General features: G+C 39.0%; 3 protein-coding genes across 6 annotated transcripts; 2 read left to right on the top strand and 1 right to left on the bottom strand.

The window, feature by feature from the left end:
• Positions 1 to 16,752: 16,752 nt before the first annotated feature.
• On the bottom strand, positions 16,753 to 42,593 carry LOC127446470 (tyrosine-protein phosphatase non-receptor type 5-like). Of its 3 annotated transcripts, XM_051707416.1 has the most exons (14): positions 39,079 to 39,330; positions 38,884 to 38,955; positions 32,628 to 32,822; positions 30,385 to 30,495; positions 30,140 to 30,217; positions 29,692 to 29,930; positions 28,121 to 28,307; positions 27,862 to 27,946; positions 27,672 to 27,751; positions 26,959 to 27,096; positions 23,926 to 24,036; positions 22,672 to 22,832; positions 22,187 to 22,300; positions 16,753 to 21,847 (listed from the first exon to the last, which is right to left on the bottom strand). In XM_051707416.1, the coding sequence occupies exons 3-14, from the start codon at positions 32,793 to 32,795 to the stop codon at positions 21,754 to 21,756; spliced, it is 1,566 nt and encodes a 521-aa protein (XP_051563376.1). In that variant the 5' UTR covers positions 32,796 to 32,822; positions 38,884 to 38,955; positions 39,079 to 39,330; the 3' UTR covers positions 16,753 to 21,753. The 3 variants fall into 3 exon arrangements, with proteins under 3 accessions (XP_051563376.1, XP_051563395.1, XP_051563386.1); XM_051707435.1 differs by lacking the exons at positions 38,884 to 38,955; positions 39,079 to 39,330 and adding an exon at positions 42,140 to 42,593; XM_051707426.1 differs by lacking the exon at positions 39,079 to 39,330 and having other exon boundaries at positions 38,884 to 39,049.
• LOC127439913 (putative nuclease HARBI1) lies at positions 35,676 to 61,972 on the top strand. The gene is made up of 6 exons (XM_051696212.1): positions 35,676 to 35,714; positions 44,115 to 44,229; positions 50,372 to 50,479; positions 59,556 to 59,674; positions 59,751 to 59,862; positions 59,949 to 61,972. The coding sequence occupies exons 1-6, from the start codon at positions 35,676 to 35,678 to the stop codon at positions 60,221 to 60,223; spliced, it is 768 nt and encodes a 255-aa protein (XP_051552172.1). The 3' UTR covers positions 60,224 to 61,972.
• LOC127445448 (uncharacterized) lies at positions 61,969 to 67,553 on the top strand. 2 transcript variants are annotated; one of them, XM_051705543.1, is made up of 5 exons: positions 61,969 to 62,057; positions 64,086 to 64,183; positions 66,637 to 66,831; positions 67,139 to 67,215; positions 67,420 to 67,553. In XM_051705543.1, the coding sequence occupies exons 1-5, from the start codon at positions 62,000 to 62,002 to the stop codon at positions 67,511 to 67,513; spliced, it is 522 nt and encodes a 173-aa protein (XP_051561503.1). In that variant the 5' UTR covers positions 61,969 to 61,999; the 3' UTR covers positions 67,514 to 67,553. The 2 variants fall into 2 exon arrangements, with proteins under 2 accessions (XP_051561503.1, XP_051561494.1); XM_051705534.1 differs by lacking the exons at positions 61,969 to 62,057; positions 64,086 to 64,183 and adding an exon at positions 64,190 to 66,223.
• The last annotated feature ends 4,536 nt before the right edge of the window (positions 67,554 to 72,089 follow it).

The raw sequence follows: 72,089 nt of genomic DNA, 5'->3' as shown, positions 1-72,089 counted from the left end.
GTATTTAGGGACATTGAGAAAAGCTCATCAGAGGCACAGTTAATGCTCCTGATGCAAATTCGTGGACTGCATTCTCCCTCTGCAAACACAAGAAAAACGCTATTAAAATTTGTATAAATTAGTGTGCATTAGGCACAGTTTGTTCTCCAAGTACTGCTTTCTCAAGATAGACATTTATTTGAGAGAGAAAAAAAAACATACTTTCAACACCTATAAACCAATCTCTCCAAAAACATGGTCTGGTGCTCTTGGTGCCGTCTATTGTTTCCGGCTAGTGAGAAACATGGGTCTTGGCTGAAAACGTTGTTGATAGCTGTTGTGTTCTGTTGATGGTTAGCCGCCATTCCTTCCATCCATATCTGGTTATGGGTATGATTCCTCTCTGTTCATAGCCTTTAATTGTTCCATGCTGCTCTGAAAGTGTCCAGTCTTTCCTGAATGACTGGCAGGTAAACTTGTAGAGAATATCTGCGTATGTCATTGTCAGGATCCAGAATTTGCTCTTCCTCAAAGGAATAAAACCGGTGGTAGAAGTATTGAATTACCTGGGTAAAAACATCTCTCCAGAGCCTCTTAATACAATGGTTGTGTACTGATCTTCCTGTGATATAACTTCGTGCATCCACATAAATCAAATTCATAAGCAGAACAACCAGAATGTTTTCACCACCACTGTCAGACATCACTCTGGATGGAAATCCGTACTGAAAAGTTGCACCAACAAAACAGGCCAACACTGTCAAAGCAGTGTTGTCAAGGTTTGCTCTCAGGTAAGTAATGACCCGTGAGTGTCCATCTATAACTCTGTGTGTCACTATTCCCCATCTGTGTAAATAAAATAAAATAAAATTATAAATGAGGGTTCAGTTAAAATTTCCTTAACTGTAAGTCATTTTTATTTGTATACCGCTTTTCACAACATACATCGTTTTAAAGCAGCTTTACAGAACATCACGCTGTACCAGAAAATGAAGCTGTAATGTCTTAAAGATATCAAATTTTAAAGATTTAAATAAGTAATGTGATTTTAGATTATTAAAAAAAGTCTTTAGGTCCCCTGTGAACAAGCCAAAGGCAACTGTGGCAAGGAATTAGATGATTATGGTTTATGGAGATAAATAATCTTGAAGCCAGTCGCCCTCTGACACAACAGCATGGATATAATGTCATGTTTAGTAATCTATATGTAATACAATTCATGGTTTAAATTAGTAAACTGAGTAGATGTTGATGGGCAATGTTTAAAGGATTTTTTATGAACTGTAAGATTAATGATTAAGTGTTTAAGAGTCAGCCTGACTCAGTATATCGACCTTGCCCTACTGATAAGTGGTTCACCGTTCACTATGGGGGAGGCGGATTATGAGCCAGAGCCCCACGTCACGACCGCCGAGCCAGAGTCCCACATCATGGCCGCCGAGCCAGGGTCCCACATCATGGCCGCCGAGCCAGGGTCCCACGTCACGGCCGCCGAGCCAGGGTCCCACGTCATGGTCGACGAGCCAGGGTCCCAAGTCACGGCTGATGAGCCAGGGTCCCGTGTCATGGTCACCGAGCTTGCGCCACCTTCTGCCCCAGATCCTAAGTCTGCTCCGTGCCATGTCACAGCCACGCCAGAGTCTGCTCCATGCCATGTCACAGCCACACCTCGGCCAGCTCCATGCTATGTCACAGCCACACCAGAGTAAGCTCCGTGCCATGTCACAGCCATGCCAGAGTCTGCTCCGTGCCATGTCACAGCCACGCCAGAGTAAGCTCCGTGCCCTGTCACAGCCACGCCTCAGCAAGCTCCGTGCCATGTCACAGCCGCGCCAGAGTCTGCTCCGTGCCATGTCACAGCCACGCCAGAGTCTGATCTGTGCCATGTCATAGCCGCGCCAGAGTCTGCTCCGTGCCATGTCACAGCCGCGCCAGAGTCTGCTCCGTGCCATGTCACAGTCACAGCCACGCTTGAGTCTGCTCCATGCCATGTCACAGTAACGCCTCAGCCTGCTCCGTGCCATGTCACAGCAACCTGCTCCGTGCCATGTCACAGCAATGCCTCAGCCTGCTCCATGCCATGTCACAGCAACGCCTCAGCCTGCTCCGTGCCATGTCACAGCAACGCCTCAGCCTGCTCCGTGCCATGGTCACCGAGCTTGCGCCACCTTCATCATGGTCGATGAGCCAGGGTCCCAAGTCACGGCCAATGAGCCAGGGTCCCGTGTCATGGTCACCGAGCTTGCCACCTTCTGCCCCAGATCCTAAGTCTGCTCCGTGCCATGTCACAGCCACGCCAGAGTCTGCTCCGTGCCATGTCACAGTAACGCCTCAGCCTGCTTCGTGCCATGTCGCAGCAACCTGCTCCGTGCCATGTCACAGCAATGCCTCAGCCTGCTCCGTGCCATGTCACAGCAATGCCTCAGCCTGCTCCGTGCCATGTCACAGCAACACCTGTGCCCGTCACAATAACGCCTCAGTCTGCCTCATGCCATGTCACAGCCGAACCTCAGTCTGCTCCATACCATGTCACAGCTAAGCTTCAGTCTGTTCCATGCCATGTCTCAGCCAAGCTCCAGACTGCTCCATGCCATGTCACAAGCAAGCCTTTGCTCCACAGTCCAGGCCCACCTTCGCTCCACTCTCCTGGCCCGCCTCCACTCCACTGTCCTGGTCCGCCTCCGCTCCACTGTCCAGGCCCGCCTCCGCTCCATGGTCCTGGCCCGCCTCCGCTCCACGGTCCGGGCCCGCCTCTGCTCCATGGTCCAGCGCTCATGCCTGCCACGGCCAATGAGTCAGCATCCATGCCTACCACGGCCAAGTCAGGATCCTGCCGTACCATGTTACCATGTCATGCCATGTAAACATGTCAAGTCACCACAGTCCCCCCCAACTCCCTCTTGAACTCTGTGTTTTTGTTTTGAGGTGTCGGGAGCCGCCCCTAGTGAGTGGGTATATTTCATGGTTTTATGTGTTTTTGTTCATGTTTTGTGTTAATGTCTTTTATTTTGGAAGTTTAGTTCCTGTTTTATAGTCATATGTTCCATGTCATGTTATTTCCTGTTTCCCTGCCATGTCATGTGATTCCCTGTTTCTATGTCAAGTCATGTGATCATCCGGTTTCCTTCCATGTTCATGTGTCTTGTTTTCATTGGTTTATTGTCCTGTTATCTTGTTTATAGTTCTGTCTGTTCATTGGTTGTCTTATTACACTTGTCCATGTATTTATACCCTCATGTTTGCCTTGGTCCTTGGTCAGGTATTGTGTGTTGTAACACTGTTATGTTATGTTATGTTATGTTATGTTATGTTATGTTATGTTATGTTATGTTATGTTATGTTATGTTATGTTATGTTATGTGAAGTCAAGTCAAGTTTCGTCAAGTCTAATCAAGTCCATGTTTGTTTTGTTCACGTTGGATTTACTGTTTTTGGATTTCACGTTTGTATTAAATTGCACTTGGGTTCTACACTTCATCGTCTGCCTGTCATTGCCAGCATTGTTATAGAGCCTAAGCCAAAATAATTTTTAAAGCATGATTTTCAATGAAGTTTTTCAATGAAACTGCTTAATGAGTACTTAAATACATTTAAAACATTATAGACACTAAAGCATAGTTTTCTGTAAAGCTGCTTTGAAACTGAAATTTGAAATTGAGCTATACAAATTAAATTAAAAGAGACTTGATTATTTAAAGGAGCAATATGTAACATTGACATCAAGCGTTTAAAATGGGTACTGCAGTCCAAATTCAAAGTATTGGAGAGAGTTGTCTTCCCGTGCCCCCTCCTCCCCAGACTTGAAGCTCACGCGGGTTGCCAGGTTGGGGACACGCAACAGAACGAGCAAATTGACAATGGCAAGCAACGAGCCTTAAGCCGTGTGTCCACCAAAGCCTACTGTCCTGAGGCCAGCGTATTTTTTTAATTGTTTGCAATAGGAGCACCGCATATTTAAAAAAGCCAGCAACGTGACGAGGCGCTGAGCGTCTATTCGTCTATATCGTCACTGTCACTTTTTACCCAGCCGTCCAATCACAGTGGACGAGTGGCAGGACAAATACCACACCGACCAACCATCACATCCTACTTGTACAACAACGGAGATGTTTGCTGGTCTCTGAGTATTCATGTTTGTTCCAGATGACATTCCCGGACGACCACAATATTAATATGAAAAATAATGCTTCAGCCTTCCCTTCATCCAGAGCAAGTACTCTTCCTTGTGCCAACATTTTTTACATTCAGTACTTGTTGATAACACAAACTATCTGCGAAATTAAGTACTTGCAACATATTACTTCAGCAGACATTCTGTATCATAGCAACCAAAGCATCTCAGCTGAAAAAACGCTGCGCCTCCAAAGTGCTCTCAAGCGCTTCCAGCTGGGCGTTTTCAGAAGAGCGCCTGGCATTTTCAGCTGGCAAAAAACGCTTTGGTGGACACACGGCCTTACACTGTAAGTTGATAAGCTAATGTATACGTTTGCAATGTTTTTTATTGTTTGCAAATTATAAACCAGCTCATGTGGATTTTTTTTTTATAACTCTGCCAATGTTAGCTAGATGTATTGCTGGCTTCCATGGCTGCAGCGCGCTGCGTTTGCTCACTAACTTGTTTCAAATCTGACAACCCGGGGTTGGCCATTTCCCAAAATACTATTGGGAAATGGCCAGTGGGCGGGATCACACGGACCAAAACACAAACAGAAATTCCGGCCTGGAACGGACATTTCAAAGTAGAATATACTGGCTGTAGCATTGTTTTTGGAGAAGCCAGTATTTCAACTTAGCATGTTTCCTAAAATCTCTGATAACATATTATGATAATTTTATGCTTTAGTACAGTAAATATATTAAATATTGCACCTTTAAAAGCCATGAACTTTAAAAACACTGTAATGGTTTTTGTAGTGTATTATATAAACTGCATGATATTACATAAAAATTCTGGATTTATTGGGGTTTTTTGGGGAGGAAAAAAACTTTTTGTGAAACTAGAAATGTTTTACAGTTTATTTATTTATTTATTTATTTTTTAGAAAATGGCATGAATGGGTGTTAGTGTGCAAGCAAAACTTCTAAGCTCTTACCTTATAAGACACATGTGCCCATCGATGTGCCAAAGACTGTTTGGAAATGGGACAAAGTATGTCTTGCAACAGCACAGCTCCACCCTGAGCTGCTGCTGCTGGGTTAATGTTACTGAGAGCATTACGCACACGTTGCCTCTGCACATGTATTCCCAAGGTATCCTTGCATTATCTGTTGCAAAATAATAACTTGTGAAAACAGCAAGCAGAGCAATTGTTATTGGTATGATTATCTAGGTGAGTAAAAATCTGTAACTCAGGTTATGTGAGTCAAAACCATACACAGGTGCAAATACATCATATACATTAATGCAAATGTTTAAGTCTGGGAAAATTACCCACATTATGCATGTCATTGTACTACTTAAAGCTGTTTTCACTACAATTCATAAAATGTATGTGCAAGCCTAAATAAGGTGCAGGCAACTTTCACTATCCTGACTTACATTAGTGTAGAAGTCAAAACATACCTCATAACCTAATTTTTGATACTGTTGATGAAGCCTTCGTACATATTGCTCAAGAACATGTTCATCAATTTGGGTAAATCTGTCCCTCATTCGTATTTCTAGGGTGTGCAGTTTGTGGTAAAGGTATGTTGTTGAGTATCCAAGCATCTTTGCCATGGCCTTGGCTTTGAACCCCTGCATAAGCAACAGCTGCAGCTGTTCTCTGGTCACTTCTAAGCTTGGTCTACCCCTTGAACTATATAATGAATGTGCAATAAAATATAAACAATGCTGGAGTAACATACCATATATGTAAATGTAGATTAAAGGTTTATTTATTAGTAGTGATAATGACATCATGGCAACTGCAGTGAAAATGTAAATATATGATATATGTATGCATATATGTATTTATGTATGTTTAATTTTTTTGAATACAAAGCATACATTTGAAAACAAAACATTTGTAGTGCAGTCTACACCTGTCTAGCTTACCTGTTCGTACCGTATGCATGGGGCAGAGATGGAAAGAGCTTGCTGATGTCTTGACGTGATGGCTCAGACTGACTGTAATATTTTTAGACTGTCAAAAAGCTCCCTGTATTTCTCTAGATCACCTTGGCTTATTCTTTGGACATTGATAAGCAATGAATCAACCACCTTCAAATCATAAATTGTACAATTTCCTCGAAGACAATTTCGTTTGATAGATAAAACCTTTCTTCTGACTGCACTGACCACCGATAACGCTACCATTTCCAAGGTGGAGACCTTTCAATCCTGTAAGGTTAGAAGAACTGTCATTCTTCTTCTTCAATGTAAGGTGCATTTCCGCCACCGACTGGATGGTGGAGTTTTGCGGCTCAATTTCACTAATTAATGTGATTAAATATTATCATTCAATAACAAAGCATATTTTCATCATAATTTTTAATAGCTTTGACACTGTGTGAATGCAATTAATATGTTTGCTAAATAACCTTGTACACATATTTCAAGCTAATATCTAACCATACCACACATGGCCTTTATTTTGAATGTAGCCTAATTCAGGCAGGATTTGGAAAAGGAAATGGGTGTAATCGCTTCTGTTTTGCATCTAATGAATACACGTTTTTACTAGTAAAAATACAATTAGAGCTCTGTAATTTAAATTCTTATTAGTAAAAATTAAGTTAGAGAGCTATGTAATTTATTTTTAACTAGTATGTAATTGCAGAGCTCTCTAATTTAATTGTAGAGCTCTGTAATTACATTTTTACTAGTAAGAATTCCAGTTACAGAGCTCTGCAATTTAATTAGAGAGCTCTACAATTACATTCTTAAAAATTTAATTGCAGAGCTCTCTAATTAGAATGGTTACTAGTAAAAATTCAATTACAGAGCTCTCTAATTAAATTCTTACTAATAAAAATGCCATTTTGATGAGTAACGCTGGGAATATTTAAAGATAAATCAGCTTGCCATAATTCTTACTAGTAGAAAATCAGTTATAGAGCTCTGTAATTGGAATTCTTACTAGTTAAAATGCAGTTATGACGAGTAATGATTAAAAGATAATTTGGATTTCCATAGGCAACAAAGTTGTAAAATTGGATATAACTTTACAAATAAAGGTTAGAAGATTTTTTTCAAAATAAAGTCATGTTAAATACCATATTGTTTAAGTCTTGTGGCCAGTGTTGGGCAAGCTACTCAAAAAATGTAGCAAGTTAAGCAACCAACTATTCAACAGTAACATTAGTTAAGCTAAGCTAAGCTAAAAGCTAAATTTTAGAGAAAGTAGCAAGTTACACTACAAGCTACACACCAAACGCTTGCTACATTTAAGCTACTTAATATTTTTTTTCAAAGAGATGCACAGAGCATACTGTCATAGACAAAGCATCTAAAATACTTATTCACATAGTGTTTATCAAAGCCATGGTACAGCATATTACAGTATAGTGCATTACAGTAGTATCAGGTATGCAGTATGGTGCAAATAATATGCATGTGAAAAAATATGTAAATTCATGTTTATGCATGCTACCTGTACAAACTCATGTGTTCAAAAACACATAGTGTTTTGATACTCTTTTGGTGGTAAAATCTTTACCTGCAGTGCCATTCAAGCTGTACACGTGTTGAACTTAATAAAGACCTTTTTCATCACTGGCAAACGATAGGACGCCTTTGCAGGTTTAGTTTCCATTGATTGTAGATCCATTGCAACCAGTGTTATCTTTATTTTCCGTATTTTAAAATATTCTGCGAGTGTCTTGGCAAGTGAGAGCGCACACCAAATGATTCAGCAACAGGCACGTGAGTTTTCTGTGTCATTCAGATTGAATCATGAACTGATTCAAACCGCTTTGCTATAAAGTGTGACCAATTTATTGTAAAGAACCGACTCAGATGCGCGATTCATTTGTGAGTCTGACATCTTTTGTTCTGATTCAAAAATGGCTGTGGTAAACACAGGTGTGATGTATGATGTAACGGTGTAGCTTTTGTCAAAGCTACGCCGCTTCCTAATCAAAAATATAGCTTTGCTACTGAAAAGCTACTTGATTTTAAAATTAGCGAAGCTACCACCTCGCTACTCAGAAATGTAGTTAAGCTAATAGCTTCGCTATTTGTAGTGAAGCTACTGCCCATCACTGCTTGTGGCTAAACTTTTTAAAACGGTCAATATTTTTATAGTTTACAGACTGGCCCTACTGACTTCCATTGTAGGCACCTCACCGTAACCCAAATTTTTGCTTTTTTTAAAGAAAAGGAGGGACGAGTCAAAATAATTTTTTGTGGGAATCAACATTACGCCACAAATGCTGTCAATTGAGCTTAACCTGTATTGAACCAGGAATATTCTTTTAAGTAATACATCAAAGATTTCAAGATTTTGTTTGGGTATGCAAAAAAGTTTAATGAATAAATTATAATCATAAAAACCTCCATTTTAAAATACATTTTAAAAACTAACGAAGCAAATAGTTTATCTAATAAATTAAACATTTCTAGTGTTACTTTAAAGTATGTTTTGCACAAGCAGGTGCCACCATCAGAACTAGCCTCTTTCAGCTACTTGTGCTTGTAACTTTGTGTAAATTGTGATCCTCTATGAAGTTAGAATACAAACAATCTTACCACATAATCCCCACTCCTGAATAGTCATTTAAAAATTGTGAAAGACTCCAGATTTGACTCGGACTTCAGATTAAAGACTTCAGACTCGTGAACATCTCTAGGCAAGGGAGGTTTTAAATCTGTTAATATTAAAATGTGCGAGATGGTCCTGGTTTCCTCGATTCTCCGGACTTTTATATTGAGATCCAACGTTTCATTAATATACAAAACTGTGGGTCCTACTGACTTACCCAGTAAGTGTCTCCAAAAAGCCCAAAAGCTGTACAACGCGGCTCTGTTCATTGGGCTGTACGTTTTTAACGGCATGACATGGAGTCAGACTTTAATAAGAATGACAAGAGCCCCCTAGTGATGATTCTCACTAGCATGGTTGTCTAAGAAATGTGTTATTCTAACAAATACATTTGGCTTTATCATGCACTTGTCACAGACACGAAGACAAACAAAATTGATAACAAAATACTTTTGGTGAGTCAGAATGTTGTTAATGAAAATAGTATTCAGTGTTTATTTGCATCCTCTAAGGACATCTGTGGGCATCTCTTTCTTTAGTGTCAGTAATAGAAGACTTTTAAGACTGTTTGCCACAGAAATGTTTACATTCCACTTGCCTTTCACCAAAATATGAAATGAAATTATAAAGTAAAAAAAAAAAAAAAAAAATAGGCCCAGCCATTAACACTGAGGACCTGCATACATATGACTGACAGCTAAACCGATTTTACATTCTGTTTCTCTCTACATCTGAGTGACTGGCTTCTGTTTTTGGGTAGAAAAACATTATGCACATTATGGTCACATAAAACAAGGAATGTGTACCGTATAGTGCCTGTCAAAACATAACTGTTGCTTAGTCTGGAAACACTTTGCATTTGAAATGGCATCTGAGTACTTGTGAAACTTGTTAATGGGTATAATTAGAAGGTCTGTGATGTGGCCCTAGCCCCTCTTTCTGGTTGGGGGATGCTATTACAGAAATAGACTGGTATCTGGCAGCATAGAGTGCTGAGGGTCACATTATTGTCGCAGCATATTTATCAGGATAACATTTAGCCTATTCCTGTTCCTCCAACCCTTCCTGTCAATGTCACCTGACGCATTTCTAACCAAATAGTTTCCAGACAAATAACCATTCAAGAAAAACATAATTCACAGGTGACAAGAGGCATGTGGCAGTATGGTATAAAAACATAAGAGGGGTTAAATGAGACAATACATTAAACAGTGCATTAAAAGTGTAGTAAAGCAAAAATTTTATAGAATTCTAACAACGAACAAGGTATTCATGATCTTATTCAGTGTTCAGATGAACTGTTGTGCTCATCTGTTATTAACATGACATGCTTACCCAAAGAGGGAGAAAAAAAAAATTTATGCTCTTAAATTTACCTGGCTGTTATTCAAAACTATTTGAACAAAACCAAATTAAAATGAGAGCTACTCAATCAGAAATATTACCCCCTCAAAATCACCAGACGATTTTGTCTTATGATTTAGTAGTAATAGAGCTTGCCCTGTACTACACTTATTATACACTACAGTGCATCCAGAAAGTATTCACAGCGCTTCACTTTTTCCACATTTTGTTATGTTACAGCCTTATTCCAAAATTGATTAAATTCATTATTTCCCTCAAAATTCCACAAACAATAACCCATAATGACAACGTGAAAGAAGTTTGTTTGAAAACTTTGCAAATTTATTAAAAATAAAAAACGAAAAAAAAATCACATGTACATAAGCATTCACAGCCTTTGCCATGACACTCAAAATTGAGCTCAGGTGCATCCTGTTTCCACTGATCATCCTTGAGATGTTTCTACAACTTGATTGGAGTCCACCTATGGTAAATTCAGTTGATTGGACATGATTTGGAAAGGCACACACCTGTCTATATAAGGTCCCACAGTTAACAGTGCATGTCAGAGCACAAACCAAGCCATGAAGTCCAAGGAATTGTCTGTAGACCTCCGAGACAGGATTGTATCGAGGCACAGATCTGGGGAAGGGTACAGAAAAATTTCTGCAGCATTGAAGGTCCCAGTGAGCACAGTGGCCTCCATCATCCGTAAATAGAAGAAGTTTGGAACCACCAGGACTCTTCCTAGAGCTGTTGGCCCGGCCAAACTGAGCGATTGGGGGAGAAGGGCCTTAGTCAGGGAGGTGACCAAGAACCCGATGGTCCAGCGTTTCTCTGTGGAGAGAGGAGAACCTTCCAGAAGAACAACCATCTCTGCAGCACTCCACCAATCAGGCCTGTATGTTAGAGTGGCCAGACGGAAGCCACTCCTCAGTAAAAGGCACATGACAGCCCGACTGGAGTTTACCAAAAGGCACTTGAAGGACTCTCAGACCAAGAGAAATAAATTCTCTGGTCTGATGAAACAAAGATTGAACTCTTTGGCCTGAATGGCAAGTGTCATGTCTGGAGGAAACCAGGCACCGCTCATCACCTGGCCAATACCATCCCTACAGTGAAGCATGGTGGTGGCAGCATCATGCTGTGGGCAGTTTTTCAGCAGCAGGAACTGGGAGACTAGTCCGGATTGAGGGAAAGATGAATGCAGCAATGTACAGAGACATTCTTGATGAAAACCTGCTCCAGAGCGCTCTGGACCTCAGACTGGGGCGAAGGTTTATCTTCCAACAGGACAACGACCCTAAGCACACAACCAAGATAACAAAGGAGTGGCTATGGGACAACACTGTGAATGTCCTTGAGTGGCCCATCCAGAGCCCAGACTTGAATCCGATTGAACATCTCTGGAGAGATCTGAAAATGACTGTGCACCGATGCTCCCCATCCAACCTGGTGGAGCTTGAGAGGTCCTGCAAAGAAGAATGGGAGAAACTGCCCAAAAATAGGTGTGCCAGGCTTGTAGCATCATACTCAAAAAGACTTGAGGCTGTAATTGGTGCCAAAGGTGCTTCAACCAAGTATTGAGCAAAGGCTGTGAATACTTATGTACATGTGATTTTTGTTTTTTATTTTTAATAAATTTGCAAAGATTTCAAACAAACTTCTTTCACGTTGTCATTATGGGGTATTGTTTGTAGAATTGAGGAAAACAATGAATTTAATCCATTTTGGAATAAAGCTGTAACATAACAAAATGTGGAAAAAGTGAAGCGCTGTGAATACTTTCCGGATGCACTGTATCAGGAAAAAATCATGCTCAGAGGACCATGCTCAAATCTCCAAAGAAAGCTTTTCTAATATTAGAATGTTTAGTATTGTGATTGCACTGATGTGCTAATTATGCAGATACAGTGCTGTTAAGAAGTATTTACCCCCATTCTGATTTCAGTTTTTGTGTATATCTCATACTAAATTGTTTCAAAAATTCAAACAAAATCTAACATAAAACAAAGGCAATAATAAAAGTAAACACATAATACAGTTTTTAAATGATAATGTTATTTATTGAAGCAAAAAAGTTATCAAATACCAACTGTGCCTGTGTGAAAAAGTATTTGACCCTTAGTTACTAAATCAGAATCAGAATGAGCTTTATGGCGAAGTGTTCTCATGTACACAAGGAATTTTTTTGGGGGTAATCGGAGAAATAAGTGCACACAGAACATTACGGTGATACACAGAATATAAAACAAGGTAAGAGTATAAACAGACATACAAATAATAGGACATATAACAGAATGGCATATGTATGTGCAAGTAGTAATGTATGTGCAAGGTAGGGGTATGTACAGCTATTGAATTAAATATGTGAATTTACATATGTACATGAGATATGTATTTATAATATTGCTCTTAGGCAGTTTAATTGTTCATGAGGAAAATGGCCTGAGGGCAAAAACTGTTCTTTGCCTGGATGTCCTGGCGCTCAGTGCTTTGTAGCGCCGGCCAGAGGGCAACAGTTCAAAGAGGGAGTGGGCAGGGTGTGTGGGGTCAAGAGTGATTCTACCTGCACGTTTCCTCTGGAGACGTACAGGTCTTGGACGAGGCACCAATAATTCTCTCAGCAGTCCTGACTGTCCATTGTAGTTTCCTTCTCTCTGATTTGGTGGCTGAACCAAACCAGACAGTTATAGATGTACACAGGACAGACTTAGTGATGGCCGAGCAGAACTGTGTCAGTAGCTCCTGTGGCAGATTGAACTTCCTCAGCTGGTGAAGGAAGTACAACCTCTGCTGAGCCTTCTTCACAATGGAGTCTATGTGGGTGTCCTACTTCAGTTCCTGAGAGACACGTAGAGCCTAGGAACCTGAATGACTCCACTGCTGCCACAGTGCTGTTCAGGATGGTGGGGGGTGCAGGGGGATTTCTCCTGAAGTCCACTATCATCTCCACTCTTTTGAGCATGTTCAGCTCATGATGATCAACCTCCCATCTGTATGCAAACTCCTCACCATCGCGGATGAGGCAGATGATTGTCGTGTCATCTGCAAACTTCAGGAGTTTGACAGTGGGGTCTTTTGCAGTGCAGTCATTCGGGTACAGGGAGAAGAGCAGTGGAGAGAGAACGCATCCCTGCGGAGCACCAGTGCTAATAGTGAGGGTCCTGGATGTGAGTTTCCCCAGTCTCACTAGCTGCTGCCTATCTGTCAGAAAGCTGATGATCCATCAACAGATTGGAGTGGGCACAGAGACCTGGGTCAGTTTGGTTGAGAGAAGATCAGGCATGATGGTATTGAAGGCTGAGCTGAAGTCCACAAATAGGATCCTTGCATAAGTCCCAGGTCTGTCGAAGTGTTGCAGGATATAATGCAGTCCCATATTGACAGCATCATCCACAGAACTGCTTGCACAGTAAGCAAATTGAAGGGGGCCCAGCAGGGGTCCAGTGATGTCATTCAGGTAGGCCAAAACTAGTCTCTCAAATGACTTCATGACCACAGATGTGAAAGTGACAGGTCTGTAGTCATTAAGTCCTGTGATTTTAGGTTTTTTGGGGACCAGAATGATGGTGGAGTGTTTGAAGCAGCAGGGAACTTCACACTGCTCCATTGAAGATCTGTGTGAAGATGGGGGCCAGTTGGTCAGTGCAGACTTTCAGACAGTCAGGTGAAACACCGTCTGGGCCTGAATATTTTCTAGTCTTTTGTTTCCGAAAGACCTGGCACACATCCTCCTCACAGATTGAGTAGCAGGAGGGAGGAGGAGGGGGGTTCCAGGAGGTGTTGGTGTGTGTGTGAAGTGAAGATCAGAGCGGGGGAGGGGTGTGAGACTGGGTAAAACACATTCAGTTCATTAGCCATTAGTTGACTCTCTACAGAGTGAGGGGGAGGTGTATTGTACTTGGTGATGCTTTTCAGGCCTTTCCACCTAGATGCAGGATCTTTGGCTGAAAACTGTTTTTTCAGCTTTTCAGAGTAGCTTCTTTTAATCACTCTGATTTCCTTAGTCAGTGTGTTCCTGGCCTGGTTGTACAATATTTTATTCCCACTTCTGTAAGCATCCTCTTTGGCATGAAGAATCTGAGTTTTCCTGTAAACCATGGTTTATCGTTATTGAATGATAAAAATGTCCTAGTAGGGATGCACATGTCCTCACAGAAACTGATATATGATGTCACAGTATCTGTGAGCTCGTCCAGGTTTGTGGCCGCAGCATCAAAAACACTCCAGTCAGTGCAGTCAAAGCATGCTTGTAGTTCCAGCTGTTCCTACAGGTTTAGCTGGTTTTAGTTTCTGCTTGTAGGTCAGGAGAAGATGAACCAGACAGTGGTCAGAGAGTCCTAAAGCTGCACGTGGGACTGAGCGATATGCATCCTTTAAAGTGGTGTAGCAGTGATCCAGTATATTTCTGTCTCTGGTGGGGCATGCGATATGTTGTTTGTATTTTGGCAGTTCATGGGTGAGGTTAGCTTTATTAAAATGTCCCAGAATAATAATAAGTGACTCCAGGTGTTGTTGCTCCGTGTCTGTGATGTGATCAGCCAGCTGTTTTAATGCTGCATTCATGCATGCTTGTGGTGGGATATAAACACTCACCAGAATGAACGAGGAAAATTCCTGTGGTGAGTAGAAAGGCTTACAGTTGATGAAGAGTGCTTCTAAATTAGGACAGCACATCTTCTTCAATGCTGTTACATCTGTACAGCAACTTTCATTGATGTAAAAGCATGTTCCACCACCTCTCGTTTCTGAACAGCTAGAAGAACAGCAGATAAAACACGCTGTCTGGGTTGGCTTCATTCAGCCAGGTTTCCGTGAAACACAGAGCAGCATAGTTAGAAAAGTCCTTATTAGTGAGTGAACAGAAGCAGATTGTCCATTTTGTTGGCGAGGGAGCGGACATTTGCCAGATGAATAATCGGCAGCGGAGTCCTCAAGCCGCATTGACGAAGCTTCACATGCGCACCGGCTCTCTTCCCTCACGTGTGTCTTTTGGATCACTTGTAGAGCACCGCTGCGCCTCCAACTAAGATGTCTAATAAAATGTCTGAATAATCAAACACCTGCAAAAATTTATCAGGTATGTTCTGCCGAATATTCAGCAGTTCATCCCTGGTGAAACTGATTGGGACAGAGTGACAAAAAACATGACAAACTAACAAAAGTAACAAAAACGCTAGAGAGCTCCACACCAAAGCAGTCATCTGCGACGCCATCTTATCCATCAATAAATCCCCAAAACTATGAAAATGCATTCATTAGAAATATAATGTTTCAGCAGCATGGAGTTGGCTAAAAGTTTGCAGACTATGTCAAGGTAGAAAGAAATTCCTGAAATGATGAGGAAAAAGGTGATTGAAATACATAAGTCTGGGAAGGGTTACAAAGCTATTTCAAAGGCTCTGGGACTCCAAAGAACCATAGTGAGAGCCATTACCTCCAAATGGAGAAAACTTGGCACAGTAGTGAACCTTCCCAGAAGTGGCCGACCTTCCAAAATTCCTCCAAGAGCACAGCGACGACTCATCCAGGAAGTCACAAAAAAGCCAAGGACAACATCCAAGGAACTGCAGGACTCTCTCGCATCAAAAAAGTTCACTGTTCATGACTCCACTCTCAGAAAGACACTGGCCAAAAATGGCATCCATGGAAAAGTGGCGAGGCGAAAACCACTGCTAACCCAGAAGAACATTAAGGCTCGTCTGAATTTTGTAAAAACACACCCTGATGATCCTCAAAACTTTTGGAAGAATGTTCGGTGGACTGATGAGTCAAAAGTAGAACTGTTTGGAAGACAGGGGTCCGGTTACATTTGGCGTAAATCAAACACAGAATTCCACAACAAGAACATCATACCTAAGGTCAAGCATGGTGGTGATAGTGTGGGGATGCTTTGCTGCTTCAGGGCCAGGGCGACTTGCAATATTTGAGGGAACATGAATTCTGCTCTCTAGCAGTAAATCCTAAAGGAGAACATCCAGTCATCAGTTCGTGAGTTGAAGCTTAAGCGCAACTGGATTATGCAAGTCCACTTCTGAATGGCTCAAAAGAAGCTAAATTAAAGTTTTGGAGAAGCCTAGTCAAAGTCCTAACTTGAACCCGATTGAGATGCTGTGGCAGGTACTTAAATGGACAGTTCATGCTCAAAAACCCTCCAATGTGGCTGAACTTGCAGTTCTGCAAAGAAGAGTGGGCCAAAATTCCACCACAGCGTTTTGAAAGACTGATGTTCAGTTATCGGAAGCGTTTGGTTGCAGTTGCTGCTGCTAAAGGTGGCAAAACCTGCTATTAAGTTTAAGGGGGCAGTTAGTTTTTCACATGGGTGATATAGGTGTTGGATAACTTTTTTGCTTCAATAAAAATAAAAAAAAAATAAAAAAAAATAAAAAATATATATATATATATATTTGAAAACTGTATTTTGTGTTTACTCAGGTTGCCTTTGTTTTATATCTCGTTTGAAGATCTAAAACAATTTAGTATGAAAAATACACAAAAATAGAAGAAATCAGTAAGGGGCAAATACTTTTTTCACACCACTGTATGTTCTTATTTACTATCTAATGATTTTGAACCAAACAACATGAATTGAGATGAAAATATTAAAATTCCAGAGAAATTAATTGTTGCCTTAATTATCCTTCTGGAAAAACTGCACTTTTATATATAATACATGTAATCAGGGTCAATATTATATATTATTTTTGTTTGATGTTATTTACAACAATCACTGTGGCAAAAATCTGGTAAAGCATCTTTATTAGACTTTAGCACATTGTCACCATGTCAATCAAACGCCAATCACTCCACAGTCCTGATTAACAGAAAGTTATTTTTATTTAAAAATTAAAGCATATACCAATAATACAAGCCATGATATTGTAAACTTAATCATGTTACATTCTATTTAGATCTTAAAAGCAGAGGAACAATACGAAAGTAATGAGGCAAATTGTATTTTCCAAACTACATCTATTTCACTACAGAACAGGATTAAAATTAAACGTTTTTCTTTTTTGAGACTGAAGGGCGCTAAACATTTCAAACAAAATCACAATAAAAGACCATAAATAAGCATAACATATTAAAACACTGTTCTATGCATGGTTTCTGAACAAAAAATCTTGAAAATATGTCAGGTGAAATGAAGAAGAAAAAGGCCAAATACCTGGGTGGCATTGAAATGTCAGATATTAAGACAGCTGAGGCACAGGTCTCTGTATTCACATTCAAAAATCAGTATTTCATCTTTGTGCTTGTTTTAGCTTTGTACAGTAGTGCATAAAGACATATTATGCTGGTAGTGAGTAGTTCATGATTATTCAATTAAAGTTCATTTAAAAATAAAAGAGCACATTCCAGATTCTCTTGAAAATATATTACAATTACTGTTTTGTGGTTATAATGCAGGCTAGATTGGCCCAAGAGCTTATTTGTTTGTATGATATAATGATATATTTGTTTGCTGTGCCTATGTGTGTGTTACTCTTCTCTGGCAACACAGATGGGCCTGACAGATGGAGTGTTCTGAAGGAAGTGGGTCCAACTGAGAGTGAGTGGGCAGTGAGCTGAGGGAGGGGCACGACTCCCCTAAACTGCAATTCTAGCCCTTCTCTAGCAATCTATGAACCACAACAGTGATAAAAATATTCTTTGATTCAATTATAAAAATTATTCTTCAGGTAACATTAACGGCACAGGATTGTATGAAAAACTTTGATTTGACCCTGATCAAGATTGCTGCATGCATTGAATGCATAAAGATTAAACGTTTTACCCAAAGAATAAATTAGTACATCCCCAAAAAATTTGGATTTCCTTGTTATATTTGTGGGCACTAGTGATTCAGACTACAAAAGGCCTAGTTTATACCCATGTAAAAAGTCTTGTTTAAATAGAATTTACTCAGTGTGAACAAACTCACTGAATGAGTGCTGATGACCTAAAACAGTATTGTCCTGAAATTGACAAGTGACTCTGGAAAAAAGTCTCAGCAAGGTTGTCCTGGCAGACACAGTACAGAACCAGTCAATGGCCCATCGGGGTGAGAAACAGCATGTAATAGATGCACAGATTTGGTTCAAAATAACAAAACATTTCCTTAAAGGAATGTTTAGGGTTCAAGTTTGACTGTCAACACTATTTGTGGCATAATATTAATTTTCACAGAAAATAAATATAACCCATTCCTCAAAACAAAAAACAAAACAAAAAATTGCAGTCACAGTGACACAATTACAATGGAACTAAACTGGGCCTGGAAGGTTTAAAAGCAGAAATATTTTGTAAAGCACATTTAACACAATTATTCAGCAAAACATGTTAAATATTTTAGCTGTAAAGTTTTTTTTAAATCATCCTTTTTGAGGTGGGACTACTAGGTGCTAATTCATGAGAGTAGAGATTTTTCCAGTCCCTTGCTTCCTTGTGTTTGTCATGTGAAAGTTAGCTTTACTGGCATCATATGGACATGGCAATGAAGTTGAAAGGTTTGATTGTCTTGTGATTTCTTTTGAAGCAGTGTGTATTTTAATGTTTATTGCCTAGCTGAGGGAAGTCAAAATTATTTTCTGCGCCACAAATGCTGTCGATAGTGCCTCAATTAGTGCATTCCTTTAAAGAGTTAAATTAACCACTTTAAATAAAAAAACTGTTTTCTCAGTTACCTCTCTAAATAAGTTTTGCATAGGTTTTACATTAGGGGAAAGTTTTAAACATAAACGGTGCCCTTATAATCTATCTAAGATGAAAGAGTGGAAAATTGGGGAAAATTTTGCTGTTTTGCTGAAAGCACAGTTGTCCAGAGAAACTAGTTCCACAAAATGCAGAATAATAACTTCATAGAGTACCTACTTTCAGTTCACTTTAATTTTTAAAGAAATATTTCGGGTTCAATACAAATTAAGCTCAACTGACAGCATTTGTGGCATAATGTTGATTACCACAAAAATTAATTTCGACTCGTCCCTCCTTTTCTTCAAAAAAAGCAAAAATCTTGGTTACAGCGCGGCACCTACAATGAAAGTGAATAGGGGTCAATCTGTAAACATTAAAATACTCACAGTTTCAAAAGTATAGCTACAAGACGTAAACCATATGTGTGTGTTTACATGATTTTAGTGTGATAAAATCGCTTATCAACCTTTTCTGTGTAAAGTTTTATCCAATTTTACAACTTTGTTGCCATGACAACATAACGCTGTAAACCCTGTAATCCTTGTAAATGACAACTTGAACAACTTTACAACTCAAATAAAACTTTAAAAAGTTATAACAGAGGAATTAATGCAAGTGTTTTTATAAAAATATAAGCTTCACATTTCTGCCTTTAAGCCTTCCCAAAATTGGCCACGTTCACTTCTCTGGTAAGTGCCTCACTGTAACCTCTTTTCTATAAAGAAAAGGACAGATGAGTAAAATGGTCTTTTGTGGTAATCAACATTATGCCATATATGCTGTCGAATGAGTTTAACTTGTATTGAACCCAGAATATTCCTTTAACACTTTTAATGCATGATGAAGACGCAGTATCAAAAGCACTCTGCAAAGGCAGAGAACAATATCAGATAAAACTAGACCAGTGTATCATTAGAAAAAAATCCTGAACTACGGATGACAGGTTAGCGAGAGAGCAGGTTTTGCTGTGGGGATCCAGATTCTTCATTTTTAAAAACAGGATAAAAATATATAAATGCTGGTTTCATTCAAGTCCACAATTTTAAAACTGGCTACGGTATTCAAAGTTTGGAAATATAGAATTTTTAGATGTTTTAGATTTTTTCAGGTTTTGTGGTATGGACCAATCACTACAGTCTTTGGCAGTGTAACAACAGCACAAAACAGAGACAAAACTCTTTCAATAAATATGACTAATATGTCAGTTAATTAAAAAACAAATAATACAATTCAACCACTCAATACCAACTAAAACACAAAAGCAGTTCTGCAATAATAAAAAGACTATGATAACAGCAGCAATTAAAGCACATTCTCATTTCTGGCAAACTACAGTATGTTGAGGCCTTGAACTAACAACACTAAAAAGCCAGTACAATCTCCTGTGTAAAAAAGGGAGTGTTTGAGCTTCTGTAAACTTCCAAATTTCAGCACAGAGCTGCCTGAAAGGAAACATCATTTTGAGGACATATGACTAGTTAGAGGACAACTGGAGACAATTAGGGTAGTAGCAGTAACTTTCTTTTTAAAGAAAGTTGAAGTATAACTTGCATTTGAGTTCCAGTGTTGTACTTCCAGCTGGATCATATGAGGTCATTGATTGAAGATGCTTATTCTGACAGCAGAGATGCTGCCATATGAGAAGCTTTTGCACATAATCACACACAGACGTCTGCTTAAAATTTCAAAATTCTCTTGTGCATAATTAAAAAGTTCTAAATGTACTTGCTCATGCAAACTGCAAGTCTCAGCAAAGCTGTATGAGCTGCCAACTTGGGCAAATACTGATTATACATCTTAACTAATCAGATACTCAGACCCACATAGAAACAATGATAATGTAAGCAGAGTAAAACAAGCAAATAAAATAAATGTAATAATAACTCACAGTAACCTGGACGTACAGAGCAAAAACATCCCAACTACATATGTCCTGTTGTCATGAATTCTGCTATTGATATGAGCTATGATTTATAAATTGAACATTAGTTGAATACAGTGTTTCGGCATTTTAATACATACAAAACCTTGAGGTGCAGCATCAATGCTTTTTAGAGTCCAAATAAAACCTTTCACAAGTTATACTGTAGCATTCAACAACACACCAAGAAGGCAAAGGTTTGCTCAGGGAAAATGTAAATCATTCTGTACTGAGACTGGTCTTTCTCCCAATCTTACTTATTGAGACTATGACAGGCTGTAACACCACATTGCCATCAGATCTGCCCAACAACATCTACAAACATCCACATGGACCCCAGTTAGAACAGAAAGACACATATTAAGGCCATTTTGTATTAAACGTGGTAGGTTCAGTTCTCCTTTGAGACCAACCACACATCCGGAGTCTGATAATCATCATAACACATAGTAAACATTTTCTCTTTCGCCCCTCTTTCTGTAGCACTAACACACACTTAGTCATGCACACATACATACTGACAGTTTAGATTGCCAAGAGGTTGCTCTTTCAACATGTGAAACCGATATTTGTACGTATAAACACACTTTACAACGAATCTTAGTTACATTAAGTTATAAATCCTGTAAAAATGTCTTCGCAGTAAAAGGAAATTGCTGTATTTGTAGGCTCAGAAATCGAAGAGGTCCTTAAATGTTAAATTTACATAGTCTCAGCCAAATGGAGGCCTCGATGTCTGCTTGTTGTAGTGTTCATACCAAACCACTTCATATGAAGTATACACACAAACAAATATTGTCATGTTTGAGCACTGATGGTCTGCTGAGAATTGTTATTAGGGCAGTAATTGTGTATTGTTTATGTTACTGTAATGGTGATGAATAGAAAAAGTATGTTTAATAACTGATCGGTGTCTTGATTAGGCATGAGATTTGGCTATTGGCTGAGGAGATTGGAGAGCAGGCAGGTAGAATTAAGGAACAGATGAAATCTAATATTGTGCCTGCTCGTAAAAGATAGTTCAACCTAAACTACTGTTATTTGTTAAGACATGAAGTACTGAAAGTCAGTGCTTGCCACATATGTTCAGATGAAGGTCATCGGCTCTGTGAGGAGTGGTGTGAAGGTTGTGCACTCATAGAGGCTCTACTCTTCTGAGGTCTTCCGAAGCTGTCTTTCATACAGGCTGAGTACATGATGAACAAACTGATACTGCTCCGCTGTCTGAATCATCCCACCTCTAAAAACACAACAGCAAAATCCAACAGCTTAAGAACAATTTTAAATGTTCCTCATCTACAAAATAACATAGTCACCTTAAGTCCATAATAAACCTATTATATAGAGAGGTAGCATTTGTTTTTGTAACACTTATACATTAACAATATCCTAATACATCCACACCAGATCTTGCAATCTTCCATTATTTTAAATGACTTTAGGTCGCCCCGATACCGTTGATGTCATGTTAACATTTAACATAGGCACACTCTAGGAGTTTATTCTGCTGCTTTCTCAGTACTAAAACTGACACTCATGTTAAAATAAAACTTGTAAATACAGTGAAAATACTTTGTACCTGTCCAAGCGTAGCTGGCTAGTGGTCTTCAGGATGTCAACCACCCCTTCATTGCTTAGTTGCTGGCACAAGATGGAGGTAGCAATGAAACAGCCAGTGCGTCCAATCCCTGCACTAAGAGTAGAAAACAAGACATAAGGATTGAGCTGGACAAGCATTATTTGGACAAAATATTTAGAAGAAACATTTTCAGAAGTATGGTAAATTTTAAGAAGAATATATTCATCCTTGTTACAAAAACCCTAAACCTCCAGTCAAATAGCAATCAGTGAAGCTGTACTTGTTCACAAAGTATTTGTGATGACAGATACTGTACTAGTGAACTTAGTTGGTGAACTTAGTGAATACCCATATACTGTCAATTACATTATACTGTATTGTATTTTATAGTGTAACCATGTATAGATGTACCTATAATTGTTAAATACAAGAATGTAGAATGTAAAATGCTTTTTATGCTCTTTCAGAGTTCGTTTTGTTAGTACCTGCAGTGGACAATGACAGGGCCACTGTTGGGAGGAGCCTGTTTTCTTGCTTCCTCCACTTCCTGAACCAATTCCAGCAGAGGTGGGGCTTTATCTGGAGTTTTTTGATCCGGCCAGGATGTGTACCAGTACTGTCTGAGAGTACGCTCCTCACCCTCACTCTACACACACAAACATTGACCTGTATGTTAATGCACAAAACTTATGCCCATACTAACAAACAAATATACATATTCTGTGATATCTCTATAAGGTATCTTACACAGATATTGTGATTAACTAAATTTCCTTCAATTATGTAAAACACTGCATTGCTAGGAAGTATTGTTGCCATGACAGCAATGCCTCCAGAGGAAACATTAGAAAACACACTTGGAGAAAGAAAAATATTCAGCCAGTACTTCTCTTTCTCTATTTCATTCACACAGACATAAACACACACAGATTGAAGCATATTTGACTTTGATCTATTTGAGTAATTTTCTTTTTTTTTTTTAGCATAAATAAAATGTGTTTTATTCTGTACAATTCAAACATATTTCATAAGTTCACTGGTTCATATAGTCCTGGAGCATATTAAGATTAATGGATTTGGCATGCTGTCCATAATGGAGGGGTTCAAGCACAGGACTGTGCTTGAGCTCTGAGATCCCCCCTGGTCAATCTAACTAATGCAGGAAATAGAAACACATTTTTTGTATAATTGGTAATTGATAATAATTGGCAATAATACTTCATAATTGGTATAAGCGTTATGGAGGGATGCCGGAAGAATAATAACTGGTGCGAGGGAAGCAGTCGTTGTATATTCTTGGAATATGATTGGCAGGCCTAGATGAATAAGCTCCTCCCAAGCTTACGTTTGGTACTTCATTTTATTTAGCATGAGAAATACATTTTCTATGATCTATTGGGATAAGAGAGTTAATTGTTCATTGAAAACATACTGCAACTTTCAGACCTCAAAACGTCCTCTCCAGACCAAAAACACATTTATTAAAGCTAAGCTGCAAAAATGTTTCATTCTGTACTTCCATAAGTTTTCCATAGCCGAATCACATGACATTTATGCATGACCTTCCACGATGTAAACCTTGTTTGGAGCATCAGACCCTTAAACAATTCTTCCTTGTAAAAAATACTCTCTTCTTCCATGTGTGCGCACGCACACACGCGTGCACACACACACACACACACACACACACACACACACACACACACACATACACATACTGTACATAAAAAAAAGCAAACCTTCACAGTGAAAATCCTCAGACTATAGTCATCTGTCTGAATAACCTGTTCGACAGTGATCTCGATACCCTCATAAGTCACACTGTTCTCTGGCCAGTATTCTGTGCATTTCTGTGGGACACACACAAATATATTTTATTAATACACGGCACTCTGGAATACTTGGTTCTGATTGGTCAATCGCAGTATTATGCAGTTAGATATTTTTTTATAATGACAGCTGATCTGTATAATTGATCATTGTTCCAGGTAAATGATTTCCTACACAATGTAGCTGTAGTAGTTTCATGTCCACCCTATGATTCTTCTCACAAACAAATTTAACCTCAAATCGATATTTTATGTCCATTTATCTATTTATTTGATATATAGCCACAAAATAAGTGAGATTATGTTTAGTTAGTTGGTCACAATCATAAAAACAAACCCACACAGTGTGATCAGGATCAGAGTCTCTCTCTCACTGTTGCTCTGCCTCGCCCTTTCCTTTTCTTTTTTTTCCCTCCCCAGCTCTAGAGAGGTGGGGAAAAGCCCAGAAGGGGGGGGGGGGTGTATGTACATGCCGGGGGTTCCCCGGCCTGAGGCAAAGGAGGGAATGTAAAGAAAATGTAAAGAAAATGCACAAAATGTAAAGAAAAGTAACTACAGAGAACAATGAGTAACAGTAAATTAAACTGACACTGTGACGAGGAGGAGGGCGGGCTAATCAGCCGAGGAGAGGGATAAATGCAGCCGGATGCGGCAGTTCGGGAGAGAGAGAGCCACACGCAGCTGCCATGTGTGTGTTGTGTGTCTTTTTAAGTTTTCATTCAAATATTACTTTGATGCTTCGTCTGGTTCCCGCCTCCTCCTTGCCAATTTTAAACCCTGTTACAGACACTTTCAGTATTTAGTGAGGGGTCACCCTCTCTCCCTCAGATAATGACAGAAGAACACATAATCGCTGCTAAATCTATACATTCAGCCTTCTCTCCAAGAACAAATGAGAGTTTCTCTATATTACTCATTCTGCTGAATTCAGGCAATATCTGTCCTATGAGTTTAAAATATGTATTTCTAATGCTCTCATATTTCAGTTCATCCTCTATGACCCCTTGAGTGCAGTGTGAACACAGTCTGTCCTCTCTGGGTCTCCAGCTCTGTCTGTGCTGACCCGTCTCTACAGCCAGACTGTTCTCACTCATACGATACCTTGGTAGAAGCTTCCTGTGATAGTAGCCTTTAATTTTGGTCAGATATGATGCCAATTTCTATTCTGTCTTAATTTTTTGGAAATAGGTTAATTTGTTTATTTCTTGAGTTTTCTTTGCCAGTGATGAATATATTCTTCTTGAGTCGTGTTTTGTTTTTGTTTTAATTTTGCCTGCCTGAAATGAATTGATACATTTAGCTGGTGCTTGTCCACTAAGTACTGTAAAGGGTCAATCTCTGGGTGTGCTGCTCAGTGTATAAACGCACAGTGATGGTGATTTTCTGGGGAAGAGTCTGATAGGTGGAACCAGAATTTACATTTACATCTCTCTCTCTCTCTCTCTTCCTCTCTCTCTCTCAGAATTCCAGTGAATGTTTGGGAATTAAATAGGTAGCTCATTTGGGTTTGAGCCAAGAGTTAGTGTTCAATATCTAATAGTGACCAGTGTTTTCACAAAAAGGTCAGAGTTCTGGGGGTTGGTATATAAACTTCCCTTTTTCAGGACACTGTATTTTAAAGATAATTTTGTAAAAATCCAAATAACTTTACAGATCTTTATTGTAAAGGGCTTAAACAAAGTTTTCCATGCTTGTTCAATGAACCATAAACAATTAATGAACACGCACCTGTGGAACAGTCATTGAGACACTAACAGCTTACAGACGGTAGGCAATTAAGGTCACAGTTATAAAAACTTAGGACAATAGAGACCTTTCTATTGACTCTGAAAAACACCAAAAGAAAGATGCCCAGGGTCCCTGCTCATCTGTGTGAACGTGCCTTAGGCATGCTGCATGGAGGCATGAGGACTGCATATGTGGCCAAGGCAATAAATTGCAATGTCCATACTGTGAGACGCCTAAGACAGCGTTACATGGAGACAGGAAGGGCAGCTGATTGTTCTCGCATTGGCAGACCACATGTAACAACACCTGCACAGGATCGGTACATCCGAATATCACACCTGCGGGACAGGTACAGGATGGCATCAACAACTGCCCGAGTTACACCAGGAACGCACAATCCCTCCATCAGTGCTCAGACTGTCCGCAATAGGCTGAGAGAGGCTGGACTGAGGGTTTGTAGGCCTGTTGTAAGGCAGGTCTTTACCAGACATCACCGGCAACAACGTTGCCTATGGGCACAAACCCACCTTCACTGGACCAGACAGGACTGGCAAAAAGTGCTCTTCACTGACGAGTCGCAGTTTTGTCTCACCAGGGGAGATGGTCGGACTCACGTTTATCGTCGAAGGAATGAGCGTTACACCGAGGCCTGTACTCTGGAGCGGGATTGATTTGGAGGTGGAGGGTCTGTCATGGTCTGGGGCGGTGTGTCATTGCAGGCAATCTCAACGCTATGCATTACAAGGAAGACATCCTCCTCCCTCATGTGGTACCCTTCCTGCAAGCTCATCCTGACATGACCCTCCAGCATGACAATGCCACCAGCCATACTGCTCGTTCTGTGCATGATTTCATGCAAGACAGGAATGTCAGTGTTCTGCCATGGCCAGCGAAGAGCCCTTGGTGGAAGAGTGGGGTAACATCTCACAGCAAGAACTGGCAAATCTGGTGCAGTCCATGAGGAGATGCACTGCAGTACTTAATGCAGCTGGTGGCCACACCAGATACTGACTGTTACTTTTGATTTTGACCCCCCCCCAAATTATTCCATTTATTTAGTCACATGTCTGTGAAACTTGTTCAGTTTATGTCTTAGTTGTTGAATATTTTTATGTTCATACAAATATTTACATGTTAAAGTTTGCTGAAAATAAAAGCAGTTAAAAGTGAGAGGACGTTTCTTTTTTTGCCGAGTACATGTGTAGAGAGCCAGACCTCATTTTTCTCTTCAATATTGGTGATCATGACAATAATGGGACAGCGCTCCTGCCAAACCATCCTCCAGAAATCCCCCACTGTGTTTACAGTAGGACCCTGTGTGGCTACGTACGCCTTATCGCTCCCTCCATAGCCCTGAAAACAGTTTAAGAACAATGAACCAAACGTTAAATATAAAATAGCCTTTATTTTCATGTGACGTGAAAATGTTGCATAATCCTGCAAAATCTGATAAAATGTGTAAAAAATTTGCACATATTAAACACTTTAGGTAGTTCTTGCTCTCAATATAAACATAAAACTATGTCATAAATAAGTTTGACTCAACTAAAAATGTAAACAGATCATAATTGTCTTAACTATCATTTATTATATATGTATTAGCTAAACTGTATGAGAAAGAACGAACTTCCTTTTACCTTGAATGAGAATTCTATGTAAAGAACATGGAGGTAATGTGGAAAAGTACAGAACTTGCAACAGTGAAACAGTATATACACTGATTGCTTATAAAACTGACAAAGTCAGAACTTCTCTATTTTAACATTACAACAAGACCTCATGAAAAGCTATTGATTAACCACCCTTAAGGCTTATTCTATTTGTAATTCATTTATTTTATTAACAAATTATGACATCTCATAAAACAACTTAAATACTCTATCAACAAGCAAAGTGACATTTATAATTTAGAGCCGACACACACTCACCTTCAAATAATTTGCGTTGATGTAGGTGCTAAGAAAATCACCCTCCTCTTTTGCTTTCAAGCACACTCTGCTATGTGTGTCTACAATTTCGAGAAAAATTACAAAGATTTGATTATTTCAAGAGCAACCTTCGAAGAAGCTTCTGCACAAAACATTATATCGTAAATTGTGTCCAGAATATGATACACACTTGGTAGTATGGTTTTGTAGCGATTCTTCCTCACCACACCAGGAATGTTATATTCCTTTGGATCCACAAAGTTCATGGGTGTCTCCTGTTTGCACCAGAATCACAAGATGAGTAGTGATGTCATGCTTTGGTTACGGTTTTATTGTGTACATATGCATGTACATTACTGTTTTATTATGCATGTGTGTACATATACTGTATACATATATATGTTTGTTTTATTCTGTCCTGTATATGCATGCGAGTGTAAATGACACACATAGAACTCAGCCTGCAGTGCAGCATCGTCCAGAGCACGCTTGTGTAGCTCCTCAGGTGTAAGCAGGTTGGATGCATTCTGCAGGTATTCATGTGTGCTCTGCTCTCTGGGGGACAGCAATGCCCCATAGGGCTCTGTAGTTCCAGGGGTGCACATGTCCAAAGTCAGTGACACGTTTGAACCTCTCCTGCAATTTTCAGCAAAGTTTAAGTGACCATGGGGCATCTGAAAGCAAAGGATCAAAGACTTCCATTCCATTTGAGATGAAGTGTGGGTTACAAAGGTTACTAACTGGCAAAAATATGAGTTTTTTAATTAACTTTTTTAGTAAAGGTTGCAAATTTTTGACTACTTTGCTAATATATATATATTTTTTTTTTCTCCCCAATTTGGAATGCCTGATGTCCTCATGGTGGCATAGTGACTTGCCTCAATTTGGGTCACAGAGGATGAATCTCAGTTGCCTCTGCGTCTGAGACCGTCAATCTGCACATCTTATCTTATTCTCTGCAGCATCCACACACAACTCACCACATGCCCCACCGAGAGTGAGAACCACATTATAGCGTCCACAAGGATGTTAACCCAACGTGACTCTACCCACCCTAGCAACTGGGCCAATTGCTTGCTTCACTCAGCACACCCTGGATTCGAACTTGCGACTCCAGGTGTGGTAGTCAGCGTCTTTACTTGCTGAGCTACCCAGGCCCCCCTGCTAATGTTGTTTTTAAAATAACTGCTGAACACATGAACTGGGAATCCTTCTGCTGTTAAAATATTAATTTAAAGTTGCCTTTTAAATATTAAACAATTGCTTTTTTTAAAGTTTAATGATGACATTAGTGGTTAGCTTTTCCACAATCACCACTTTACCACATTCTTTTCTCATTAAAATATTTAGCACAATGCCACATTAATTAAACACTAAACCGACAATCCCATCATATGAAATATGAAAATAAACTACAACAACAGCAATTTATGAGATATAGGCTGCGTCTGAAATCTATGCTGTCTTCACAGGCTGTATACTGAGGTACACATATACAGATCCTGTCTACTAAATGCCTTCATCTGGTCACCATAGATGCAGCCTTCGATGTCTTTGATATCCCAAAAACCTGTGCCTGTGATTCGGTTGTTGGTTGAAAGAAATAAAATTGGCATCTGATGGAGTGGTTGAAACCAGTAATTAATTTTTAAATGTCCCGTTTAAAATGTTTTTTCCAACTTATGACTTTTTAACCGTGAAATAAACATTCTTAATTTATTTAACATTAGTTACTTAATGTTAGCTTGATTATTTCTAAAGCTCACATACATTTGTTTTAGATTATTAGACATGACATTCACTGGGTGCTTCTCATTTCTAAAATTGTGCATCCTTGTATCCTTGATCAGTTTCGGGGTAACGGGCTTAAGGACGGAGGAGTGAGGAAACGAGGATGCACAATTTAAGAGATGAGAAGCACCCATTTACTGACTAGTCTCAGCTTTCAGACATAGCCATAATTTACAAAATATGTGCTCAGATTTAACATATGAGATATAAAGAATAGTCTGTTTTTTACCTTTCTTGCAAGCCCACAGGTTTGACCGTGAGAGAGGCCGGGTCAGACTCAGTCTTCATGTCCATAAAGCAGTCAAACACAGGTGTCTCTGGAACAGCATCCAACTCGTAGAAATCCTCTTGTTTAGCATCTGTCCATTCTGAATATGTAAAGGAGGGTTGCCTGCTCATTGACTGACGCCGGTCTTCAGGGAAACAAGGGGGGTTGCCAGGCACCAGGGTTTTTATGCAGAACAGCGTCTGTTGGGATAGTAAGAGAGAAAAAAAAGAAAGTTCCAGCTTTACACCAAGGATCCTCATGTTTCCATGTTTGTCTTTGTAAAGAACAAATTAACAATGTTCATCAGATGCTGTTACACTGTATAAATAGTACAATACTTTAGTGCACAGTTTAACGTGCATGATGATATTGCATAAAGTGGCTCAGCATATCAGCATAACATACTCACTCCAATACCAAGGATGACTACGCCTAAGAAGAGTGTGGCTATGAGGGGCAACAAACTATCCACCCTCCAAATCTCCACCTGTAGACAAGTGCATTTTAGTGTTTTTGTTATCAATTCAAAAACATAACAAGAAGATTTTTAATGACATGGCAGTGAGTCTCTTTTAAATATTGTTCTTTCTCACGTCAATCTTTTTCATTCTTTTTCTATCAGAGAAGTTGTTATCGAAGCTCTAGCTTGGTCACCTGCTGATCAGAGGCATCATTGGTGGAGAGAAGGTACTGAAGGAGATCCAAAACTTTGTGTGCTGCTGGAAAAGCCCTGTATCCATTCAGCATGTAAAGGACCCACAAACCCTGAACGCAGCAATAAAACACATTTATTACTACACAACCCCTTCAAAAAGCAACAGACTGACTTACTACATGTCATATTTCCCCAAAATGTTAGCATAGTGGGTGGAATTTTAAGAAGGTAAAAAAACAAAAACACAAACACACAAAAAAATTCCCAGCTCTTGTTATTGTTATGTACTGGATAAGCATACAGTATGTGCTCTCTGATGACATACTGTAGTATGTACTCTATCCACTGGCAACCTACTACAATCTTCAGAGTCTTGAAATGTATTTTCACCATTTTTATATATACATTATATATATATATATATATATATATATATATATATATATATATATATATATATATATATATATATAACTTCTATGTAATAGGCATAAGTCAGTTGACTGAATGCTTGGACACTGCCAATGTTTTAGTGCAGTGGGGGAAATTTTCAGACAGTACCTTATGTACAACAGGCAATGAAAGTGCATCTGAGAGTTTGCTGGCTTTATTCTGTAGCTACAAAAAAGCTGACTCTTTTAATTCAAATGTTTTATGCCCGTATAGTAAGGTTATATACTCTTTAACTTAACTGTGCTAATGATATATTTGTAAGATTGTCGCATTGAGAGAACATGACACAATGACAAGATATGCCACTGCAAAGGCAAAAAAAAAAAAAAGTCAATATAAACTCGCAATTGTGTGATAAAACTGCGATTTTATATCTCACAATTGTGCATTATAAAGTCGAAACTGCGAGTAATAAAGTCGAAATCGCGAGAAATAAAGTCACAATTCTAAGTTTTTATATCTTGCAATTCTAAGACTTTATATCTTGCAATTGCGAGTTTATTTCTCAAAATTGCGACTTTATATCTCACGGTCGCTAGAAAAAAAGTCACAATATGTGAGAAAAAAAGTCAGAATTACCTCTTTTATTTTATTTTTTATTACGTGGCAGGAACCGGCTTCCATACAAAAATCACCTTTACCTGATGAAGACCTAATGGCTGAAATGTCACAAAGTGATTAATAAAGTATTTTTGGAGCAAGAAAAGCAGTGTACGGATACTTATCAATTTGTTTTCCTTTTTTATTGCATTGTGTCTTGCACCCGTGCCCAACTCAGGTTTAATGCACACCTCTTTTTCCATTTGTCTTAAAAAACCAAATTGATGATGAATTTGAAAATTTGAGAGAAGTAGTTTGTATATTTGCTTAATTTAAATAGGTATTTTGTGACTTAAAGTTTAATTTCAAACTAATAAATGAATACTGTTTTTTCAATATGTGCATGTATAAATCTTGCACAGCTGTTAACTGTTTGTCAGGCAGGATGGCGAACGGTGCAGTTACTGACTACAGAGTCAATCACAGCAGGTGCTGGAACAGACAGTTTTTCTATTCTTATATGCATGCACGCACTCGCACACAAAGAAATACGCACATACAGACATACTTTATAGACCCGCCAAAACAACTGGTTTATTGCCCAGCCACATGGCAAATTAGAGGGGCATGGTTTTAATGTAACATTATTTTAATGTTACATTAAAATAATATTTACTGTGTGTTAATGCTCAGGCTTAAAACATTTACTGTTTACTGTTTTGTTTTTCTGATTCAGCTTTACATTCAAAGTTAAAAAGTTTTGTTTACTTAGAACATTCACTAATTGTTCATTATTTGAGAATAAAATTTAGCTACAGTGGGGTGGAAATGTCCACATTGAAAATCTGGGATTCAAAATCTGATTTAAACCTGGAACTAAACTGAAACTAAACTTAAACCTGCACTATTTCTAGATCCTTAAATCAAACCATGTTAACGCCTTTATACAAAAAGTCAGATTTCCTCGCTTCCATTGAAGCACACAAGATGCTCTTTGGAACATTCTCAAATCATGCTGGATAACATGGATCATCAGGTTTGTGAAAGTCCATGCCAGCTTCAGTGCATACTATTTAAGCAAGGGGGGACATACCAAATACAAAGTAATTCTACAAAGTCAATTTTTCACTCAAATTATTGTGGATAATATACAGTAATTTGTAATAAAGAAAACTGTATTAAATTAAAAATGCAAAACAGAGTGAAGCAAAAGCGTATTACATGTGGAGAAAAGTGTGCTGAAACTCACAGTGAGTTGAGACAGTGTGTACAGCAGGAGGAAAGCTCCAGCTGTAACACTTGCTTTCAGTACTCTCCCCCACAGACCAGACCCAAGCCCCAGCAGGGTGTCATGAGTAAGTGGGGTGGCACTATCCTGCTCTTTGTGTGTGTCCTCACCAACAGGGGCTTCTGCCATGCTGCTCTTGAAACTTCCTGTCTATAGCTAAAACAAAGAAAGAGAGAAAACTATGTTTACTAAAGAAGAAAACAATAAAACTACTGTATGTCAGTACAGCACAACACAAAACAGCTAATAATTTAATGCAAGAACAAACGGCACCAATACAATCACAGTAGTACACACTATGGCTTCTGCAGTTAAATGCATTCTAATAATTCATGTCATTGCTATTGGAGGAATGACACATTTAGAGGTGGACTATGCAAATGAGACAGTTCTGTGGACTTAGCATTATCACACAGGGTGTTATGCCATATACAGTGCGTACAGCACTCTAGCAATTCTATCACAAGCACTGTAATGATTAGCATTAGGCAAAGGGTTGAGTAGCAAAGATTACAGAATTAATGTATTTATTTTTTTTATTACATTAGATTTATCATCTGATTTTGCATTATTACTGTTCATTTTTTTATTATTTTTAGATGAGATTTATTTAGATATGTTACGTTAAGGCATGAGCTGAACCCATATTGCAGGCATAATGAAATACTCCCAAATCATGTGAGATTTTCGTCTGATCAAATGTTTATTTCCCTTTCCTTGTTTTCACTGCAAATAAAATGCTCATGCCAGACTGTGCTTAATATTTAAAGACTGTTACTGTGCACTGGTGTTGACCATACAGCTCTGGAAATTAAGAGACCACTCCAAATGTTTCTTAAATCAGCATCTCTACATGTATGGCAGCCATTCCATTCCAGTGTCTGTTGAATTCCTGCTTGAATTTTTGAGCCAGGAGTGGCATAAAATCACCCAACAGCAACGTGAAAGACTGGTTGAAAGCGTGCAAAGACACATGAAAGCTGTGGTTGAAAATCAGGGATATTCCACCAAATATTGATTTCTGAACTCTTCCTAAGTTAAAACATTAGTATTGTTTTGTTTAAAAATGAATATTAACTTGTTTTCTTTGCATTATTCGAGGTCTGAAAACACTGCATCTTTTTTATTTTGACCAGTTGCCTTTTTCTGCAAATAAATGCTCTAAATGACAATATTTTTATTTGGAATTTGGGAGAAATGTTGTCAGTACTTTGTAGAATAAAACCCATACTCATTTTACTCAAACACATACCTATAAATAGTAAATCCAGAGAAACTGAACATTTGGAGTGGTCTCTTAATTTTTTCCAGAGCTGTATACTGTATTATCCAACCATATAATTTTGTTATCTATGATTCTATGAATAAATAAAATAAAATCTACTCAATTTAGTCCTTCAGTTTTGTTGGAATATTTTACTCTGGGGAATAATTATTACATTAAAACAAACTACACAAGTATCTACCATACTATTACTGCATTTTTTGAACAAGAGATGTGTAATGTAGAGATATAGAGAATCCAAATACAGAAAAATGCAGTTTTGTTTGAGTCAGACTGAATCTAATAAACATCTGCTACATTCAGAGGTTGTTTGAAAAAGTATTTTTCTTACAAAACATCAATTTTAATGTGAAATATTACAGCAACCTTATAATAAATTGGCTTTAAAATAATCAATTGTAATGATCACATGTCTAATTATGGTATATCTTTCTCCTGTTCATTAGTATTATCAATAATACTAATGACCTATTATGCAATTAAAGAGTGGAACATATCATTTTAAAAACACTTCTAAGATTTTATATAAATCCATAAAAATGTAATAGAAACTTTTCAAAAAGTTGATAGGCCTATTTGCAGCTTTGGTAACCATTTTTGACACCCTTTGGTAACCAAATGACACAGTTTCTGTTTTCACAACTGTTTTTATGTTTTTTGTAAACATAATTTGTCAAAGTATGTCCATATGTAACTCAAAATACAACTCAAACTAGATTAACATAGCCTAATCATCAAGTGCTACATGAACTTCTGAGTGAGATAAAAGTCAATCATTATCAAATTCTACACTTTCCGACAGAAATATTAAATCCATTTGCATTCTCATTATAGTGTACCTTTATTTCTCAGGCAGCTCCAATGACACTGTTTTTAAACAGACTAGTCTCAACTCTTTTTTTATATAATTTTGTGCTGTACCACAACACAAACATACTATTTTCTGATGTTTTCACTTAAAATAAACATCATTGTTATTTGATGTGAAGAGTATACAAGCAAAAACTCGGACAGATCAGGGTGTGTCACCTTTAATGGAGAGTCAACTCTCTATGCTGGAGAAGATCATTCTGATCAAAACTCTGTGACACTCTGCCAATGTTCTCTCTCCATTCAGTCAACGTGATCTCATGAGAATTCATATGTATTCTTACGTAAAGTTTGATTCTAGCAAATGCACATTCTTTTACCTTTGCATAGAGACCGAAACGTACAATACTGACGTATTGACAGCATCTAAATGTCATCATTTTACATATTAACACCTGTACAAATGTATACTTGTACTGTTTGAATTGATTCATATAGAATAATTCATAGAATTAATCAGTTAATTACATTTCATTTATAATCAATGAGATTAGTTAAATGCCATCACATTTATTTAATGCAGTGGACATTATAATATGACATTTTAATGGTTTTATTCAGTTCTGTGTGATTCCTGCTGCCCTATACAACATTTTACTTTAACCAAAAATAAACTAAAATGCTAAAATGAATAAAAACTCTGTAATCGTTTAATCATTTATTAAGCATTTAATTACATCTTTGTTTGCCATGGGATACAAAAGGAGTTTTCATAATATGACAAAAAACAAAATAAACCACAAAAGCACCATAAAACAACAATAAAATTAATCCATATATTTGTTAGCTATAATCCAAATCTTTACACTGCTTTTTGTGAAGAACAGTCCCAAATTCAAGCCTTTTATTCAACGATGTCCATCTCCATCCGCTGCAGCGCCGCCGCGCCTGTTGTAACTGTCAACATGTGTTGGTTTTGTCTTCGAAATTAAAAAATTGCCGTCTCAAGCATTACGACCAGCGATTTTACGGCAGTGATGTCGAATGCTCATTGGCTTTCAAGTGTCTTGTGACCGTTTGCGACTGCCGTATTCTGCAATGTATATGTTTGAATGAGATAAGTCAGAGCCGTTCTGGAGTGCATCAAGAGAACATTTACAGCGATTAATAATTTAAATTCTACTCTCCACCTCACACAACACTATTGTATGCCGTCAGGGAGCACATCGGCTGCAGTGCATCGCCCTTTGGACTACTTTTGTACTGAATTTTGCCATTTTTCTGAATAAATTATTGTGATTACATTTATCTGCCTGTTATGTGTTTTATATGCTTAATAAATGGTTATGGTTAGGTTTAGGAGTAGGTGTGGGATTAGCGGCTGTAAAATATATATAAATTAATATATTGTAACAAAATGTATTGCTACTGTACATTAATCTACTTGTTACATGTTCTTATTTTGTTGAAATGTGGTTATATTTAGAGGTTGGGGTAGGGTTAAGGGATCTAAAATATCTATAAAACAGTAAAAATGAACAAATATATTTGTAATCGATTTGTGTATTCAAATATAGTTGTAATGGATTCGTCAATATTTTACTTTTCTAAAACTGTGAATATGTAAAAATGCCATATTGTACGTTTTAGTGTCTATCCAAATGTACAGGCATATAGGTTTAAATGTTACAAATATTAACATACAAATATCTACGTACAGTTGTGCTCAAAAGTTTGCATACCCTGCCAGAAATTGTGAAATTTTGGCATTGATTTTGAAAATATGACTGATCATGCTTTTATTTAAGGATAGTGATCATATGAAGCCATTTATCATCACATGGTTTTTTGGCTCCTTTTTAAATTATAATGATAACAGAAATCACCCAAATGGCCCTGATCAAAAGTTTACATACCTTTGAATGTTTGGCCTTGTTACAGACACACAAGGTGACACACACACAGGTTTAAATGGCAATTATAGGTTATTTTCCCACATCTGTGGCTTTTTAAATTGCAATTAGTGTCTGTGTATAAATAGTCAATGAGTTTGTTAGCTCTCACGTGGATGCACTGAGCAGGCTAGATACTGAGCCATGGGGAGCAGAAAAGAACTGTCAAAAGACCTGCGTAACATGTTAATGGAACTTTATAAAGATGGATATAAAAAGATATCCAAAGCCTTGACAATGCCAGTCAGTACTGTTCAATCACTTATTAAGAAGTGGAAAATTCAGGGATCTCTTGATACCAAGCCAAGGTCAGGTAGACCAAGAAAGATTTCAGCCACAACTGCCAGAAGAATTGTTCGGGATACAAAGAAAAACCCTCAGGTAACCTCAGGAGAAATACAGGCTGCTCTGGAAAAAGATGGTGTGGTTGTTTCAAGGAGCACAATACGACGATACTTGAACAAAAATGAGCTGCATGGTCGAGTTGCCAGAAAGAAGTCTTTACTGCGCCAATGCCACAAACAAGCCCGGTTAAAATATGCCCGACAACACCTTGACACGCCTCACAGCTTCTGGCACACTGTAATTTGGAGTAACGAGACCAAAATAGAGCTTTATGGTCACAATCATAAGCGCTATGTTTGGAGAGGGGTCAACAAGGCCTATAGTGAAAAGAATACCATCCCCACTGTGAAGCATGGTGGTGGCTCACTGATGTTTTGGGGGTGTGTGAGCTCTAAAGGCACGGGAAATCTTGTGAAAATTGATGGCAAGATGAATGCAGCATGTTATCAGAAAATACTGGCAGACTATTTGCATTCTTCTGCACGAAAGCTGTGCATGGGACGCTCTTGGACTTTCCAGCACGACAATGACCCTAAGCACAAGGCCAAGTTGACCCTCCAGTGGTTACAGCAGAAAAAGGTGAAGGTTCTGGAGTGGCCATCACAGTCTCCTGACCTTAATATCATCGAGCCACTCTGGGGAGATCTCAAACATGCGGTTCATGCAAGACGACCAAAGACTTTGCATGACCTGGAGGCATTTTGCCAAGACGAATGGGCAGCTATACCACCTGCAAGAATTTGGGGCCTCATAGACAACTATTACAAAAGGCTGCACGCTGTCATTGACGCTAAAGGGGGCAATACACAGTATTAAGAACTAAGGGTATGCAGACTTTTGAACAGGGGTCATTTCATTTTTTTCTTTGTTGCCATGTTTTGTTTTATGATTGTGCCATTCTGTAATAACCTACAGTTGAGTATGAATCCCATAAGAAATAAAAGAAATGTGTTTTGCCTGCTCATTCGTGTTTTCTTTAAAAATGGTACATATATTACCAGTTCTCCAAGGGTATGCAAACTTTTGAGCACAACTGTATATTAATGAGATCATGCTGATCCAGTTCACCTTCATCCATCTTTACCCCTCTCCCCCTCTTATTTTCTTTCCTCTCTGATGAATATTATTAATGTATTTATTCCTGTACTCCATTCATGCTGCAGCTGGATGCTCTTGAATTATCAGAATATATATAAAGAGATCAGTATGTTGCAGGATACATGCGCACACACACAAACATGTGCACACAAGAGTACACACCCTTCACAGATTGTCTTTCATCAAACCTAAGCATAATGATCTCATACCACTTGCTCAATCAGCATTCAATTCCTGGTCAGAAACTGTCCAACAGGGAGAAATGGAGAAGGAACAGATTGTGCGGACACTATTATCTGAATGAAACTGAAGATGAAATGTGCCATCGATCCGCTGTTGCCTAAAACATCAATTAGTAAACGAGACTATATCTTTTCTGTTTTTGGAAAAAATCTTTTTCTTTCAACAAAGATTTCAATAAGTATTTCTATCATTATGAAGCATTCATATTCCCATTCATCCTCACATTTCTTTTCTTTTTAACAAATATAAAACATTAGACTTTAAAATTACAACCTGTATTTTTGTCAGTGAAAATGACACAACATTATTTACATAAAATAATATTGCACTGACAGACAGAAAAACACCTGTGCCCTAGGGTGCATGGAAAAAGATCCAACACACAAACTCATGCCTTACATGAAACCACAGTATCAACTACACCATTTGCTCAGTGAGTACGAAAGCACAGATATGCTTAATAAAGAAACAATAGAGAACTTACTTTATAAAGAATCAAAAATAGCCTCACATGACAGTGACAGATGCCTCTCTCAGGACCACACTAGGGGTAGTTCTGTAGTGTGGTTGTATGATGGAGAAGAAAAATGAGAAACATAAGTAAAATAAGTAGTTTAAAGTGGTGGAGAGATAGTATTTGTATTGCATTAGCGTCTAAATTATACTGTACTGTATATACCAGAAGATCAGTTACTCATGCAGCTCTGTATGGAGTGGGTACAGATGGCGAGACAAGCCGAGGACGCTGCGTGCCAAGTCAACCAACAGTATGAGTTACTGAGCGATACCGAATAAATAGCCCTCCATATGTGTCTATTACGGATAAATGACATGTGGTCAAAATATAGCAGAAGATATGATAAATCCAAGCAAGACATCCAAGAATAGAGAAGAAGCTAGACAAAAAGACACACGAAAATTAGGAACTTCAGCTGTGGGGGACATTTCTAAAATCTGAACACACTCATAGTCTTCTCCTCTACGATCAGTAAACAATAGCTGCAGAGGTCTGGTGATGACGTGATCTACATTGGCATGGGGTTACCATGGAAACAAATACACTCAGCAGCAAAAGGTTTATATAGAACCACAATCAACACCCCCACACACACAGATATACAAACTCAAACACCCACATACACACACAAACACACAAAGGGATCTTGCAGCAGACACAATCCATAGTGATATAAAAGGAGAAACACAGTTCCCATCTGCCTCTTGCAACATTTATAGGGATTTTTGATGAACACCTGCCTTGGTGTTTGGAAATATATATATGCCAGGAGGGTGAGTAAATGATGAGAGAATTTTCATTTTTGGGTGACCTGTCCCTTTAAAGCCATATTCCACAGTTAGCCAACCCTAACCATTGCATACAAATACACAAACTTTAAAAGCATAGCTAAACATAGCATTGTGCTGTACAATAAGGTAGACTCTACATCCTACACACTATACTGAACAATAAAACAATTAAAACAACAAAGTCAATGCATCACCATGTTCATAACAACATCAATGGCAATGAAGGACAATAAATATGTTATTTGGCATGGCAGTCATTTGAAATGACAGCCTTTTTTGGATATACATAAAGTTGATATCAATAAAGAAATCATTTTTAATTCTCCCCATTTATGGATTAGCTAATGGTATTACCAAATTTTCATGTTAATAGTTTTGTTGAAAAAGAGCAATGTGAGAGAGTGAGTGAGAAAAACAGAGAAAAAGATTACCAGCCTAATAGCATCCCCACACTAAAGGGCTGGAGTTTCATTGTGCTTTCTTGCACAAAAGGATTACGCTTTATGCTGGATGAGTTAAATCTGTGTGTTTTTGTTCTGCCGACTAGGCCCAATATTGTGCCATTTCTTTGGATTTCCATGAATGAGAGCTGTCATGGTTTCCAAAGAACCTACTCTCTCTGTCTCTCTCTCCTCCACCTCTGTCTGCAAAATATTGTGAATGTGATTAGCTGGTTGCATACATTTAAAAGAAAGAAAGACAAAGACAGTGTCACAGATGGGAGAGAGCGAAAGAGAGAGAGAGAGAGAGAGAGAGAGAGAGAAAGTGAGTGAGAGAGAGATAATTTATATAATTTAGACCTCCTCATCTATTATAAATCACATTGCCTCACTGACTGAAAGCAAACATCCCCTTTTCTAAAAATAATTAGTGCACTAACATTCATTACATTGGCCTAAAGTATGAATCATTCTAACAAACACTGAAAAAACTGAAAATATAATAGCCTTATGGTGGCTCACTGCATATGTCCCCCTTCCAGGGTTGGGAGGGTTACTTTTGAAATGTATTCCACTACAGATTACAGAATACATGCTGTAAAATGTCATTTTAATGTATTCTGTTAGATTACTCAAGGTCAGTAACATATTCTAAATACTTTGGATTACTTCTTCTGCACTGGTAGATTTTTTTCACTTGTTTTGACTATAAAAACTCTGCCAGTACATTAAGACAAAATACACATAACTTTTAAAACAATTAAAACATAAATTTTCTGAGAAACCTAAATATCTTATGCAGTGTTGTTTCTAAAACAAGATAAATCAAATTGATCTTGTTTTAAGGATTTTTAAAATATTTTTACAGGAAAACAATACAAAAATTATTATCAAGAATATGATTTTTGCCCTGATATCAAAGGTCTTACTAGAAAAAAAAATTATGATCGTGAACTTTCTATGATCATGCCTGGTAACATGTGCATGTATAATGGCTAGAAATAGCATTTTATCTTAGCGTAAAGCTGACAATTTACACAAGGTTTATTTCTATTTATTCTGCTCCAAACTTACTTCAAACATACTTCTCTGTCTGCTCGTATGAATGTAACACATCATAAGAAATTGCTTCACCGCTGTTAACATGCACTTTGGATTGCATCATTTATATTTATAAATGTTTTCCATCTGAAAGGACTAAATATTAAATGAAACAAATGACAATAAAATGCAAAGTAATCTCTTCAGTAATCAAAATACTTTTTGAATGTAACTGTATTCTAATTAGCAATGATTTAAATTGTAACTGTAGTGGAATACAGTTACTTATATTTTGTATTTTAAATACGTAATCCCGTTACATGTATTCCCTTACTCCCCAACCCTACCCCCTTCCAATGCACACATATAGGCAAGCACTCAGTTACACACAGGATGGAGGTCCATCTGGAGAATAGCAGGCACATAGCAGGAGTATGATAGCCTACACTTGTTGAACGCTTAGCCATTTAAAGATAAAACAAAATTGCAAATTGCAAATCCCCCCTCCCCCTCCTTACAGAAATGATCCCCTCCAAAACCTAATGATTAAGTAAATTTGTTTTTCTGCACAATAATCATGAAGACCTATCCATTTACTATGCAGTTAGGCTATATCTTTAGTATGTGGATCCGCCTCCAGCTCTGAACAAACACATCAGCCCAGATGCCATTCAGTCTTTATGTACAACAAACACCAGCATACGTTTACTTATGGTTGTATGAGGTGGTGAGGTATAATTTTAAGAACGAAAGACTGAGTAAACATATCATATGAGTACGGGCACCATAGTGAAACGTCTCGCTCGTTGACTCGTTTCGCCTATTCATTGAGAATAACACTGCGTCAGTGTGGGGTGCCTCAGCATCCCACAGGACGCGAGCTACGGTGAAAATGACACTGGATAATAGTGCCAAATGCACAGTATATTAAAAATACAGATGCGCTCTTACCTCTCATATGGGTGAAAGCGGTGAAAATGAGCGCGGAGATTCGCGCAACATCATTAATATTCACATCACAGCGCTCGCGGCGACGCGCGCTGCGCGAGACGCTGCAGAGCTCGACAGCGGCCTTCCACATGAGCCCGCATCTCTTTACTGACAATCACAATGAGGAGGGTCTCTCTCTCCTTTTCTGTCTTTCCGTGTATTATTTTTGTTTCGTGAGATTCCTTTTGTATGATGTTTGGAAAGGTGTTAACGTGATTGGTATTACACGCGAGGCGGATGGTGTGTGGCTTCGCTTCAGGTGGCGGCTGAAGGTAAAACGGGGAAGACAGATGCTGGAGATCACAGTGCGCTTTAGTGCCCTCTTTCCTCCAATACCTTCGGCGTTCACATTAACAACTGCGTCACTTCCTTTAGCAAATGAAAAAGCACTAGAGGCTTTTGTCTCCGAAATGAGAGACTGTGTCATTTTATCTTTGAATCTTCTGAATTTGACATTCGGAGATATTTTAATCGTATTACCGCTTCTAAAGTAACAACAGGCTCTTTCTTTTCTTTCTTTCTTTCTTTCTTTCTTTGCTTTTTTCTTTCTTTTTTCTTTTCTTTTTTCTTTCCTTCTTTCTTCATGTATGCTTGATTAAATATCTACAATTTTGTTTGACCAAATTTTCTTTCTTTCTTTCTTGTTTAAGTATGTACAATTTTGTTTGACCTAAGAGATTTATTTATTTCCTTCATTCTTTCTTTCTCTTTCTTTCTTTCGTTTTTTCTTTCTTTTTTCTTTTTCTTTCTTTCTTTCTTTCTTTCTTTCTTTCTTTCTTTCTTTCTTTTTTCTTTTTCTTTCATTCTTTCTTTCTCTTTCTTTCTTTCGTTTTTTCTTTCTTTTTCTTTTTCTTTCTTTTTTCTTTTTCTTTCATTCTTTCTTTCTCTTTCTTTCTTTCGTTTTTTCTTTTTTCTTTTTCTATCTTTCTTTCTTTCTTTTTTCTTTTTCTTTCTTTCTTTCTTTTTTCTTTTTCTTTCATTCTTTCTCTTTCTTTCGTTTTTTCTTTCTTTTTTCTTTTTCTTTCTTTCTTTCTTTCTTTCTTTCTTTCTTCTTGTTTGCTTAAGTATCTACAATTTTGTTTGACCTAAGAGATTTCTTTCTTTCTTTCTTTTTCTTTCTTTCTTTCTTTCTTTCTTTCTTTCTTTCTTTCTTTCTTTCCTTATATATTTATATATTTCCTTCTTTCTGTCTTTCCTTTTTTCTTTCTTTTCTTTCTTTATTAATTTACTTATATATTTCCTTCTTTATTTCTTTCTTTCTTTCCTTTTTCCTTTCTTTTTTCTTTTCTTTCTTTCTATCCTCTCCTTTTTCATTTGTTATTTTTATTTGATTTATTTCCTTCTTTTTCTTTCTTTCCTTTTGTCTTTTTCTTTCTTTCTTTTTTCTTTCCTTTTGTCTTTTTCTTTCTTTTTTCTTTCTTTTTTCTTTTCTTTCTTTTTTCCTTCTTTATTTATTTATTTATTTATTTATTTCCTTCTTTCTTTCTTTCTTTCTTTCTGCTTGTTTGCTTGTTTAAGTATCTACAATATTGTTTGACCTAAGAGATTTCTTTCTTTCTTTCACTTTTTCTTTCTTTCTTTCCTTCTTTCTTTTTTATTTTCTTTCTTTCCTTTTTTCATTTGTTATTTTTATTTAATTTATTTATTTCCTTCTTTCTTTTTCTTTCTTTCATTCATTCGTTCTTTCTTTTTTCTTTCCTTTCTTTCTTTCTTTCGACATTGTGACAACACAATGTTGTCAGCACACGTTAAACATTTAGTAGGTGCGCATTCTTGTCTTGACCAGCAGATAGCAGTATATCAAATTGTAAGTGTACTTTAAAAAAAGATTGGGTTGGGGGTCAGTGAAATTGTGTTTCCTATTAACGAAATGTCAGTGTTATCTGAAATCTAGATTACAGTAGTGCTCTTTCTAATCCCACTCCTCCCTCGCTAGGATGGAGAATGGCTGTGGAGCGACGGGTCCAAATTTGTCTATACCAAATGCTGCTCTGGAGAACCTAACAATTACCAGAATGTTCCAGAGGACTGCTTGGAGATAAACTGGACCGGTAAGAAAGCAATTTATTGATTTTCCTTTGGAAAAATAGAAGTTTATGAAGTTAAAGTTGTGCCTAAATGATTTCCATGAACAGAGTAAGATTTGTGAAGGTGTAAATCAAGTTGCAAGTGTAAGAAATATTAGCAATACTTTAATGTTTTGCATAAGTGTAATTCATGTGTTCTGTGAATCTGTAATTTCGTATTAACACCAAGTAAATTTGGTGTGTATTCTTTTGACTTTTTTTCACGCTTGCACTTTTCGCACTGTTTTTGCACCTAAACTTGGCCAAAAACATTGCAAACCTGAAATCAGCAATATGCAAGCAAAGAAAGGGTTTAATTTACAACAAAATTAAATATTTTCCAGAAATATTCCGATATACATCTCCCCTTTTGTTGTGCTTACACTTTTGCCACGAATTTCTCATAAAGAGTTTTGCAAGCGCGAGGGGGAAGGCGGGTCTACCTGCTTCTAGTAACAAATCAAATGAGGTTTTCGTTGAACAGTTTACTCTGACCTGATTGCTTTAATAACGTAACGGACAGCTTCTTCATATGGCTCAGTGTCGTTCCTCTGAGTGTCTCTCCTCTCTTAAATACTACTTACACTTTCTTTTATTGCGAGTGTAAAGTTGCGCTGACACCATTTATTGATCTCAATCTGGTGTTCAGTGTTTCTTGTTGCAGTTCATTTTAATTACTTTCGATTATCATTGACATGGTGGATGGATGGATGGAACTTGCTGGTATCACTGAACTCATTCTAGAAAACGACCTACTAGTTAAGTCTTGCCTTAAGAACAGGTGGTGCAACCAAATTAAGCACTGATTTAGTTACAAACTAACTAGTAGTTACTAAGCCCTTAGTGTGAACTTTATGTCCTAACTTACGTGAGAACTAACGCACGGCTGGTGCAACCCTACCCAGGTGACGTGCCTTACCACTCTCCCTCTCCCACAGACCGACACATGACCACGCCTCCCATGCCACAGCATATTTTGTTTTTTATTTGGAAAGTTGTAGAAACGCAAGTGTATTTCTTTTGCTGTTTGAGCAAGTGTGTAAGCAAAAATTATATTTGATGTGGTCTCCTATTTGGTCCCATTCATGTCGAAGTTTACCCTGCAATTGTTTACTTCTTTGCTCTAAATCTGGGAAGTGTGAAAAGGGTTCATTTATCCCATTAATTTAATACAAGTGGTTTGTCTCTGCTAAACTGTCTCTGGCCCCTCATTAAAGTGAAGCTGTTGCTAGGCAACAGATTTGTTTTCTTTTTAGGCAGGAAACAAGTATGCTCTTTCTCTGTGTTGATCTAACTAATTTCTTTATCTATAAACCAAGGGCCATCCCGTGGCACAGGCGACATAGGCGGTTGCCTAGGGCGCAAAATGACGGGGACGCCGCCGAGAGGACTTTTTTTAGTTTATTATTATTGTCAGAAGTACGCCCTTCTACACCTGTGTTGAGCAAAATGTACCACTGACATCCTTACATTGCTGATGAATGGTTACATAGGGTGAACATAGGTACTTTTTCCTCTCTTTTTTTTTGGACCTGAAAAATACATCGGGCCAAGATTTCAAAATTGGCTTAAAATGTACGGGATTAGCCTTGGTCTTCATATTAAGGTGCCGCTCTCTACAGTTAGGACTATCAAACATTCAGTATATTTGTTACTGCATGTCAGTTTAAGTGTATATGAGTCCTTATGTAATTAATCTGGTTGAGAGCGGCTGCGACAGAGCACGCACTCCTTTTAAAAAAAAAAAGTTCTCTATCTCTAGCTCACGCAGGCCGCATGCTCTCTGCGCGCGATGTATGTCTGTAAGCACGATAAAGATCATCAGATTGCTCTCCAGCTACAAAAATCAATAACGTAAGTACACTTTTAAAAGGATGTACTCCAACTCTGTGAATTAATGCATAGAACACCAGTTTCATGATCACACTCACGCATTGTCATTTTCAATTGTTCAAAAGTTGTGGGGCTAAAAAATAAGGGTTATTAGGAATTTTTTAAGGGTGCATCTCAATCAGTTCCCTAGTTCAGTGGTCAGGGCACTGATCATTGAGTCTGCCACTTTTAGGGCTGTCTCATTTGGAAAGTCACTCCAGGGCACTGAAATGTTCGCTCCCTAAAAAATCCCACAATGCACTGTAAAAACAAGGGAGCATTGTTGCTCATGATCCCTTACCGGAAACGTCGTCATGTCTCCTGAAGTCTTTAGAAGACGAGCACAAGTGTAAATATATGATGTCAAAGCCTTATCTTTGCTTTAAAAGAGATGTTGCCTGTCATCCATAATTACAATGGAAGAGAAACAATCTTTTAAATAGAGTTCTTAAAAGAAGGTTTAAAATACACTCCTTTATATTTTTATTTCTTTGTCATTTATCTGTTATAATAACACTGTACTTTTTGAATATCTTCAACGAAAATGAACGATAGTGTCATCTATACAGCAATAATGCTGAGTGAACAGCTGCACTTCAACGCGCAAACTCGTTATCCTGTCGCAGGTGATTGAATCATAAGTGTCCCAATGTTCAGTGGGTTTACACCCGCCAGTGCCCGAATTCGTGTTCACGATATACTGATTCACAACATAGGGAGCTAGGGAGCTGATTGAGACATGCCATCTGTCATTTTTATTGGAAATTCTGTTTGAAGTGATCTTACAGCATGACTATCATGATTGTTCACACTTCAAAGTGCCCAGTCAGAGGGTGATTTTTCCCATTTGGAACGCAGATTAACCCTGTGTTCCAAACAGGATAAATCCGCCTCTGAAGGGCACTTCGAAGGAGGGCACAATCCTGGCCGCCATGCTGAAGGATCGTTCCAAAATGAAGGGCTCATAAATAGCTGCTTCGAAGGGCCCTTCAAAATGGACGTTTCCGTAGGGTTCAACTGATGGACATTTCGGGTGCTTTCCATTCCAAAGGGCTCACCTCTATTGCCTAATCCTTTCAGAGAGTTTGCTCTCAAGAGTGAGAGTTTCGGAGGGTTGAATGGTGTAGGGCTCAAAAATACCAGATTTTTGGAACTCACTTCAGCGTCATCTATCCGAGTAGAGAGAGCTGCTGCCATTGCACAAAGGCTGACGCTAATGTCCTCTGGTTCCGGTCTGCTTGGCAGCGAAGTGTCCATCAGTTGAACCCCACGGAAATGCCCGTTTTGAAGGGCCCTTCGAAGCAGCTATTAATGAGCCCTTCAGTTTGGAACGACCATTCAACATGGCGACCACTATCGTTCGCCCTTCGGAGTGCCCTTCGGAGTGCCCTTCGGAGGTATATTTATATTCATATTAACAAAGTAAATTTGGTGCGCATTCTTCTGTCTTTCACGCTTGCACTTGGCACCGTTTTTGCGCCTAAACGTGGTCCAAAACAATGCAAACCTGAAATCGGCGGTATGCAGGCAGAGAAAGGGTTTAATGATCCGCAAAATGGATTGACTGCGTAGACTCCGTCTGTATGTTTGCAGTAGTATGTTACACATGTGAATGACTCGTTTGTTCCGTAAATAATCCGATATACACGGTTCCGTTTTCCCTTTTGTTGCACTCCCACTTGGAATGAATTTCTCAGGAGTTTTGCAAGCGCGAGGGGGAAGGCGGGTCTACCTGCTGAAATTGGGTTTTTGTTGAACAGTTTACGCCTGACCTGATTGGTTTGATAACGTGACAGACGGCTTGTTCATATGGTTCAGCGTCGTTTCTCTGGGTATCTCCTGTCAAATATTAAACTGCGATATTAATGCATGCAGTTTTATTGCAAGTGAAGTTGAGCTGACACCATTTGAGATCTCAATCTGGTGTTCAAATGTTTCCTGTTACAGTTCATATTTCGATTATCATTGATACCAGCAAGATCCATCCATCATGCCACTATCATTCTTTTCTAGAATTGAGTTCAAGTAAACTCCGTTCCGAATTGTTTTCTGGCTTTTGTTCTAGCATGAGCTCTGTGATGCCAGTTAATTCCATCTATTCACCAAAATGCCTTGCCAATGCTAATAGTAAATAATTAAATTGTTCATGCATTAATATTAAAGGAGAGATACCCAGAGGAACGACGCTGAGCCATATGAAGACTCTGTCTGTCGGAGTAAACCATTCAAAACATTTAGCTTTTTTACTAAAAGCGGGTAGACCCACCTTCCCCTCAGGCTTGCAAGACTCCTCCCCCCCCAACCAGTGAGCAATTCGTGCCTGAAGTGTAAGTGCGCAAAAGTCGGAAGAATACACACCGAATTTACTTTAATATGAAGTTACAGATTCGCAACACATGAATTACCCTTATGCAAGTATTGCTACGTTTTCTTGCGCTTGCAACTTTACACTTGCATAACGTTCTGCGCACTTGCAATTTCAGTTATGCTTCTACATCTTGCTCTGCGCATGCAAATCATTTAGGCACCATTTTACCTTGGTTTATATTTCTGTAGAATAACTTGCGGATTGCACAGTGCCTTAACTTCATGTTCATCTTACCCTACAGGTAACCACTGCTGGAATGATTACGTCTGTTCAAACTCTCTTGGCTATATTTGTGCTAAACGTGTCTGACATCTTTCTGCTCCTGATGTACTTTTACTGTAATGGTTCGAGTTTACTGAAAATAAATTCCATCTATTACAATTGCTTTAAATTGTGTCCAGATTTGGGAGCATCTTTCAAAAGATGCTGGGTCTTGCTGGGCTGAAATATGTCCTTGGAAGTAGTGAGTTATGAAAATAAGTGGTTTTAGAATCTTTCAGAAGCAAAGGCAAACTATATCACAGGTCTTTAACTATAAAGCACTTCAGACTGACTGCAATAGAATACTCCAGTAACCATTTGTATGAACTTCCTGAATGTCAAATTTGGCTAAATGACTGATTTTTAGGTCAGTTATGACTTGAATCCCCACAGAAGTGTGCACAAACCAATAACAAAACCCAATGCTAAATAGCTATTATATATACTGGTGGCCAAATGTTTGGAATAATGTACAGATTCCTGTTTTGGAAGAGAATTTGCGCTTTCACCAAAGTTGCATTCAACTGATGACAATGTAGTCCGGACATTACTGATGTATAAGTTCCCTTGGAAGACATTTGATCCATCTAGCCAGGCCCTATTTCCAGCAGCCATCACTCAAAACACCTTATCCTTGTGTAATCATGCTAACTTGGTACTAAACAACTTGCTGTTATATCAAACACAGTTGAAAGCTATTTGGTTGGTTAAATGAAGCTTTGAGTTGCCACAGTATGAAATAGACTGGCATGTCTTAAGGTCAATATTAGGTCAGAAATGGCAAAAAAGAAACCGCTTTCTCAAACTTGTCAATCATTGTTTTGAGAAATGAAGGCTATACAATGCTTGAATTTGCCCAGAAAAACTAAAGATTACAGGTAGCTGTGGTGTCCACTACAGTCTTCAAGGACAAATGGCTCTAACAGGGACAGAAAGAGAGGTGTAAGGCCAGATGTACAACTAAACAGAGGATAAGTACATCAGAGTCTTCAGTTTGAGAAATAGACACCTCAGCTGACAGCTTCATTGAATTTTACCTGCTCAACACTCCATGTACAAAAGTAAAGACTCTAGGTGCAGGCCTTATGGGAAAAATTGCAAAGAAAAACACTTTTGAAACCAGAAATCCAAAAAGAAAAGGTTAGAGTAGGCAAAGAAACACCGACATTGGACAACAGATAATTGGGAAAGTGTTATGGATCTTAACCCCATTGAGCTTTTGTGGGATCAGCTAGACTGTAAGGTGCGTGAGAAGTGTCCGACAAGACAGCCACATCTATGGCAAGTGCTACAGGAAGCGTGGGGTGAAATGTCACCCGAGTATCTGGTCAAACTGACAGTTAGAATGCCAAGGATCTGCAAAGCTGTCATTGGTGCACATGGAGGATTTTTTGCTGAGAACTTTTTGAAGAACATTGTTTTTCAAATTGTAATGGTAATTTTTCACGTTATTAATGTCCTGAGTATACATTGTGATCAGTTGAATGCCACTTTGGTGAATAACTACGAATTTCTTTTCATAAGAGCAAGATCTGTACATTATTCCAAACTTTTGGCCACCAGTGTGTGTGTATATATTTTTAAGCCACTTTAAAGAAGTTTTTTTTTTTTTTTTATCCCCCCAAGGCAAGTCTGTCCACTTGGTGGCCATCTATGGAACACTCCTGGGCAGCCATTTCTATGGATACAAGCAGTACAGCTCAAAAACACAAAAGTACAGCTCCTGTCTACTTGGTTGGTAAAGGACCTTAATCAAAACTATTGATCAAGATTATGATCAAAGAACATGTAAAATCTGACAATGGTATCAAATGCTTTTTTTTTTTTTTTTAACTCTGATCACTCTTTTAAAACCCCCCACCATTTTTCAGGCTAATTTAGCTAATGTGCATGCATGCTCTCGAGTTGACTGACAGGCGCGGTCTATCTAAAAGGTGATTGGCTCTTTTACCTATCCACAGATTTCCTGAATCATGGCACCGACCAGTGGTTCTAATTTACTGTTTTCTGTTTCTGTTCACGAGACGCAATGCAAAAACTACTAAAATGAGTAATCCAGATGGAGAACTACCATTTAAATTTTCTTGGAGTAAAAATAAATTTCAGGCTCAACTTGTGCTGTTGTTGGCTGTCATTACATAACCGAGCAAATGTGTAAGCAAAAATTATATTTGATGTGGTCTATTATTCGCTCCCATTCATGTCGTGGTTTACCTTGCAATTGTTTACTTCTGTACTCTAAAACCTGGAAATGTGTGAAAAGGGTTCATTTCTCCCATTCATTTAATACCAGTGGTTTGTCTCTGTTAAACTGTCTCTGGCCCCTCATTAAAGTGTTGTAGCTGTTGCTAGGCAACTGATTTGTTTTCCTTTTAGGCAGGAAACAAGTATGCTCTTTCTCTGTGTTGATCTAATTAATTTATCTTTAAATCAAGGGCCGGCCCGTGGCACAGGCGACATAGGTGGTTGCCTAGGGCGCAAAATGACGGGGACGCTGACAAGAGGACTTTTTTATTATTGTTGTCAGAAGTACGCCCTTCTACACCTGTGTTGAGCTAAATGTGCCACTGACATCCTTGCATTGCTGATGAATGGTTCCATAGGGTGACCATGCGTCCTTTTTTTCCTTTTTTTGGACCTGAAAAATGCATCGGGCTGGGATTTCAAAATTGGCTTAAAATGTCCGGGATTAGCCTTGGCCTTCATATTAAGGTGCCGCTTTCTACAGTTAGGACTATCAAACATTCAGTATATTTGTTACTGCATGTCAGTTTTTAAGTGTATATGAGTCCTTATGTAATTAATTAATCTGGTTGAGAGTGGCTGCGGCAGAGCACACACTCCTTTAAAAAAAAAAAAACAACATTCTCTATCTCTCGCCCACGCAGGCTGCCTGCTTTCTGCGCACAATGTATGTCTATATGCGCGATAAAGATCGCCAGATTGCTCTCCAGCTACAAAAATCAATAATGTAAGTACACTTTTAAAAGGATGTACTCCAACTCTGCGAATTAATGAATAGAACACCAGTTTCATGATCACACTCGCGCATTGTCATTTTCAGTTGTTGGGCTAAAAAATAAGGATTATTAGGATCTTTTTAAGGGTGCATCTCAATCAGTTCCCTAGTTCAGTAGTCAGGGCACTGATCAGTGACTCACTCCAGGGCACTGAAATGTTCCCTCCTTAAAAAAATCCCACAATGCATTATAAAAACCAGGGAGCAAAAAAGGCCAATTTTAATGACGCTTGTGCCCTCCGCTGAACATTTATTTTATTGCACTTACATGTATATTATCTCTGAATCACATGACTATTATTTCTGTAATTTCATTGGTTTAAGTCAGCAGAACTGAATGTCAATCAAAGACTGTTCATGTCCAGATATGTACCGAAGTTGCAAAGTTCTGCGGCAGTTTTGTATTGATCTCTGTGCTGATCTGGTCCAATTTCTAACAGATTTTTGTTCATACTGTGTGCGTACATCTTAAAAGTAAGTAGTTAAATACTCTTCATGCATCTATTGTTGGATTGAATTACTGTTACGTTATATTGCAATACTAAATGTTTGCTTTGTCTCAATTGCACATTCATTTCAGCATAAAACACGCTGAATAAAGCTTTAAATGCAACTGTTTGAATATTATATGGAAATATTTAATTCTGCTATATCTGATAGTTGATTTAAAGTGAATGTGTATAAACCTGAGGAAACTTACATCTGCTGGACTTATATAAATATGTCCTTATCTTTATGCTGTTGCATTATTACTTTATATTGTTCAATTATTACTGTTCTGTCTTATGATCATGTCTATATTCATTATTGTTATTGTTCATTTATAGAACCACACCGATACTGATGTATGAATCAAATGGGAACAGTAAAGAACTTTATTGTGGACATGGACCAAGTGATTTATTGTTCTGCCTGGACAATCTGTAGCGGTTGCCACATAGGTTAAGAACTGCACCTTAACAATTTTCATACAGTCGTCATGTCTTTAGAAGACGAGCACAAGTGTAAATATATGATTATATTATACTGGGAGTATAAGCAAACAGGAAACCGCGCACCATGAGGCTGCGTTCGTTGTGACGTTAACAATGCCAACAAAGTCAATAGCACCGAAATACTACCAACACATTGGTTTCAACACACGAGGGAACCTGGTTTTGGACCATTGCTACTCTCCCTTCCAGGATGGCTACAAATCCCTCCCCCGCCCACCATTTGGCAAATCGGACCACTCTTCCGATCTGCTTCTGCCCGCTTACAGGCAGAAACTGAAACAGGAAGCATGCATCCTCAGAACGATCAAGTGCTGGTCGGACCAGTCAGACTCTACACTACAAGACTGTTTTGATCACGCGGACTGGGAGATGTTCCGGTCCGCCTCTGATGACGACATCGAGCTTTACACCGATAGCGTAATGTGTTTCATCTGAAAGTGCGTAGAGGATGTTGTTCCGACCAAAACAATACGGATCTACCCCAACCAGAAACCTTGGATTAATAGCGATGTTCGCGCGGCACTTGATGCGCGGACCTCCGCTTTTAATTCCGGGACCGCGGAGGAGCATAAACAAGCCAGTTATGCCCTCTGCAAAACTATCAGAGCAGAAAAACGCCAGTACAGGAACAAGATTGAAGGACAGTTTAACACCACCAACCCTAGAAGCATGTGGCAGGGAATTAATATCATCACGGACTTTAAAGGGAATAAAAACTCCTCCATGAACACCGCTGCCTCTCTCCCGGATGAGCTAAATATTATGCTAGTTTTGAGGGAAATAACACTGCCCTCGCGGAGAGAGCTCTCGCGGCCGAAGCTACAGAGGTTAGTTCACTCTCCGTCTCTGTAGCGGATGTAACCCCATCCTTCCGACGGGCGAATACCCATAAAGCCACGGGTCCAGACGGCATTCCGGGCTGCGTCATCAGAGTGTGCGCGAACCAACTGGCTGGCGTTTTTACAGACATTTTCAACCTTTCCCTCTCCTTGTCTGTGGTCCCCACATGCTTCAAAACGTCCACCATTGTGCCTGTACCAAAACAATCCAAAATCACTTGCTTAAATGACTGGCGTCCTGTTGCTCTGACCCCCATCATCAGCAAATGCTTTGAGAGACTAATCAGAGATTACATCTGCTCTGTGCTGCCTCCCTCACTGGACCCATTGCAGTTTGCTTACCGCAACAACCACTCCACTGATGATGCCATTGCATCTACACTACACACTGCTCTCTCCCACCTGGAAAAAAGAAACACTTATGGGAGAATGCTGTTTGTAGACTACAGCTCAGCATTCAACACCATAGTGCCCTCCAAGCTTGATGTGAATCTCCAGGCTCTGGGCTTAAACAGCTTGCTGTGCAGCTGGATCCTGGACTTCCTGTCAAGCAGACGCCAGGTGGTTAGAATGGGCAGTAACATCTCCTCATCACTGACCCTCAACACTGGAGCCCCACTCCTGTATTCCCTGTACACACATGACTGTGTGGCAACACATAGCTCCAATGCCATCATTAAGTTTGCTGATGATACGACGGTGGTCGGTCTGATCACTGACAATGATGAAACAGCCTACAGAGAGGAGGTGCACACTCTGATACGCTGGTGTCAGGAGCACAACCTCTCCCTCAACGTCAGCAAGACAAAGGAGCTTGTGGTGGACTTCAGGAGAAGAGAATGAGAACACAGCCCCATCACCATCAATGGAGCACCAGTGGAGAGAGTCAGCAGCTTCAAGTTCCTCGGTGTCCACATCACTGAGGAGCTCACATGGTCTGTCCACACTGAGGCCATTGTGAAGAAGGCTCATCAGTGCCTCTTCTTCCTGAGACGGCTGAAGAAGTTTGGAATGAACTGCCACATCCTCACACAGTTCTACACCAGCACTGTAGAGAGCATCCTGACTGGCTGCATCTCCGCCTGGAACGGCAATAGCACCACCCACAAACGCAAAGCCCTGCAAAGGGTGGTGTGAACTGCCAGACACATCATCGGGGGTGAGCTTCCCTCCCTCCAGGACATATATACCAGGCAGTGTGTGAAAAAAGCTCGGAGGATCAACAGAGACTCCAGCCACCCAAGCCATGGGCTGTTCTCACTGCTACCATCAGGCAGGCGGTATCGCAGCATCAGGACCCACACCAGCCGACTTCATGACAGCTTCTTCCCCCAAGCAATCAGACTTTTGAACTCTTGATCTCTCACGATCAATACATCAGCACTGCACTTTATTAATCTTATTATCTCACACTGGACTGTCATAAATTATATTCTCTCTTAACAACACACTGGCAACTGACTATCAACCGACAGCCTGAATGTAAATACAGTACAATGCAACCTACTGTACATTTTATATATACTATATATACTATTTTTTATTGTATAATGTGTATTCTATATTGTGTGTATGTGTATTCTATATTGTGTGTATTGTATACTGTACATTGTGTTATTATTTGTATATTGTGTAAATCTGATGTTTATTGTAAATTGGTATATGTCTCAACACTGTCATGACTGCTATGTTGCTCGGAACTGCACCCAAGAATTTCACACACTATTGCACTTGTGTATATGGTTGTGTGACAATAAAAGTAATTTGATTTGATGTCAAAGCCTTATCTTTGCTTTAAAAGAGATGTTGTCTGTCATCCATAATTACAATGGAAGAGAAACAATCTTTTAAATAGAGTTCTTAAAAGAAGGTTTAAAATACACTCTTTTATATTTTTATTTATTTGTCAATTATCTGTTATAATAACACTGTACGTCTGAATATCTTTGACAAAAATTAACTATAGTGTCATCTATACAGCAATTGTGCTGACTCGTTATCGTGTCGCAGGTGATTGAGTCATAAGTGTCCCAATGTTCAATGGATGAACACCCGCCAGTGCCCGAATTCATGTTCACGATATACTGATTCACAACATAGGGAGCTAGGGAGCTGATTGAGACATGCCATCTGTCATTTTTATTGGAAATTCTGTTTGAAGTGATCTTACAGCATGACTATCATGATTGTTCTGACTTCAAAGTGCCCAGTCAGAAGGTGATTTATCCCGTTTGGAATGGAGACTGATCCTGTGTTCCAAACAGGATAAATCCACCTCCATAGGGCACTTCGAAGGGGGGAACAATTGTGGCTGCCATGTTGAAGGATCGTTCCAAACCAAAGGGTTCATAATAGATGCTTCAAAGGGGCCTTCAAAATGGGCATTTTCGAAGAGTTCAACATTACACTGCATTCCAAACGGGATAAATCAGCCTCCGAAGGGCACTTCTAAGGGGGAGCGATCGTGGCCGCCATGCTGAAGGGTCATTCCAAACCGAAGGGCTCATAAATAGCTGCTTCGAAGGACCCTTCAAAATGGATGTTGCCGTAGGGTTCAACTGATGGACAATTTGGGTGTGTTCCCTTCCAAAGGGGTCATCCCTATGCCCTAATCCTTTCAGAGGGTTTACCCTCCAGACTGAGAGCTTTGGAGGGTTGAAAGGTGTAGGGCTCAAAAATAAAAAATTTTTTGAACCCACTTCAGCTTCATATATCCGAGCAGAGAGAGCTGCTACCGTCGCACAAAGGCTGACGCTAATGTCCTCTGGTTCCGGTCCGCTTGGCAGCGAAGTGTCCATCAGTTGAACTCCACAGAAATGCTTATTTTGAAGGGCCCTTCGAAGCGGCTATTAATGAGCCCTTCGGTTTGGAACAACCATTCAACATGGTGGCCACGATCGTTCGGAGGCAGAATTATATTTTTTGGAACGTAGGGTCAGCTACCAAATGGACCGGAACCGGAGTATGTCACAAATATTTACATACATTTAGTGTAAATTAAACCAGCTGCAAGGTGACATCCCTTCATTTCCATAGTCTATAAAAGCTTTTATTTATTATAATGAAATTTTTCAATTAATTTAAACACCTTGCTTTTTCTTTTTCTTTCTTTGGCTAATGCTTGTGTTTTACTGTAAATTTACTGGATCTGTTATTCTAGAGGAGTTTAAATAAAATAATTATATATAGTGGCATTTTATTTATTTAATAAATGTGCTGTGCGTTTGTTTATCGGTTTATTTTTCATTAAAATAGATCAAACACAACTTTTTCAACATGAAGCTTGAATTTCTTAATAAAATCATAAAGATTTAAATCATTTCCTTTCTGTTTGCATTCTGAAAGCCAGTAGTAAGTACAAACTCGTGTGTAAATATTTCTGAGTAGGTGCAGGTAATGTTTATTAGCGTCAGCCTTTGTGTGATGGCTGCGGCTCTATTGCTTGGAAAGATAAAGCTGAAGTGCGTTACAAATTACTGATATTTTTTAGCCCTTCAGCCCTCCAAAGCTCTCACTCTGGAGGATAAACCTCTGAAGGGATTAGGGAATAGGGATGAGCCCTTTGGAACGGAAAGCACCCACATGTTCGACAACTAGCAGGAAATGTTGAAGGAACTTAAACCATCTTGGAATAGAGGTTTTGGCACGCGGAATTAAACGGTTGCAGGGTAAACTTTGACAGTGGTGAATGGGAGACCACAGCAAATATTATTTTCACTTACCCATTTTACCCAAGAGCAAAAGAAAAAATCCACTACTACATTTGAATGACTTTCCAGAAAAAGAGAAAAATAGAGAGCAGTGGATTAAGACAGTCAGATGGGAGAAGATGCCAAATGTAGGCCTACTGCCACTCTTTCAGCAGCTGTGATAATTACTTTTTAAAACTAATTCCAGGGTAATATAACAAAGCATAATGTTATAAACTTGCACTCAATATAAAAAAAAAAAATGATCATATAAAAAAGTTTGCTAGATTTACGCTGCTAAAAAAGCCGGAAACGCATCATCACAGTCTACCAAAGTCTTTCTAGCAAGTCAGTCCACTGTAGGTCATCTTTGGAATATTCCCGGGAGGCTATTTCCAATCATGACAGTGCAGCTCCTATCTACTTGAATGGGGGAACACCGAAATCTCAAAAACTGCATGCCAAGATTACGTTTAAATGACATATTTCAAATCAGCAGTAAAACCTGATAACACCGGTATTCTAAATTATGCTTCTTTACCTCATATTACACTAAAAAGTGACATTTTCCTGGCTTGTATAGCTAATGCGTGACACATTCTCAAGTTGATTGACAGGCGATGTCTATGTCTAAAAGGTGATTGGCTCTTTTACCTGTAAGGCGGGACTTCCTTTCTACATCCGTTGACCGTTGGGTGCTAGAGCTCCTTGGTTTAGTGTTCTAATTTCTCCTATTCATTTAAATAGAAGTGGCCCATCTCTCATAAATAAATAGTCTCTGCTTATACTTAGTATAATTATTTACATATTAAAGTGCTAATTAAAAAATGCATCACCCAAAAATAAATTCTCATGATTTACTCACCCTCATGCCATCTCAAATGTGTATGACTTTCTTTCTTCTGCAGAATACAAATGAAGATTTTTGGAGCTTCAAAATTTGGCACCCATTCACTTGCATTTTATGGACCTACAGAGCTGAAATATTCTTCTAAAAATCATTAATTAAAAAATGTATTTGTGTTCTGCTTATTTTTGTCTAAGTATAAACCTTCATTTTTATATATGTTTGAGAACCTTATATTTAATTTGATAACACACCCCCTTGATACAGTCTCACACTACCACTATTTCATTTAATTGTTTTATGGAACAAGATTTATGTGCTGTTACATTTTTTTTTAATTGTAACTAAATCTGCCTTTCACCTCATGCCTAATGTGGAGAGAGAGAGAAAAAAATAAAAGAGCTGCCCTGCTTCAAACACAGCCATGTCTGGTGACCCCTCTCCTTTGTCATCACACACCCTATGAGACTCAGTGTATGGGGCCTGTGGTGCAAACTCCACAGAACAATGCTTACATATACATCGTTTTCATATTTTAAATGTGAAGCACTTCAGTCTTATTTACATGGTTTATTTAATAAAAAAGTAAACAGTTCACAAATTATATTTTTATATATATATTTTCATTAAAACATTTAGTAGGAGCACTTTCTGGGGTGTATTCCAGAAAGCAGGTTATGCGACATACCTTGGTAAGTTTATGGATAAGTTAACGGATAACCTCAGCTTTCGGTTCCAAAAATGGAGGGAACTTTCAGGGTTTGTTAGTAGCCATAGCAACTTACTCTCTGAACATAACCAGCTCCAGAGCAGGTTATGTTCCAGGGTTAGTTTGTTTCAGAGAGCTGAGGGAGCATGGCGTGCCCTTTTGAAGAAGATCCAGTGGACGTGGAAGCACAGATTATACGAAATCTTTTCCGCCGTGAGAGGGTGATAAGACCACGTATAGATGTGTTTTTGTATCCAAATGAATATTTGCAGGAGTGTTACAGTTTTTCACGAGAATCGTTCATTTAACAAGTCTTTTGAAACCTTTCATATCCAACGTGACACATCGCGGATCGTCGCTTAACACGGAGCACATTTTGTGCATTGCCCTTCGTTTTTTTGCCACGGGGAGTTTTTTTTTATAATATGGGTGATGCAGAGCATGTGGGAAAGGCAACTGTGTGTAGGGCCGTTCGTACAGTATGCCTTGCACTCAAACGGTTCACACACACACTTTTGTGCAGTTCCCTGGCATCAAACTTTTTGAAAGTCTTTAAAGAGGAATTCCACAGAGTGGTGGGTTCGTCCTTTCTATGATATTCTATGAGAGACCTTTTTAGTTACATATAGCACTACTTCATCTATCCATCCATACGGTACATATGTACACATCCACGATCATTTTAAAATGTATCTAATCATCTAGCTTTCAGTTTCAGGGTTCCCAAATGTCATTGGATGCATTGATGGAACCCACATTCCTATTAAAGTTCCTTCAGTCAATGAAGGAGACTATGTTAATAGGAAGTCATTCCATAGCATCAATGTGCAGGTAACAATAGAATATTGGTTGCCAAATCAATATTTAAACCATTAAATGCCACTCATTACTGGTCCCCACTAACTAGGTAATTTGTGATGCATCCCAACTCATCACAACTGTTGAAGCCAAATGGCCAGGGTCTGTACACGATGCCAGAATTTTCCAGGAGTCATCGTTGTGCCACAAATTTGAACAAGGTAGGTTTTGCCTTACACAATACTGTATGGTTTTTTGTAATTCTAGTATTTTTTTGTAATTTGTTATTAACTAACCACCATTATAGGAAACTTCAGTAGTTACTTGCTGGGGGACAGAGGGTACCCCTGTCTGCCCTATATGACGACCCTCTACCCGGAACCTGGACCACAGACACGATTTAACCTGGCCCACAGCAGAAACCGGGCCATGGTGGAGATGACCATTGGCATCCTGAAGGCCAGGATTCAGTGCCTGCATGGGCTCAGGGTCAGTCCAGAAAGGGCATGTGACATCACAGTGGCATGTGTGGTTCTTCAAAACATTGCCACAATAAAAGGCGAGAGGGGCCCCCTCGCTTGATGAAGATGGTCAAGAGGAACCCCTAATGAACCAAAGAGATGAAAGGGTGGTACGGGATGTGATCTGCCAAAATCACTTTTGACTTAAAACAGTCAAGTGTTCTTATAGTTTCTTTATTTCCTGTAATAAAAAGACATGTGTATTTATTGCTTTACCATTCAACAACAAATGACAGATTAATCATCACTAGGCAAATACAGTTCCCACCTTTAGCCAATGCTCCAGCAATTCAATTTCAAGTCTGGCCTTATGTTCAGCCTTTTCTCCTCTATTTGAAGCTGTATAAGGTCCATCTCACATTTTCTTATGTGCCTTTGAAGATGAACCTTACACAGCTCCTTTGCAGGCAGCTAGGAACACAGAATGATAACTCAATATGCCTGCTAAAGTCTGTTTTACATATACAGACCAATTATTTTAATAAAGACAACTGTTGTCTGTAACAGGACATTGACGAAGTTTTAATCTCTTTTGTTAAAAATAAGTTGCATTATACCTCTATTGGCCTCCCAGCATTTTCATTTTCTAATTCTGTCACAGCATAAGTGGTCTCTTCGTCTTCATCCTACAGTGCAAATTACTAAGGATGTTTAGTCTAGCAAACAGAAACAATACCTAAAGACAGTAATCACTTACAACTGTGGCAGGTTGTGCTGTTGCAGGAGGGTCCATTAATACAACGTGTCCATCAGCAACTGCAAGAAAATTAAACCAGTAAGATACTTAATGTATCTTCTCAAACAAATACAACTAATAATCAATTAGGAATATTATAGTATACACCATATGCAGTAAAATAAATTATGCATAATGCACAAATGAAACAGTGACAGTAAATGCATTCAGAATGCAGAATGGTTTAAGGATTAAAAAAATAAAATAAATAAAAACACTGAATACTTAGTAAAAGGTTGATTGAACTAACCCTTCACAGGTGTTTTGGAACCGACATACCCAGAGTAAGCAAGGAATGGGTTAATCAACCAAGATTTCAGAGTATGTGAATGGAAGTTAACCCTGCTTTCTGGACTACCCCCCTGACCAACAGATAGCAATATATTAAACAGTATACACAAGCTTCAAGTAATGAGCCCAATGTCAAGATATTTGAAGCCCAATCGCTTTTTTTTTTTTTTTTTTAAAAAGCTTAATTTTCCCCATACTTAAACAGCCATGAACAATTACATATAAAAAAAAGACAAACACATATGATTGAACAAAGATGCCCAGGAATAATAAACCAAAGAATTAAACAATGAGGAAACAAGGGGAATGCTGCAATAGATATAATGAGGGTCCAGTAATAACCAAACACAAACAAACGTGCCAAAAACCACAGAAACCACTAATTTAGACAAAGAGTTCTTCACGCTTCCTAAGCCCCATTCCAGTGTGGAGGACACTTTTCAAAGATATACAAGAGGATCTAGAACAAATGAAAAGAAGGATCAGCTGAGATTGCTCCAATCAGAAGAACACAACAATCAAAGTGATCACACTACACAGGTGGAGACACTGAGATCATTAAATCACTCCTGATTTTTCAATAAACCAAAAGTGAAAAATTACACAGCCTCATTACTCTTAGAATATAAAAGTGGGTCTCTTTCAAGGTAAGGTTTACTGAAATTCTCAAGACTGAGCTGAACAACCAGGTAAGGGTTTGATATGGTAACCAATTCAATGATTTTTCTATTAAGTATTTTTTTTTTTGTACTTTGATCATCTAAATGCAGGTAGCGTAATACTTTATCTTGCTTGCTTTTCAGGTGTATCATGGCAATGATGAGAGCCATTTTGCTGCTTTGTGTAGTTTTCTACTTGAATGCAGCAGGTAGACAAACCATTGTTAAAAACCCCATACAAACACCTTTCAGCTAGGACATAGCTTTTTTTGGGGGGTTTGAGTACTATGCTCAGTTCTTGTCAGCTTATTACTAAATGCTGTCTTACTACTATGCCCCACAGTATACACTACCACTTAAGTTGAGAGCTTGGGGGGGGATGGTACATATGTACACAAGCATACCCTTTTGGGAGTATTAAAGTATTGCTAAATCTTGCATTTGCAACTTTACACTTTTGTAACGTTCTGCGCGCTTGCAATTTCCGTTATGCTTCCACCTCCTGCTCTGCATACAAATCATTTAGGCACCATTTTACCTTGGTTTATATTTGTGGAATCTGCAAGTCATTCTACAGTGCCTTAACTTCATGTTCATCTTGCCCTACAGGTAACCACTGCTGGAATGATTACATCTGTTCAAACTCCCTTGGCTATATTTGTGCTAAACATGTCTGACATCTTTCTGCTGCTGATGTACTTTTACTGTAGTTTACTGAAAATAAATTCTATTACAATTGCTTTAAATTGTGTCAAGATTTGGGAGCATCTTTCAAAAGATGCTGGGTACTTGCAGGGCTGAAATCTGTCCTTGGAAGTAGTAATGGGTTATGAAAAGGAGTTTTAGAAACTCAAAGGTTGCTCACAAACATCAAGTGTCTTCAACTAAAGCATGTAAGACTGACTGCAATAGACTCTCCAATAACAATTATGAACTTCCTGAATGTTAAATTTGGCACCATCTGACTGACTCCCCCCACAGAAGTAGATGCTAAAGGGCCATTTATGTGCACTATGCCACAACTCCTTGTTTTCAGGAGTTACACATACAGCATTTAGAATTGTATACAGCTTTTGCTGTTTTGGAACTCTACTTTAATTTGCCAAAGTGGCATTCAGCTGATCCCAAAGTATAGTCCAGTGTGTTTTTTATTTTTTTTATACACCATCACTATTTGGAGTCATTTGACCATCTAGATGGGCCCCATTTCCAGGAGCCATCACTCCGACACCTTATCCTGGAGTAACCCTGCTAATTTGGTACTAAACCACTTGTCATTTCAAACCCAGTTGAAAGCTAATTGCTTCATTAAGCTTAACATTGATTTTCACATACCACAGTATGCAATAGACTGGCATGTCTTGAGGTCAAATGGCAAAGAAACTGTTTTTTTTCTAGACATCACTTAAGGAATGAAACCTATACAATGCTTGAAATTGCCAAAAACTGAATTTCATACAAAGGTCTACACTACAGTCTTCAAGGACAACTGGCTCTAACAGGGACAGTAAGAGATGTGTAAGGCCAGATGTATGACTAAAGAGGATATGTACATCAGAGTCTTTAGTTTGAGAAATGGACACAGCTGACAGCTTCATTGAATTCTACCTGCTCAACACTAGTTTCATGTACAACAGTAAAGACTCTGGTGTGCAGGCCTTATGGGAAGAAGACCCTTTTGGGATGGGGGGGAAAAAGGTTAGCGTGGGCAAAGAAATGCAGACATTGGACAACCGCTAATTGTGAAAGCGTGTTCTGGATCTTAACCCCATTGAGCTTTTTTGGGATCTGCTAGACTGTAAGGTGCGTGAGAAGTGCCCGACAAGACAGCCACATCTACGGCAAGTGGTACAGGAAGTGTGGGGTGAAATGTCACCTGAGTATCTGGACAAACTGACAGCTAGAATGCCAAGGATCTGCAAAGCTGTCATTGTCATTGATTTTTTTGATGAGAACTCCGTAGTTTAAGAAGTTCTGAACATTTTTTTTCAAATTGTAGTAATTTTTCATGTTATTAATGTCCTGACTATACATTGTGGTCAGTTGAATTCCACAAGAGCAAAATCTGTACATTATTCCAAACTTTCAGCCGCCAGTGTATGATATGTATGTATGTGTATGTGTGTGTGTGTATATATATATATATATATATATATATATATATATATATATATATATATAATTTTTTTTTTTTTAAACCACTTTAAATGCCCACAAGTTCCTTTTTTTTTTTCAAGGCAAGTCGGTCCACTCAATGGCCATCTATGGAACACTCCTGGGCAGCCATTTCTATGGATACAGCAGCATAAAAGTACAGCTCCTGTCTACTTGGATGGTAAAGGACCGTAATCAAACAATTGGTCAAGATTACAATCAAAGAACATTTCAATCTGTAGTAAAATCTGACAATGGTATCAAATGCTGCTTCAGCTCAGATCATTCTTTTAAAACCCCCCACCATTTTTCAGGCTAATTCAGGTCATGTGCATGCATACTCTCGAGTTGACTGACAGGTGATGTCTATCTAAAAGTTGATTGGCTCTTTTACCTATCCACAGATTTCCTGAACCACTGGTGAGCCATGATTCTAACTGACTGTTTTCTGTTTCTGGTCTCGAGATGCAATGCAAAAACTACTAAAATGAGTAATCCAGATGGAGAACTACCATTAAAATTTTCTTGGAGTAAAAATGAATTTCAGGCTCAACATGTGCTGTTGTTGGCTGTCATTACATAACCATAACTAACCTCGGACCATCGCTTCATGTCAGGTCGTATAATGTCAGTTGAGGCACTATCAATTAAAAAAACTAATCTCGACTCTGTGACGTATTGGCACTATACAGCCACATGTTGTTTTTGACAATTTTGACAAAAGTTATACCTTAAACATTATACGCTAAGAATATATATGCCGATGCTAGTGAAAACATTGGAGACCAGATATTGAAAATAGTCGAATCGTGGAACACTTCTGTGTTCAGGAAAAAGGTGGATAAGGCTAGACTTTTCTACATGTGCTGAGTGTTCCAGTGGACCATTTTAAAAGACTGTAATGATGTTTTCATCTTATTTGGCAGCGTTAATCTAGCAAACTTTTTTGTTTAATGCCAATTTTTAAATGCCGTAAAATTAAAATATTAAACTTTTATTACATTACCCTGGAATTAGTTTTAAAAATTAGTTACCTCAAATACAGCTTCTGAGAGAGTGACAGTAAATTTTCATTTGGAAAGTTGTAGAAATGTAATCGTGTCGTTTTTCTTTTGCTGTTTCGAGCAAATATATGTGCAAACATTATGTTTGATGTGGTCTACTATTCGCTCCCATTCATGTCGAAGTTTACCCTGCAATTGTTTACTTCTGTACTCTAAAACCTGGAAGTGTGTGAAAAGGGTTCATTTCTCCCATTCATTTAATACCAGTCTCTGCTAAACTGTCTCTGGCCCCTCATTAAAGTGTTGCTAGGCAACAGATTTGTTTTCCTTTTAGGCAGGAAACAAGTATGCTCTTTCTCTGTGTTGATCTAATTAATTTCTTTATATTTTAAATCAAGGGCCGGCCCGTGGCACAGGTGACATAGGTGGTTGCCTAGGGCGCAAAATGACAGGGACGCCAACAAGAGGTCTTTTTTATTATTGTTGTCAGAAGTGCGCACTTCTACACCTGTGTTGAGCAAAATGTGCCACTGACATCCTTACATTGCTGATGAATGGTTACATAAGACCACGTCCTTTTTCCTTTTTTTTTTTTTTTTTTTTTACCTGAAAAGTGCATCTGGCCGGGATTTCAAAATTGGTCTTCATATTAAGGTGCTGCTCTCTACAGTTAGGACTATCAAACATTCAGTATATTTGTTACTGAGTGTCAGTTTTTAAGCTTATATGAGTCCTTAAGTAATGGGGGTTATGCGCAACATACGGTTCTGTACGTTCTACGCTGACATGGCGCTGTTTTACTCAAGATGCCTTCAGGAACTACCAAAGATGAGCATAACCGATGTCCATCGCATATGCAGGTTGACATCTAAAACTCCTGCCACCAAAATGGATAAGGGATTTAAGCTATATGCTTCCTCATACATATGCGACTACGAGGGTATGTAGTAGTCCCGAATGGAAATGCTGTACAATATGTCGCTATGTTAGCTGACACTAACATAAACTACCTAGTCTTATCTGTGGATCTACATAATCACATTAACACGTTGTTAATTTTTTCACCAATATCAAATAAAGACAGGCTGACTGGTGCTGTCAGCATCAGGGCAGCCTGTCACAGGACTATGAGGAAAAGCGAGATGCCACACAGCCTGAGAGTAACGTTAAGAATGGTTTGGGTGTTCTGTTCAAGTTCTCAGTCTGTTCCAGTTAAGGTACAGTTTTTATCAAGCCTTTCAGAGTGGGAATAAGAATAGATGAATCTGTGATCATGACCAAGTCCCTTTGTTATCCTGAAACACTTGGTAAATGCATGCACAGTTGTTCCAAGTTCATTGCTTTTGTTGTTGTTTGTCTACTTGTTAAAAGATGAGGATAGTGAGGTCACTGGGGTATAGTTGACTGACTGTAAATCCTTAATTCTTGAGTGCCACCTATTATTCCATGTTATTCATAATCAGGCCTCCCAAAATAAAAATCCCTCTATTACACACAGTATTAACAAATTCCGTTATTGTATATATTGTATTAATGGCATTGCCAAACTTGCCCCAGCAACCTAACTAGACTGATAATCAAATCAATGTCAGTGTTTGTAAAAAAAATCACTCCATATATTTTTGTACAGATTGTTCTTCGGGATTCGGACCCTGTCATCCTCGTATCAAATTGGTGCTTGTGTGAAGCTAGTACTGCAGTGTACAACCACATTGTAGCTTTGCTGTTTCAAACAGAACATTATTCAGAGCTTGATGTGCAGGTTGTGCCCCCTGTCCACTCCTGCACTGAGACAGAGCAGCAATGGCACAAGCCCAGAACAGCTGTAAGTGTTGAGATGTGACTCCTGGTATTAGTGATATTAAAATATAAACAATAAGACAACTGTATTGGAAGCATGTTTTGTCAGTGCCACAGCCCAACTTGTAATGATCAGGAACCTTAGAAGGACAGCAATGAATTATTAAATGCAATTTGTTTGCTCTCATTTTTTTGACATAGGCAGTCATAGGTAATATGTCACATACTTTGCCTGACTAGTTAGTATTTTGTGTTATTTTTTTTTCCTTTTAATTTTCTTGTCTCTTAATGTTCATATTATTATTATTATTATTTTTTTTTTTTTTTGTAAGGGAGTGAAACCTGGGCCAATAAACAAAATGGTCATCACAAGACCAAGACCCACATGGCTCATGGAAGGAGGAATCAGGTGAGTTAGTTAGCTCCTATTACTGTAATTACTGCATTGTGCAAGGCAGTATGGTAAATGTTATTACTATATCACATGCTGCACTCAGTGGTATTGTTGAATACCCCTGCTGTACACTTATCACAACTGTTTCTCCAACATATTTACTAGTCAGTGCATGACAATTGCTGTCTTTCACATTTTCACTATTACTGTCTTTTACAGAAATACACTCTACAAGGGCTTGGTTGGGGACCCACTTGACATCTCTTTGCTACAGATTGGAGACACATACAAAGACTTTGACATTACGGAGTAACCTTTAGTAGCAACTATGGGTATATGTGATGAGAAGACCCTTGTTGAGACAGCTTTTGGCTTAGCACAAAAGGGGAGTGTGCTCTCTTACCAGCAGCCTATATTGCCCATAAAGTCGGTCAACATGCACCAAGATCCTTCACCTTACCCACCGCTGCCTCTTGGGGAGTACAGGCTTGACCAAACAGAATGTGTGCATGTGTGCACTGAAGAGGAGCACTTCCACCTTAAAAGCTTGATCGTCACACTGGACATATATAAGATAAGACTGAGGTTGCCACAAGAGAGCAGGCAGCGGAACAGGAGTGGCATCAGCTCCGTAGGCCTAGGATCACCTCCTCATGTTTTAGAGAGGTGTGTTTTGTCAGTGGAGTGAGTTCTGCAGAGTCTCTTGCAGAAAGAATCATCAAAGGAACAAGGCAGAAGGCAGAAATGAGAAGAGGTGCAGACATGGAGTTTGAGGCAACAGTGGAGTATTGCAGGATGAAAAATGTCAACTACACGCCCTGTGGCCTCGTCATCCACCCTGATGCCCCTTGGCTTGGTGCCTCACCAGATGGCTTGATTTATGATCTATTCACACATCCACCATTTGGACTGGTTGAGATAAAGTGCCCTAATGTGAAGAACTATGTGGACTGTAAATACCTTCAAATGCAGCATGGCACTTTAGCACTCCGTGCAAGCCACTCGTATTACTGGCAGGTGCAGGGTCAACTGTTGATCACTGGCCTGCAATGGTGCGATTTTTGTGGTCTGTGCCCAGGATGACATGCTGGTGCAGTGTATATATGTTGATCCGAAGATAACAGCAGCCATCAGAGAGAGGGTGGACCAGTTTTATTTTAATGTGTATATGCAAAAGTACCTATCTTTCTCCAAAAGGTTGTAATGATTGATGCAGGGTAATGTGAGTTGTAAAGTTAGTTGCTTGACCATTTTTTTTTTTTCCTATTTTTTATAGACTTTTTTTTTTCTTTTTTTTTTTTTGAGAGCTCTTATCAGCAATTTTAATGTTTCATTGAATGATTTAGATTATTAAAAAGTATGTTCTTCAAAAGGTTACACAGTAATTGTACTGTATATATTGCAATGAACAAAGAGAAAAATGTTTTTTTTTCACACACAGATTTATTTTCAAAATCAAATCAAATCACTTTATTGTCACACAGCCATATACACAAGTGCAATGGTGTGTGAAATTCTTGGGTGCAGTTCCGATCAACATAGCAGTCGTGACAGTGATGAGACATATACCAATTTACAATAACATCAAATTAACACAACACAATTTAAACATCTGTTATACACATAATTACACTCAACAATATACAAATAATAACATACACTGTACAGTATACAATACGCTGTTTTTGTTTTTTTTGTTTTTTACTATATAGATACACATTATTCAATAAAAATTAAAAATTAAAATATATATATATATATAAAAAAAAGTATATATATATATATATATATATATATATATAGAATGTACAGTATTGTACTGTATTGACATTCAGGCTGTCGGTTGATAGTCAGTTGTTAAGAGAGACATAATATAATAATAATAATATAATTTATGACAGTCCGGTGTGAGATATAAGAGTAAGGGTAATAAAGTGCAGTGCTGATGTATATTGATCATGAGAGATCAAGAGTTCAGAAGTCTGATTGCTTGGGGGAAGAAGCTATCATGGAGTCGGCTGGTGCGGGTCCTGATGCTGCGATACCGCCTACCTGATGGTAGCAGTGAGAACAGCCCATGGCTCGGGTGGCTGGAGTCTCTGATGATCCTCCGAGCTTTTTTCACACACCGCCTTGTATATATTTCCTGGAGGGAGGGAAGCTCACCTCTGATGATGTGTTTGGCAGTTCGCACCACCCTTTGCAGTGCTTTGCGGTTGTGGGCGGTGCTATTGCCGTACCAGGCGGAGATACAGCCAGTCAGGATGCTCTCCACAGTGCAGGTGTAGAACCGTGTGAGGATGTGGCGGTTCATTCCAAACTTCCTCAGCCGTCTCAGGAAGAAGAGGCGCTGATGAGCCTTCTTCACAACGACTTCAGTGTGGATGGACCATGTGAGTTCCTCAGTGATGTGGACACCCAGGAACTTGAAGCTGCTGACTCTCTCCACTGGTGCTCCATTGATGGTGATGGGACTGTGTTCTCTGTTTTTTCTTCTGAAGTCCACCACAAGCTCCTTTATCTTACTGACATTGAGGGAGAGGTTGTGCTCCTGACACCAGTATGTCAGAGTGTGCACTTCCTCTCTGTAGGCTGTTTCATCATTGTCAGTGATCAGACCTACCACCGTCGTGTCATCAGCAAACTTAATGATGGCATTGGAGCTATGTGTTGCCACACAGTCATGTGTGTACAAGGAATACAGTAGTGGGCTGAGAACACAGCCCTGTGGTGCTCCAGTGTTGAGGGTCAGTGATGAGGAGATGTTGCTGCCTATTCTAACCACCTGGCATCTGCTTGACAGGAAGTCCAGGATCCAGCTGCACAGCGAGCTGTTTAAGCTTGAGACGGAGAGTGAACTAACCTCTGTAGCTTCAGCCGCGAGAGCTCTCTCCGTGAGGGCGGTGTTATTTCCCTCGAAACGAGCATAAAAAGTATTTAGCTCATCCGGTAGAGAGGCAGCGGTGTTCATGGCGGAGTTTTTATTCCCTTTAAAGTCCGTGATGATGTTAATTCCCTGCCACATGCTTCTAGAGTTGGTGGTGTTAAACTGTCCTTCAATCTTGCTCCTATACTGGCGTTTTGCTGTTTTGATAGTTTTTCGGAGGGCATAACTGGCTTGTTTATGCTCCTCCGCGTTCCCGGAATTAAAAGCTGAGGTCCGCACATTAAGTGCCGCGCGAACATCGCTATTGATCCACGGCTTCTGATTCGGATAGATTCGTACAGTTCTGGTCGGAATCACTTCCTCTACACACGTTCTGATGAAACACATTACGCTATCAGCGTAAAGCTCGATGTCGTCATCAGAGGCGGACCGGAACGTCTCCCAGTCCGTGTGATCAAAACAGTCTTGTAGCATAGAGTCTGATTGGTCCGACCAGCACTGGATCGTTCTGAGGGTGGGTGCTTCCTGTTTCAGTTTCTGCCTGTAAGCGGGCAGAAGCAGAATGGAAGAGTGGTCCGATTTGCCAAATGGTGGGCGGGGGAGGGATTTGTAGCCATCCCGGAACGGAGAGTAGCAATGATCCAAAACCCGGTCCCCTCGTGTGTTGAAACTAATGTGCTGGTGATATTTTGGTGCGACTGATTTTAAACTGGCTTTGTTAAAGTCCCCGGTCACAATGAACGCGGTCTCAGGGTGCGCGGTTTCTTGCTCACTTATACTCCCATACAGTTCCTTGAGTGCCCGGTCTGTGTCGGCTTGTGGGGGAATGTACACAGCAGTGATAATGACCGCTGTGAATTCCCTCGGTAGCCAGAATGGTCGACACAGAAGCATAAGAAATTCCAGATCAGGAGAACAGAAAGACTTGATGAAATGTACATTCCTCTGATCACACCAGGATTTGTTGATCATAAAACATACACCACCTCCTCTAGTTTTACCTGAGAGGTCTTTCGCTCTGTCCGCTCGGTGCATGGAGAACCCTGCGGGTTCAATGGCTGAGTCTGGACTCTCCGCAGACATCCAAGTTTCTGTTAGGCAGATAATGCAGCAATCCCTCATCTCTCGTTGGAAAGAGATCCGCGCTTTCAGCTCGCAGAGCTTGTTATCCAGAGACTGAACATTTGCCAGTAGAATAGTGGGTAGCGGGGGTCGATTTGCGCGGCGTCTTACTCTGATGAGAACGCTGGCTCTGTTTCCCCTTTTCCTCCTGCGTTTCCGCGGCCGTGCTGCCCAGACAAAGGGCTCCGCTTGTGTGTTTGTAAACAGTGGGTCGGCATTGAGGAATGTGAAGTCCGGTTTTCGGTGTGAGATCGCTGAACCAATGTCCAAAAGTGTTTGTCTGTCGTAGACAATAAGGCAGACAACATCCAAGACAAAAAACATAAGAATTGTAAACAAAACAAACAAAACATTGCTATGTTGTGTCGGAGCTCGCAACGCAGCAGCCATACTCGGCCCCATCTTGAGGTCCATCTCAATCAGTGACACTCAATCACTCCATCAGTGACAAAAATAAGCATTTCAAATAAAAAAATAAAAAAAACATTTTAAATACAATTTATATCTCATTGTGACTGTATAAAATAAGTTTTCAAATTTCATTCATTTTACTAGATATAAAAGAGAGGGGGACAGTTAATGAAAACAGTAAATGAAAAACACTACAAGTCAAAACATAACTTGTATGGCTACATAAATATGTATCAAATCTCTGGCTCAGTGAGGTTAACACAGATTAACAGGTTCTTTGGCCCATGCCTTGACCAGTGGCTTGTTTTGATAATTAGTTAGAAGGCAGGCTACCGCAAAAAGCTGGTTGATACTGCCAGCAATGGTCAGAGGGTAAAAGTGTCAAACAGTTTGTTCTCTTTGATGCGCCTAATTGTTCTCTCTACATGTATCCTTAACCGTGCAATGTACTGAGTGACCAGCACTTCAT

The sequence above is a fragment of the Myxocyprinus asiaticus genome, chromosome 1, assembly GCF_019703515.2.
Source record: "Myxocyprinus asiaticus isolate MX2 ecotype Aquarium Trade chromosome 1, UBuf_Myxa_2, whole genome shotgun sequence".
In the NCBI taxonomy this organism is placed as follows: domain Eukaryota; kingdom Metazoa; phylum Chordata; class Actinopteri; order Cypriniformes; family Catostomidae; genus Myxocyprinus; species Myxocyprinus asiaticus.
The sequence above is the reverse complement of the archived record's forward strand: the minus strand, read 5'-3'. Positions and strand labels throughout refer to the sequence as shown.

Excerpts from the sequence above, each read along its gene's own strand:
- LOC127445448 (XM_051705534.1), top strand. The coding sequence starts at position 65,933 with ATGCGACTACGAGGGTATGTAGTAGTCCCGAATGGAAATGCTGTACAA. Across the intron at positions 66,224-66,636 it reads CTCAGTCTGTTCCAGTTAAG|ATTGTTCTTCGGGATTCGGA; the intron begins GTACAGTTTTTA and ends ATTTTTGTACAG. Across the intron at positions 66,832-67,138 it reads GGCACAAGCCCAGAACAGCT|GGAGTGAAACCTGGGCCAAT; the intron begins GTAAGTGTTGAG and ends TTTTTTTGTAAG.
- LOC127446470 (XM_051707435.1), bottom strand. The coding sequence starts at position 32,795 with ATGGCAGAAGCCCCTGTTGGTGAGGACACACACAAAGAGCAGGATAGT. Across the intron at positions 29,931-30,139 it reads TAGTCATCCTTGGTATTGGA|ACGCTGTTCTGCATAAAAAC; the intron begins GTGAGTATGTTA and ends CTATCCCAACAG. Across the intron at positions 27,752-27,861 it reads CTACAAAACCATACTACCAA|ACACACATAGCAGAGTGTGC; the intron begins GTGTGTATCATA and ends TCGAAATTGTAG.
- LOC127439913 (XM_051696212.1), top strand. The coding sequence starts at position 35,676 with ATGTCCATCTCCATCCGCTGCAGCGCCGCCGCGCCTGTT. Across the intron at positions 35,715-44,114 it reads GCAGCGCCGCCGCGCCTGTT|GATGGAGAATGGCTGTGGAG; the intron begins GTAACTGTCAAC and ends CTCCCTCGCTAG. Across the intron at positions 44,230-50,371 it reads CTTGGAGATAAACTGGACCG|GCAAGTCTGTCCACTTGGTG; the intron begins GTAAGAAAGCAA and ends TATCCCCCCAAG.